This window comes from Arvicanthis niloticus, chromosome 25 (assembly GCF_011762505.2).
Source record: "Arvicanthis niloticus isolate mArvNil1 chromosome 25, mArvNil1.pat.X, whole genome shotgun sequence".
Lineage (NCBI taxonomy): Eukaryota > Metazoa > Chordata > Mammalia > Rodentia > Muridae > Arvicanthis > Arvicanthis niloticus.
In genome coordinates, this window is record NC_133433.1 from 35,962,149 (window position 1) to 36,034,237 (window position 72,089).

The 72,089-nt window shown below is 38.6% G+C and overlaps 5 pseudogenes; 2 read left to right on the forward strand and 3 right to left on the reverse strand.

The window, feature by feature from the left end:
- Positions 1 to 13,703: 13,703 nt before the first annotated feature.
- On the reverse strand, positions 13,704 to 13,802 carry LOC143438676 (U6 spliceosomal RNA; annotated as a pseudogene).
- A 1,262-nt stretch (positions 13,803 to 15,064) lies between these two features.
- Positions 15,065 to 15,471, reverse strand: LOC143438412 (large ribosomal subunit protein eL32 pseudogene; annotated as a pseudogene).
- Positions 15,472 to 37,191: 21,720 nt separating this feature from the next.
- On the reverse strand, positions 37,192 to 38,821 carry LOC143438360 (phosphoglycerate mutase 1-like; annotated as a pseudogene).
- Positions 38,822 to 40,260: 1,439 nt separating this feature from the next.
- LOC143438361 (ADP-ribosylation factor-like protein 4A) lies at positions 40,261 to 40,903 on the forward strand (annotated as a pseudogene).
- Positions 40,904 to 55,869: 14,966 nt separating this feature from the next.
- On the forward strand, positions 55,870 to 55,970 carry LOC143438717 (small nucleolar RNA SNORA17; annotated as a pseudogene).
- Positions 55,971 to 72,089: the final 16,119 nt, after the last annotated feature.

A 72,089-nucleotide genomic window follows, 5' to 3' on the forward strand; every position in this document is an offset into this window, starting at 1 on the left:
AGGTGCATAAAATCAGGCCAAAACAAACTGTTTAACTTCATAGTGACTGGCAGATGATGAGTACTCAGTATTCTATGAGTGAAAAAAATGGGTTGACAAAGTGCAGTGACTCAGTTTCCCTAGAAGAAGAGGAACACCATCACTTGAGAAACAATGGAATTTTGATAAGATAGGAGAAAATAGATGATGTTGTATAATCTGTTGGGCAGTTTGATTTTTGTATGTACATAGCTATTATACAAAATAAAGCATATTATTTAACATGAACTTACTGTTGTTCAGTTTTCTCTTTTCTTAAAACAGAAAGTCATGACAGAGAAACAAATCCTCTGCCCTAAGTAAAGTAATAGATCATAATTAGAGCTATCTTTACTGATTGCCTCTCTATTTTTGCTGCTTGCATTATTTTCAGTAGAATGAAATTTTAGAATCTCCTGAAGCATTAAATTGTAATTTTGAAGGTATATGAAGTTTTCAAACATCTTTCTTGGACACTTTATTTTTGTACAGAGAGCATCTAAGGTAAATTCAGGGACTTTGCATTCTCATTCTCTTCCCCACTGAGGGGAGAGGAGATGGTAGGGTGACTTCTGGGACATCTACCAAAGCATTCTACATTCTCCAAAAGTCTCACAACTGTGTCCAATGTCTCAAGGACAGCACAGGAATTAATGAGAGGCGCTTCCTTTAAGCTTGTTAAAATATCCTAAGTGGATTTAAATGGACTTCTAATAAATTATTGTTATACTCATAAATTAATGATTCTTACAAGTCTTACCAGAAAATTTCTATCTTTAATAGAAGCTGACTACACAAAGACCTACAACTGGCCAAAGTGCGAAGAATAAGAATGCAGAGATGCTCAAAGTTAATGCAACATCTACACCACACCTTCTTCTTCCAAGGCTCAGGGATTGTTGCAGAAGAAGTAGTAGATAAAAAGAAAGTAATGTATTTTGGACACAGTAGTTTAGTTACACATATGAACTCATACCTTTTGTGACAATGTGCATAAAACCTAAACAAATTCATGCCAGACAAAATCTCAGTATGGAGAAGTGAGTTGGGTATGTAATTCCACCAACATAGTAGCCAATTGATAGCCAATTGATAACTACTAGGGGAGGAAGAGTCAGCTTTCTTTGTAAAGTTGTGTGTGTGTGTGTGTGTGTGTGTATGTACCTGTGTGTGTGCATGTGTGCGCATGTGCGTGGTGCTGTGTGCATGTGCTAAGTTTATCATGCTCTAGTAAAAGACTGCATATCTAAGAATAAATATAGAGATAGTACAAATTAAACTTTCTAAGTAAGGAACAAAAAAAGACAAAGTTGGGTAGGCACAGAAGGGACTGACTGTGCATGTATTTGGAAAAAGTATGAGTATGACACTGTGTGAAATTCTAAAAGAACTTATTTTTTTTATTCAATATTTTATTTATTCACATTTCAGATGCCATCACCTTTCCTGTTCCCTTCCACTCATTAATCCCCTATCCCATCCCTCCTCCTCCTTTTTTGCCATTATACTGTTTAAATTACATGCAAGTGTTAAGGTCAGTTCTAGGTTGAGAAACCAGCAATACAATAGATGCAAATAGTCCAGGAACAAGAAGACAATAAACCCAGATAATCAAAGAACATGTACGACAATAAACAGAGTCCCCTGATGACTCCTGTGATCACTATTTCTAAAGGCTTATCAGGATGATCAAAGTATCTGAGCCTACTTCTCTGTTGTAGCCCCAAATCATTTTCATGCCTGAAGCCTATTTCTTTGTTCTAGCTTTAGATTTAGATTTCTGCCTATAATTACTTCTTTGTTTTAGCCTAAGATTTATATTCCTGCCTGAAATTTCTTCTTTGTTCTAGCCTAGGATTTAGATTTCTGCCTGAAATTACTTCTTTGTTCCAGCTCAATGTCAGATTCCTGCCTGCAGCCCATTTCCTTGTCCTTGGTCAATGTCAGATTCCTTCCAGGCAGCCCCAAAAGCTCTTCACATCTCCCCCTTATAATTGCATAAACCAAACTGAGCCTGTCTTAGGTCATTCTGACAAAAAAGCCTTCCTTAGCCATTGTGGAATATGCATTATCATAAGCAATGCATTTCTGTCTTAGGTTGGTAAGGCTCTGTGCAGAATCTTACCTGTCCTTGGCTTGCCAGCCTGTTAAATTAATAACTCTGTCTGGGGGTCCATTATCAGTTTCAAGTCATGTACTTTGACTGCCAGCCTGTTGATGTAGGAAGAGACAAGCTTTAACACGGTGGGCAGGAATAAAAGTATTCCCAGGACAAGAAGGGCTAGCCTGATCAAGCTATATATGCCATTCCTGAGGTTTGACCAAAATAGAAATATTGACCTCAGGCTATGAATAATTTTATCAGCATTATCTGCAGCATCAAAGCTCAACAGAACAACATTCTTTAAGTTTATAATCTCACTATGCAAAGTTAACACACCCAGAGAGGTGTTAGGATTATGCCATTTTCAGTACAGGTGTTTTAAAACTTTTTTCTAATAATAATGACTATCATTGTAAATTTTAGAAGTAACACTACTCCAATGACATTCATCATAACACTTGTGATGGATCCTAACTCTTGAGCCCTGAACCTCCTTCAGATAATTTGACAGGTTATAGAGCATCAATCTGTTGTTCTAGATACCTATATAAATCATTTTGTATACTCAAGACATTAGTAACCTTTTTTTGGGTAGATGATTAAGAAAATAGTTGTCTTAACTCCTTGTGTCAATGTTATTGCAGAAGCAGTGGTGCTAGCAATTAATGAAATTAAAGCTGTTATACCAGAAATATTCAAGCCTGCTACCCTCTTGCTTCTGCTTAAAGCCTAATTCACTTCTTCCAGCACTTTCAAGCTTTTTTAAGGTTTTCTAATACTTAGGGCAGTAAGACAAAAGCTGGTTGATAGACCCCCATAACAGATATGCCAGGTTTCAACACACTAGCACAATTGGAAATTATACAGTCAATACAACTTACAATAAACACTGTAGAAGAGACAAAACCAATTTTAGCTTGATAATTAAAAGAGCTTCAAAACATGCACTAACCCTTGTTTGAAATCCAGATCCTGTCCCAACTTTATCTCTTGCTATCATAACATCATAGAGAACTGCAGCTAACTTCCAAATATGTCTCTGAAAATGTCCAGATCCAGCCTTCTAAGTGTACACTGTTATTTCCAATATTGGGTTGATTTCTAGACCAGCACATGATTGAGTCCTAATATTTAGTCACCTTTAAGAAAAATACAAGAGACATTATAATTCTCTTTTTGATTCTCTATTCCTCAAGGTCTAAAAATTTGAGCCAAAGCAACTTGTCCCATCTGGGATATAGTCAAGCAAAGGTGGGTCGGGAGCATATGTCCAATACAGCTCCCCAGTCACCCTTGTCAGGGCACTCAGGAAGCTCACAGGTCAGCATCATTCTTTGTCTCAGCAACAGTATGTCTCACCATTATTTTTTTTAAAAGCATACATTATAGGAAGTAGGTCCTCACCAAAGCCAATATGGAGAATTGCAGATGAAGCTTCATGGTACAACTGAGTTAAATTTTGGATGAAAAAAACTTTAGGAGACAAAAGCTTTATTTTTATTGACTTCTGTTTAAAAAAACAAATTCAAATTCACTGAATTCTATCCTAGTATAATTTAAAAAATTATGTATATAATTAAAAAAAAAGTATGAGTGCTCTGTCTACATATACACCTGCATGCCAGAAGAGGGCATCAGATTCTTTTATAGATTGTCATGAGCTATCATATGCTTGTTAGGAATTGAACTCAGGACCTTCAGAAGAGCAGGTAGTGCTCTTAACCACGAAGCCATCTCCCCCACCTCCTCCCCCATTTTGATTTTAATAAAAGCAAACATACTCTCTATTTTAAAATAATCTTTAATAGGATACACATTTTAGGAAATTAAATGCAATGGAATTCAGAGTGCAGTAAGGCTAAAACGTTTCTTCTGTTACTACAGGACAAACCATGATATTCATGAGTATGAACAACTGCTTAATGTCAATTCAACTTAGGTTTTAAAAAAATACATTTTTGAGAAAGTATGCTCATGTCTCTATATTGCGAAGACCTACAAATACAGGCCTATTTCTCTATTATTGCAATGCTGCCTTTGTAGAATTTCACAAAATTAAACCGCTTCTTTCCCCTAACATTTTGACTTAATATAAATCACTGCAATAATTATAATTACAGTTACAATTAATTGCTTTGATTGGTGAATAGTTTGTAAACACTGATCTTTGCATGTTTCATATTTAAAGTAAATACATACATTTTGAAACATCCATGTTCATTAGCTCAAAAGAAAAGAAGCTTCTGTGAACATGTATGTGGGTATTTGTATGAATTTGCAATTTGCTTTCAATGTAAATGGGAAGATGTTTACTAGAAAGTATGATAAATATGTTTGATCTGTTATAAAAAAACTCCAAAATTATTTTTCAAAGGTTCCATGATTTTACATGTGAATAAGCAATGTATTTGAAAATTATTTGGTATACATCTTGACTGGCCAGTTTTCTACATTAGCCACTATCCATAAGTAGCATATGGCTATTGAGGCCTCCTTGTGAATTTTATCATAGTTCTCTAGCACCAGATAATATATTAACGTGCTTATAATGACTGTGTATATACATGTCACAAAATATGTTAATCTAGTTTATATTCTTAGGGTTAAATTATATGATATTTTAAATGTGTCTTCTAGAGAACCCTTTAGTAACATTGATTGTTTACAGATGTATTTCTTGATTTGCTTCCTATTTATATTTAATGTAAACTTCAGTACATTTAAAATGTTAATAGTTATTCTATAAAATCTTATTCATCTTTCAGACTTGTCATTTTGTATCATAAAGGGTTTAATGTTAAAAAATAGTTCTGTTTTTGTCCTGAAAGGTTGTAGGTTTAGAGGTAAATCTGAGTTAAAGTATAAAGTTATTGTTATTCTTCAACTTGGAAGAATCTAGAATCATCCGATAGTTATATCTTTGGACATACCTGTGGGAAATTATCTTGATTTGTTTAGTTGAAGTGGAATGATCCGCGAACTGTGGTTGGTGACAATCCACTCTAACGGAAATAAGGAGCTAATAACCATGCACATATTCATTTTTTTTTGTTGACATATAGTATGTGACTAGCTGCTTCAATTCTATGTAGCACTGGTTTTACAGAGACTAAACCCTGAACTGTGAGCTAAGATAAACTTTTCCATCTTTAGTTACTTTTCTTAGATTACTTTATCACAGCTACAAGTGAGGCAACTAAAATAGAGATCTCACTGGAAAGTGGAGTCCCTACTGTACTAAGTGGCCCATGAGGGTCACTGACCATAGGAACTGTTTTGTGGGTGAACTGTAGAAGAGATTATTAGTAGAAGAGCCCCTGAATGGTCGTACTAGAGATTGATGGGACACTCCAAACTTGGAAAACAAGAGTTCTCAGAGAGTATGTGGAAAGTAACAGTAAAGCTAATGAGGTTTCTGAGGTAAGTAAATCTACCAGGAACTGGGATAACTGTGTTTTTGTAGATGCCTGCAGCTATAGGTTACTGGGTTGTCCTGAGAGGAAGCCTTGGAATGAACGGGAATGGAGGGCGAGAGAAATGTGGGGCCAAGACAAAGTATTCTGATCAAGGCCCCAAGTTTAATAATTTACTTTCACATATAAAGGGGAAGCCCCATCCCCAGAGTCTCTTCTCGGTTCAGCCCAGGGGCTGGGCAAGGAGATAGCAGTCTGGAAGGTGTCAAGGCTAGCTCAGCAGGCAGTCCATTCTTCTTAGCAGGCTCCAAGGCACCAAGGTGCCAAGGCACCAAGGTGCCAAGGCACCAAGGCTGGTAATGCAATGTATCTCCTAGGTCCTACTGTTGCTTGGTCTATTGTGGTAAATGACTTTGTAGGCCTGCTCAGGCCTGGGGGAAGGGCACAGTTCCCCCCTTAATTTTTTAAGATGGCAGTGCCAATATATGGACGGGGCACAATGTTTCATCCCGTCTAGGGTCTCGAGTGGCCGGGTGATTGTGCCTGGCTTAGGTTGGCATCTATATTACTCCTATATTACCCGTCATTGAGGAAATCATATATAGCATATTGATGTATGCCTCTGCCTTAGCTTTATAGGAGCTAAAAATTACTCCTATAATTACCCGTCATTGAGGAAAACATACATAGCATAATGATGTATGCCTCTGTCTTAGGTTTATAGGAGCTCAAAACACTCTTACCTGTCACTGACTAACTGGCCATCATTGGCAAACTCTTTAGACCAAGACCACATTCAGACCAAAGGACCTGTGGGCATGCACTAGATGCAGTTCTTCACAGCGATGTGTAACTGCCATGATTAATAGCTGAGCTTGTTGAAAGCGCTCTTGTGTGAGGGCAATCAATCTGCTTAAAATACAAGGTTCAAAGGTTAAAAGCAACATGATTATCCAAGCAATGTAGAAAATAAGATTGGAAGTGGAAGTATTTCAGTATCTAATCCAACTGCTAATTAGCAGGGATCAGACACAAGTGTAGCCACCAGGTATATAGTGGGTGGCTTTAAGTAATGATAAAAAACACTCTCCAGTAAAAGTGGAGATTATTAAATCAGCTGGCTGACTTTGAGCCATCTTCACCATTAGAATCATAATTATTAGGCTTAAGATCTGTGTCCACTTGAGGACCAGTCTTTTAGGCAGCCATCAGGCTCCATTTTCTTTTTCTGAAAAAATGTAGACTGACCAATGACCCCAAATTAAAACAGGATCAGGACCACACCAAGTATTAGTTAAGGGGTCTCTCCACAAGACCCTGGCAAATGAGTTGGAAGTAACTGGATGCCAGTGGCAATCCACTGTAGACTGACCTTTAGCATCAGTTTGCAGAAAATTTAAAACAACACACAAGCAAGGTGTGCTTTTGGTGACCTTGTGGTATAATTCTCCCTTTTTAGTTTAAAAAAGTCAATTTTTTAAAAAGAATTACTTGTAATATCAGGAAAGAAGCCCCATTAGCTGTTTTTCTCATATTTAGAGAGTTATAAAAATATTTTAAGTTTCATAATCTCTCTTTTATAATTTCTTGTCTTTGAGGATAATAAGGAAATATCAGTAATATTAAATTGTCAACCAACATCTCAAATGTTTGACTGTAGCCAAATAACTGTAATAGCCAGTTCCATTATCTATCTTAATCTGATATGGATCACCAAGTACAGGAAAATAATATAGGCAATAACTAATTATATTTTTAGTTGCTTCTCTTGTTAAAGTAGTTGCAACAAAAAGGTCTAAAAGACATCAAGTCACATGTACATATTTTAATTTTTAAATAAAAAATGATTAACATCTATTTGTCAAAATTGATTACATATAAGTCCTCAAGGCTTAACACCATTATGAAAAAATTGAAAATATTGAGAACAAGTTTTTGTAATTTAACTTGCACACTTTTTAGAAATGACAAATTATTTTCTTAAGTTATTACTCTTTCGATGTTGTAAAGCATAAGACTGTATGGCCAATTATTTTTGAAAGGCCTATGCCTAGTATATAAATCTGTTCTGGCACTGTCCTGTGGTTCAGATAATTTAATGAGCTTTTAAATGCCTTATAATGTTAAGAAACAATATTTTTATAAATAAAAATTGAGAATTAGCTATATCTAAGAAAGAAACAATTTTAAACAATTATAAATCATGAGCCATATACTGGCTATGAGTATATAAATTGAAAGCTTGATTTTTTAGCATTTCAAACAGTGGCTACAACACATAATTTGTGTGCTTAATAATGAAGAAAGATAAATCTACCTTAATGGTTTCTTTTGTCAAAGGGCTGCTGTGGGCATATGAGTAGTAATAACACAAACAGCCAACAATTTATTATAGTCTATATAATTTATCTGTTGATAACTAACAGCTTACTCTATTTATAGCAAAGCTATCTCTCCTTTATAGTTAATTGTCAAAGGGAATTAGGACTTGTATCCCTTTGAAAATATCAAACAGAGGTGTAAATCCTCCTATAGTAACCTTAAGATAAGATTTTAGCCAAACAATATCTCTTAACAACTTTTGAAAATTATTAAATGTAAATTAATTCAAAAGCAAATCATTTTCTTTTTGCATGTACACTTACAAGTCAGAAGAGGGCGCTAGATCCCACCACAAATGGTTGTGAGCCACCATGTGGTTGCTGGGAATTCAATTTTTATATTTTTAATTATAAGTCTAGCCTTTAACAGCTGAGCCATCTCTCTAGCCCCAACTATCTTTTTTTTTTATTAGAATTTTCTGTGTCACAATCTGTTTAGGATATAACTGAGGTTTCAAATATTGAAAAGATACTGCCTTTGAATCCTTTTTTGGAGTAACAAGTACTCCAAAATTTTTAAGTTCGTTATATTGGAGCAAAGACTTGCAGAAAAACTTCTTTAGAGAAATTCACCAATAAAGTATCACACAATGAATAATATATACTAAAAGATTTAAACTCAATTTTCTGTATTAAAGCAACAACAATATTATATATAATGTAAAGCAATTAATCATTCTTTGAGGCAAACATTTTTAATGATATCACTTCATGGGCTCTTAAAAATTATGAATAAATATACTGAATGTAAACCTCCCACCTTTATCAGAAATGTAAAGGAATAATATAAAAACATCTTTTATATCTATAATAATTCTATAAGCATTTACTGGAATGGCAGCTGGAGTAGGCAAGTCAGGCTGTAATGCCCCATTAGTTTCATAAATCTTAAGTTTGAACTTTGTTTTGGATTAATTTAATAACTAATCTTTTTAGCTTAGTGAGAATATCAGATAAAGGCCAACCTTATCCTCTAAGAATTGTTACATATATTAGAGGAACCAAAAGCATATTGAACAATATTTTTGTCAGCAGGTACAGTTATAACTCATGGAAGGAAGTAGGCATAATTTTAATGTCTCCAGCAAAATCATAACTCTCGACCCACAGACTGTTGTAAACAGTCTTTAGGTCTTAGAAAAGACAAAGTCCTCACCCATTTCTAGGATCTGCTCTGTGAAGACCCAGGACAAAAGGAACACTTGGCACCTGGGCTGCTGAGCTCAGTCTGCATTGTCTTAATTCAAATGTAAATGTTCTTAATCTCTGGCATGTTCTCTGAGGCCTGGCTAGGTCTGAACTGTGCAAATTTTTTTAAACTATAACTTTAAACTTTAAATTTAAACTGTAAACTTTAAAAGACACGTGTTGTATCTTTTCTCTATAAACATAGGTAAATCAAAAAAACCTCAAACTCTCGATTTAACTGCCAACTGTAGCCAATGAAATATTGGCAGTTTATGTTTTTATGTCTCTTTTACAACATTAGAGTATAACCATAATTTTGAGAAATAAAACCAATTTTTAACGATGTAAGCAATCTATTGTCTCTAAAATCAACACCAAGTAGATTATCTTTATGTTATAAAGTTTTGTTGTCAATTCTTATATATGAATGTATGATAATACAGCTTTTAATATCTCACTAAAGAGACATTGTTCTTAAATCTTATCTTTATACATCTGGTTTCTGAATGACTCTAACCCTGAGTTACCAATCTTAAGCCAACTTTTGTTACCAAGGTTGTAAATTTTTAACCATATCCAATAAGTTAAAGGCCGATAATTTATAACCAAGACATGTAGAACATATTTATACCTTAAAACCAATCAGAAACAAAAATGACATGACAACACATCTTATATATTTAAACCAAACAAATTTTTTCACTTTTTCTAGCTGTAATTTCAAGATAAAAGCACCTTGTCACAGAGATTTTTCTAGGACAAACAACTCTTAACTTCCTTATTGGTTCTAAAAAACTGTTGGTCCCTTAAAAAGCAGCTTATATCAACAACCGTTAGGAAGGCTTTTCCACCTCAGCTCCTTAGCTACAGGTGTTACGGAAACTTATCAGCTGCTGCTCTGCATATTAAAACTGTCTTTGAAAACCAAGTTAAACTAGACCAAGGGTTGAATCAAGCAATTTTAACGATCTTTTGAACATTAAACAGAACACTACAAAACATAGACGACCAATCATTCATACAATGAGACACGTGGACATTGGTGCACCAAGGGACAAACAAAGAAGGCAGAATTATGGATACTACTCAGTGCTCTGCCCTTTTTTGTTTTTCAAATTCTTTTAAACTCAGTTCCTCTTGTCTAAGGCCGCCTCTCTTGGGCTTGCCAAATACTCTCCTTTCCCCAACTCACTGTCACCCCCTAGATGAGTTTAGCATCGGGTCAATGCTCACTCAATTCTAGACCCATATCCACCTTACTCCCACTTCCTGTAAACACAGCCATAACTTAGCTAGCATCAATGGCATTCCTTGTTTACCTAGTGCTCCGGACACTCTACTTTTTCTTCCATTTTCCGTGGAGCTCCACCAAGACAGTGTTTCCTTCTACTGGTCTTCCCTTCTCAGGCCCCACATTGATCACCATTCTGTAGCTGCCTGCAGCTATAGGTTACTGGGTTCTCCTGAGAGGAAGCCTAGGAATGAACGGGAATGGAGGGCGAGAGAAACGTGGGGCCAAGACAAAGTATTCTGATCAAGGCCCCAAGTTTAATAATTTACTTTCACATATAAAGGGGAAGCCCCACCCCCCAGAGTCTCTTCTCGGTTCAGCCCAGGGGATGGGCAAGGAGATAGCAGTCTGGAAGGTGTCAAGGCTAGCTCAGCAGGCAGTCCATTCTTCTTAGCTCAGGTAGCAGGCTCCAAGGTGCCAAGGGGCCAAGGCTGATAATGCAATGCATCTCCTAGGTCCTACTGTTGCTTGGTCTATTGTGGTAAATGACTTTGTAGGCCTGCTCAGGCCTGGGGGAAGGGTACATTTTATTTATTTATTTATTTTTTTTAGAATCTTGCAGGCTGGCTGCCCAGCCTGGAATGGGCTGCAGGGGAACAAAGTTGACAAAGGGCTGAAGACAGATGATCTCTGACCTTTAATCTCTTTAACTGAATGATAAAGCTGAATGATAAAGCTGCTGGCTTCTAAAAAAATATAAAAAATACTGGTCTTGCTTATTCTATGTTTGAAAACTGTTGCCTTGGGTGTTTAACACCTGTTGCTTAACAGTGAGGGGTTAAGTAAAGGATTAAATGGTAGGACTTTATTTTTTTCTCTTGCTCATAAGTCTCAGGTCTCACTTGTCAGGTGGGAGGGACATTTGGAGCAATAGACTTTTATTGACCCAGAAGAGAGTTACGCTTGTAGAAGGAAAAACTTTTACATAAGCAAATATGCATAAACATATCTATTTTCATACACACATTCATACATACACATTCATTATCACATACTTATTTGTTGGACCCATTAATCTGTTTTACATATTTACTCAGATACACCTACACTTACATACATATGTATATGGAGCAAAAGCCCAATCACCAGTGCAGAAAGAACTCACTCATTCTGGATGAAAAATAAGCTTCAAGCTTTATTGCATAGAGAAAGAAAAAGCTTTACCTTTTTATTGCTAAATGAATTAAACCCAAATTTATAAAAAGAAAGCTTTTTTTTCTCCTTAGTAAGACTAAACCTACTTTGCTGTTAAGAAAGAACCTGTTCCATCCCATGGTAAGGAGAAGGCTGCCTGCTCCTGCTGCTCTGTCTGTAGCTCCTCCTTTGTCTCTCTTTCTCTTTGCATTCTGTGTACTATTCTCTTCTTCTTCCTCACAATCCCATTCTCTCCTTCTGCCTGCTAATGTCATCATTTTTATTTTATTTTTTTGTACTTTTTTAGGAGAATAGATCGCATGGTATCTATTTCCAGAGTTTACTGCAAGTTTAAACATAAATTAAAATCATAAATAAAATAACAGGTTTACAACAGAGATGTTTACATGTGTTTTCATTAAGACTTGCTATCTAACTAGATATTTCTGTCACTAAATCCGCAGGTTCATTGAAAGTTAAAACCTATAATTTAAGTCTAAGTTAACAATGAAGTTTTGTATAGATAAAACAGTCAATATTTTATCTTCTGGCATTGTACCTACAATAAATCATTTGTTACCTTTTATGACCTTTGGTTAATTGTTTTACAGTTCTAAGGAATGTATTCTAGGTTGTAAATATGCTCTTTCTATCTCAGAAGCAATTAACTTGTGACATTTGAAGTCTGGCAGAGTCTAATTGGAGTTTTCATATATCAGAGAGAGCTTTAATAGTAGTCCTATGATAAAAGGTCTAATAATTAGTAGTATAATTTTAGAAATTCTTATAGAATCATCATTAGGAATTAAGAAATCATCTTTTTGTCTGTATAGCATTATTACAAGACAGGACATCTTCGCTGGTCTATAGAAAATCTGCCCAATAGTGTGGGCTCAGGGGTTATTATATTAATTTAATAACGATAGGAAAGGCATATTAGTAGCAGGAATCGAATCCTGAAATATCATTTCTTGGGTCTTGACTGCAAGGACTCATTCATTGAAGTTCACAGTCCACAGTGAAACTCAGAAAGAATATCTGCCAGCCTTTAGCCTTTCCTAGATGGCTCCTGACAGAGTCTGACTTTGTTCTGCCTTTGTCCTGAAAGCCTGAATGAAACTGAGTTTAAAAACAGTGGACTAGTTTGTTTCTTAGAGTACACTTGAAGGGGAGAGAACATTTGGGTTGATACTAAAAAAAGTAGTTGTAATTGCTAGAGAGGCTGGCTATTTTGTGTGTTCTTTTTCTTTCTTCTTTTTCACCCCTGACAGTCATGCTGGCTTTATAGGCATGAAAAATCCCAGGTTGGGTGTAGAGGTCATGGGCTTCTCATCATAGTTTAAGAGAAAAGGCAGGTCTAGGCAATGAGTGTTGTGATTTGGAACTTTGAAGGGAGGACTTCAACAGATCCTATATGAGGCTATGAAGAGACTATCTTATAGTAGAGATCCCAGGAAACTGGAGATGCCAGAACCATGGGGCCTGACTTAAAGAGATCTAGAGAGCTGAGAATATGAAGTGGAAGTGGCCCAGGAGAGAATCTATCTGTGTGTTGATTGCAGCAGTGTTGGAGGGGATGGATACACACAAATTCAGAGCCAGTTAATAACATGAGTATCAGATTATGAACATGAAGTTCTAGAATTTTTGAAATTAATTAATTTACCTTATATCACAATTGCAGCTTCCCTCCCCTTGTCTTCTCCCAGTCCCTCTTTTCCTCCCTTCTCCTACCCTTTCTCCTCAGAAAAGGAGAAGCCTCCCATGAATATCAACCCTCTATGGCATATCAAGTTGCAGTAGGACTAGGCACATTTTCTCCTATTGAACCCAGACAAGGAATCCCAGTTAGGGCAAAGTGTTCTAAGGCAGGCAACAGAATCAGAGACAACCCCTGCTCTAGTAATTAGGGCTCCCACAGGAAGACCAAGCTGTACACCTATGACAGCCTACGTCTGTCTCACACATGCTCTTTGGTTGTTGGTTCATACTCTGTGAGCCTCTGTTGGCCAAGGTTAGTTGACTCTGTAGGTTTTCTTATGGTGTCCTTCACCCGTCTGGCTCCATCAATCTCTCCTCCCCACTCTCCCACAAGATTTTTATGAGCTCTGCCTAATGTTTGGCTGTGGGTCTCTGCATCTGTTTCTATCAGCTGCTGGGTAAAGCCTTTCATAGAAAATAAGGAATGTTTCATAAATTTGCATGTCATCCTAGTGCAGGGGCCATGCGAATCTCTGTATCACTCAATTTTAGTATGCGTGCTACAGAAGTGCATACTCTAGAATTTTTTGTTTCTCCAGATGGATTTTGGTTTTGCTTAGGTGTGATTGCTTATTTCTGTGCTCTTGGTTTTTCTACTTACACTAAGAAAATTTACATTGGACATTATATGTTGTAAGAATGTTATTTTATTTTTTATATATATTATAACATGGTCATCAGCCTACAGGGTCAAGAGTTGATCAGTTTGATGTCAAGGTGCCAAGGGCTAGAGTTGTAATGGTAGTAATTGTTAACTTTAAGGGATCCAGAATCATCTGAGAGATGGTGTCTAAGGGTTTTATTGCTGTGAACAGATACCATGACCAAGGCAAGTCTTATAAAAAACAACATTTATTTGGGACTAGCTTACAGGTTTAGAGATTCAGTCTAGTATCATCAAAGCGGGAGCATAACAGTGTCTAGGCAGGCGTGGTACAGGTTGAGATGAGAGTTCTACATCTTAATTGGAAGGCTGCTAGCAGAACACTGACTTCCAGGTAGTTAGGAATTTTAAGCCCATGCCACCCACAATAATACACCTACTCCAACATGGCTACACTTCCTAATAGTGTTACTCCCTGGGCCAAGCATATACAACCCATCACAGATGGTTATCTGCCTATGCCTGTGGGCAATTATCTTGATTTTATTTGAAATTGAATTGAATTTTAATAGATTATCTTGATTTAAATTAAGAATCTTAACATGCCTACTGCAGGTGGTGTCATCTGCTGGCTGAAATCTTGTACTGAATAAGTGGAGAAGGGTATCTTCACAGCACGCACGTGTTCATTGCTTTTGTAACTTTAGACATATGGCCAGTTTCATTTCTGCTGACTTGACTTCTGGATGATGGACTTTAAGTTGAACTTGGAACTAAAATAACTTCTTTTTCCCTTAAGTTTCTTTGATCAGGGCCTTTTATCACATCAACAGAAAGTAGAAATAAGATGTAAGCTATAAGGCTATTTTTATTCTTTCACTATATTTTACCGAAAGAAAATACTATGCAGTTTCTCAGTGGGCTGCCTTTGTATTTTATTAGTCATTCCTACCTATTCTCCCTAGGGCTCTGTTGGGGAAAAGGCAGTCCTGAGTGAAGATCCACTGAGAAATGATAGAACCTTGAAGGAATAGAGACACAGGAAGAAGTTTAGTTATTGGAGGTGTGTCCTTTGCCTGGTTGCAGGCCCCTGGTGTTTCCTTACCTTCCCCCCTCCCCTTTTGGTAGTTTTGTGGTTTTATTTAAACACAAAACATGCACGCAAGCCATCTATTCATTCTCTTCACTGCGTAGCCTGGCGTTGGGATTGGTGACTCTGATGGCCAGCTGTGCTGCTTTTTCTATGATGGCTTTCCGGTTCTTAGAGGACGTGTCCTGAGCAATCTCAGCACAGTAAGACTTGTTGCACATCAGCAGCACTTCTGGCTCCTTGACATTGTGGACCAGAAACTTCCGGAAGCTGCTAGGCAGCATGTGCTTGGTTTTCTTGTTGCTCCCATAACCAATGTTGGGCATCAAGATCTGGCCCTTGAATCTTCTCCGCACCCTGTTGTCAATGCCTCTGGGTTTCCGCCAGTTTCATTTAATTTTTACATATCGGTCTGACTGGTGCCAATGAACTTCTTGGTCCTCTTTTTGACAATCTTGGGCTTCACCAGAGGCTGGAGGGCAGCCATGATGCCGCAAAAGAGATGGCAGCCACTTACCTTCCCTTTCTTGAGCAGATTTTTTTTCCTGGTATGTCCTGTAGGCATTGGGGAAACCCTGACTTGTTTGTGCCAGAAGCAGAGTCAGGCATTCACAGATAAACACCTCTAAAACAGACTTTTCTACAAACATTGAATATTTGGGGTGTTTCTATGCAGCAATGGGCAGGTAATGGCAAGAAACTCTTTGAAACAAGCTGTGGAAAATGCAAGGTATGAGCTTGTAGTGGGAAAGTGTCACAAAATGTGGTGGTTTATGAACCTGTCGCTCACTTTCTGAAAATCATCTACTAAACTTTTCTTGAAATTTTCTCTACCAGTAAATTGAGGGAAATTGATATCTTGAGCGAACATTGCAATTTTAAGATGCCATTTCAGTGTTTTGTAGTTTTCAGTATAAAAATGTTCCTATCTACAGTTGTTTTTGCAAATTTTTATTTTTTTATTATATAATGATAGATTTTTAAATGCCTTTTAAGAGTTTAATGTGAATATATAGTTAATATTTGCATGTTAATCTCTCATTCTATGATAATGCTAGATCTCCTTAGTGTTTTCAAAAATCATATCACTGGGGATTAACTAGAAAGATAACCATAACACCAGAAAAATAAAAACAGTTTTCTTCTTTATTCCTCTTCCATGACTTTTTTTAGTTACTTCAAAATGAGGGCTTATGTTTAGTTTTGAGAATAAGGAAGAAGGATATACGTTTATCACTAGAGACATGGATAGAGAACTAAGTCCATTAAAGCAACAACCTCTGTATGAGTTCCTTTTTGATTGCTGTGATAAAACACCATGACCAGGAAGGGTTTATCTGAGCTTACAGCCCCAGAGGGATAGAGGTCATCACTGTCACAGTGTAGAAGTGTAGAGCAGACAGGCACAGTGTCTGGAGGAACAAGCCGAGAACTCACATCTTGAACTACAAGCAAGAATCCAAGAGGGTCACCTCAAGATGGTAGATGTCTTTTAATTATGTAATCCCAGTGACCTTCTTCCTCCAGCTCAGCCACACCTCCTAAACCTACCCAAACAGTACAACCAACTGAGGACCAAATGTTCAAGTACCTGACACTATGGTAGGCATTTCATTAAAATCATCACGTTCTCTAATTTCCCCATGTATTTTATTTACATTCCCACAATTCTTTCTGTTCCAGTATGTAAGACATGTGGTTCTTCTTTTTCTATGAGAATTCCTTGTCTGTGTAAAAATTTGCATACATTAGGTTTCATATATATCAATTTAATTACCAGGGCTAACCAGATACTGAGGAAGTATTCTAGTCTTTCTGTAAGAATTATAGATTGCTGTGTCTATACTTACAATATTAGGTTGACATTTTGTTTCTGCTTTTATTTTTTCCATTTTCTTTTTTATTGGTTATTTTATTTGTTTACATTTCAAGTGTCATCCCCTTTCCTCCACCCCCCATCCCATCCCCTGCTTCTATGAGGGTGCTCCCCCACTCACCCACTACTGCCTCACTACCCTAGCATTCTCTTACGGTGGGGCATCAAGCCTTCACAGGACCAAGGGCCTCCTCTCCCATTGATGCCTGACAAGGCCATCCTCTGCTACATATGCAGCTGTAGTCATGGGTCCCTCCATGTATACTCTTTGGTTGGTGGTTTAGTCCTTGGTAACTCTGGGGGGGGGGTTCTGGTTGGTTGATAATTGTTGTTCTTCCTATGGGATTGCAAATCCCCTCATCCCTTTCAGTCCTTCCCCTAACTCCTCCATTGGGGTTCCTGTACTCAGTCTGATGGTTGTCTGCTAGCTTTCGAATCTGTGTTGGTCAGGCTCTGGCAGAGCCTCTCAGGAGATATCCATATCAGGCTTCTGTCATCAAGAACTTCTTGGCATCAGCAATATTGCCTGGCTTTGGTGGCTGCATATGGAATGGATCCCCAGGCTCTGGATGGCCTTTCCTTCAGTCTTTGCACCACTCTTTGTCCCTGTATTTCTTTTGACAGGAGCAATTCTGGGTTAAAATTTTGAGAAGGGTCGGTGGCCCCTAACCTCTGGATATGGTTCTCTTTCCCCTTTGTTGGGTATTTCAGTTAATGTCCTCCCTCTTGGGTCCTGGGAGCCTCTTGCTTTCCTGGCATCTGGGACTTTCCATTGGCAACTCCCCAGTTCCCCATCCCCCATTGCCACACACCTCTGTTTAATTTCCTGACTCTCTGTACATCTCACCCATCTCCTCACACACATGATCCTGTCCCCTTTTTTTCTCTTCTCCTCCTGTCTTCCTCCCAAGTTTCTCCAACCTTCTACCTCCCGTGATTATTTTGTTCCCCAAAGCATCCACACTTTGGTCTTCCTTCTTCTTGATCTTCATATGGTCTGTAGTTGAATCATGAATATTCTGAGCTTTTTTCCTAATATCCACTTATCAGTGAGTACATACCATGCGTGTTCTTTTGTGACTGGGTTACCTCACTCAGGATGATATTTTCTATATATATTCATTTGTCTGGGAATTTCATTGAAGTCATTGTTTCTAATAGCTGAGTAGTACTTCATTGTGTAAATGTACCACATTTTCTGTATCCATTCCTCATTGAGAGACATCTGGGTTGTTTCCAGTTTCTGGCTATTATAAATAAGACTGCTATGAACATACTGGACTACGTCTCCTTGTTATATGGTGGAGCATCTCTTGGGTATAGATATCTATATATATCTATATATATCTATATATCCAGGAGTTGTATAGCTATGTCAGACTTTCTGAGGAGCTGCCAGACTGATTTTCAGAGTGGTTGTACCAGCTTACAATCCCACCAGCAATGGAGGAGTGTTCTTCTTTCTCCACATCCTCGACAGCATTTGCTGTCACCTGAGTTTTGACCTTAGCCATTCTGACTGGTGTGAGGTGGAATCTCAGGGTCATTTTGATTTACATTTCCCTGATGACTAAGGACATTGAACATTTCTTTATGTGCTTCTCAGCCATTCAAGATTCTTCAGTTGAGAATTCTTTGTTTACCTCTGTACCCCATTTTTAATAGGGTTATTTGTTTCTCTGAAGTCTAAGTTGTTGAGTTCTTTGTATATATTGGACATTAGTCTTCTATTGGATGTAGGATTGGTAAAGATCTTTTCCCAATGTAAGCTACCATTTTGTCCTAATGACAGTGTCTTTTGCCTTACAGAAACTTTTCAATTTTATGAGATCTCATTTGCTTTTTGTTGATCTTAGAGCCTGGGCCATTGGTGTTCTCTTCAGGAAGTTTTCCCCTGTGCCCATTTGTTTGAGGCTTTTTCCCAGTTTCTCTTCTAATAGATTCAGTGTATCTGGTTTTATGTGGAGGTCTTTGATCCACCTGGACTTGAGCTTTGTACAGGAGATAAGAATGGGTCAATTTGCATTCTTCTACATGCTGACCGAGACTTGAGGCAGCACCACTTGTTGAATATGCTGCTCCCCCCCCCCCCACTGAATGATTTTAGCTTCTTTGTGAAAGATCAAGTGACCATAGGTGTGTGGGCTCATTTCTGGGACTTCAATTCTATTCTATTAATCTACATGCCAGCCTCTGTACCAATATCATGAAGTTTTTATCACTATTGTTCTGTAGTAGAGCTTGAGGTCAGGGATGGTGATTCCCCTAGAATTTCTTTTATCAGTGAGAATAGTTTTACTATCCTGGGTTTTTTGTTGTTCCAAATGAATTTGAGATTGCTTTTTCTATCTTTGTGAAGAATTTAGTTGAAATTTTGATAGGGATTGCACTGAATTTGTAGACTATTTTTAGAATGGTAAGATGGCCATTTTTACTATGTTAATCCTGCTGATCCATGAACATGGGAGATCTTTCCATTTTCTGGGGTCTTCTTCAATTTCTTTCTTCAGAGATTTGAAGTTCTTATACATATCTTTCACTTGCTTGGTTAGAGTCACACTAAGATATATTATTTGTGACTATTGTGAAGGGTAATTTTAAATCAGAAGCTTGCTATTATCCTTAGGTTTGGTCTTCTCATTTTGTCCTGGATTTCCTGGATGTTTGTGTTAGGAGATTTTTGCATTTTGCATTTTCTCTGACTGTTGTGTCAATGTTTTCTATGGTATCTTCTACCCTTGAGATTCTTTCTTCTATCTTTTGTATTCTGTTGGTGATGCTTGCATCTATGACTCTTGATCTCTTTCCTAGGTTTTTTATCTCCAATGTTGTCTCCCTTTGTGATTTCTTTATTGTTTCTTGTTGGGAGCCAACTTTTAGCAGAAAGCGGCTATCAGCTTTGCAGCCATCTTGAGCCATATACCCCGATGTGAGACTTGTTTTTCAACAGCCTACAACAGCTGAAGCACACTCTGATATCCAACATATTTTCTTTTGCTGTTTACTGCCCCCAGCTGCAAGGTGCACGTGGTAGCCACGCCTGCAAGGCATGCAGTTCACGTGCTGTCCACGTGCTATCCATGCCATACATGCCTATAAGGTGCACGTGGTATCCACGCCTGTAAGGCTTACGTCATATCAACACCTGCAAGGCACGTGGTATCCACGCGCCTACAAGGCACATGGCAAAAGCATATAAATACCCCATATTTCCCTTCAATAAACGAGACTTGAGACTTGATCAGAACCTCTGTCTTGTCTCCATTCTTTGCATCTCTTCCCCTTTATTCCCACTCTCTCTCTCGCTAGACCCTGACCTGAAGACCGGAGTGGCAGCTTGGGCAGGGAAACAGTGGCCGCCAAGCGTGGAGTGGAGAGGGCCGCAACAGTTTCTATTTCCATTTTTGGATCTTGGATGGTCTTGTTCAATTCTTTTACTTGTTTGGTTGTGTTTTCCTGTAATTCTTTCTGGGATTTATTTATTTCCTCTTTAAAGGTTTGTACCTGCTTACCTGTGTTCTCCTGTATTTCTTTAAGGGAGTTATTTATGTCCTTCTTAAAGTCCTCAATCATCATCTCGAGATGCAATTTTAAATCAGATTCTTGCTTTTCTGATGTGTTGGGTAGCCAGGGCTTGCTATGGTGGGAGAACTGAGTTCTAATGATGACAAATAGCCTTGGTTTCTGTTGCTCAGGTTCTTGCGCTTGCCGTCTGGTTATCTGTGATGTAAGCTGGTCTTTGTAAGCCTGTGAGTCTGTGATGTTAGGTGTTATGTGTGTCAGCACTCCTGGGAAACCTGCTCTCTCCAGGCGGGATTGGGGTGTGGATAGTTGGGGCACAGGGTCAGCTCCGGGGTGCAGATGGAAACCCTGCTTTTGTTTTTGTAAGATGTGGACATCTGTATATTTCTTTCATATGATTGTCCTTCAAAGAATTTCTCCATTTCATAAATCATCAAACAATACAAAATCATAATCACATTCTTACATGTGTGCAGATCTATAAACATTCTGTGTTTCTTTCCTAATGTAAGTGAATTCATTCTTTTTGAAGTTTTAATTTATTTATCTTTTCAAAAATTTACTTCATTAATTTTTCTGATTGCTAAGAATTTTGGAATTTTCAGTTACACTTGCTTTCATTTTATTAGCAAATTATCTTCTAACTTTGGCTTTTTCTATTCTTATCTAATTGCTTTATTTATTTATTTATTTATTTATTTTTTGTTTTTTGAGACAGGGTTTCTCTGTGTAGCCCTGGCTGTCCTGGAACTCACTCTGTAGACCAGGCTGGCCTTGAACTCAGAAATCCGCCTGCCTCTGCCTCCCAAGTGCTGGGATTAAAGGCATGTGCCACCACCGTCCGGCTCTAATTGCTTTATGATGTATAGTTGTAGATGACATTGACTTTAGACAGTTTCTTTATTACTGTGTTTGAAATTTAAATATTTTTAAATACTTTATTTAGAAGGAATCTTTATTTGCTGGGATTTCTTTTGTGTGTGTATGGGTGTTAATTTTTATTTAACCCACAATATTTTCTGGCTTCTCTGATATTTCTTATGTGACTCATAAAGTATATGTGTATTTTTCATTCGGTAGTATGTTATGTAACTTTCAAAATTTTCAGAAGTTATAGACATTTCTACCATTTACTTATAATTTAACACAGTTTCCAGAAAAATGCAATTTATATAATTATAGTTCTCTTAACTACTTGAACTTATTTTATGTTTTTGTTTTATTTGTTTATTTGGTTTTTTAAAAGGAGTTTAACTGTAGTACTGAGACTACTCTGAATTTCTGGGCTTCCCTTAGTCTCTCTTCTCTCATTTCCTGGTGCTGACATTGCAGATGAGCAAAACCAAGCTAGCTTTAAAACCAAGTATATCATGAGCAGCAAAGAGCTCAGGGTATACTCATCGTTGGCAACTGTTATGGTTTGAGTCTTGAATGTCCCCAACAGGCTTAGATTTTCACTGCTCATTTTCTAGATGATAGCACTGTTGTGAATACTGTAAGTTGTTTAGGATTTGGCATATCTCTGACAGAAGTGGATTAATAGAGCTGTGTTTCTTTTGTTAAGATAGTTTATGTTGTTTTATGTATATGACTGTTTATATTATTTTGTTATGTGTATGATTGTTTATTTATTTTGTGTGTATTATTGGTTTCCTTATGTATCATGTGTGTGCCTAGTGCCATGGAGTTTAGAAGAGGGTGTCAGATCCCCTGGAACTACATTTTTGTCAGCCCCCATGCAGAGAAACAGAATCAAGGTCCTCTGCAAAAGCAACAAGTACTCTTAACCACTGAGGTATCTCTTCAGCCTTGAGGCTGATCTTCTAAGTTATAGCCAAGTGCTAGTTATGGTCTTGCCATCTACTTGGTCTAACAGGACATGGCCTCAGTAGTCTCTGTTCTACATTCCCACAGCCATGACTTCTATAAGCCTTCCTTTACTGACATAGTGAACCAAAGAGCTTTTGACAATGTAAGACAAAATAAACCCTACTTCTCTTCAATTGTTTCTGTCAAATATTTTGGTCAGAATGACAAAAACATAATTCCCCTAATCTCTTTTACCTGAAAAAGAGTTATTAACATGTTTTGAAATTCCAAAGTAAAATATCAGATGTGTTTATTTGCTTTTCAATGTTTTAAGTTTTTGCCTTATGAAGCTTTTCTTTCTTTCCTTCCTTCCTTCCTTCCTTCCTTCCTTCCTTTCTTTCTTTTTAAGATTTATTTATCTATTTTATATGAGTACACTGTAGCTATTTTCAGATACACTGGAAGAGGGCATCAGACCCCATTACAGATGGTTGTGAGCCACCATATGGTTGCTGAGAATTGAACTCAGGACCTCTGGAAGGGTAGTCAGTGCTCTTAACCACTGAGCCATCTTTCCAGCCCACCTTATGAAGTTTCTGTTAATAGGAAAGCTAGAAAGAACCAAATGAATGTCATTGGCATATTAAGGACCAAATGTATATCACTGGCATATTTTCTAAGTTTTCTTTTATCATCATAAAATATTCTTTTATTTTTTGGTAGTTAACATTTTGAAGTTTACTGTTACAAATATTAATTAATCATCACTTGAGCTTTCTTTTTTTGTCCTTTTTAAAAATTTTTATTTTATATTTTATTTACATTTCAGATGCCATCCCCTTTCCCCATTTCCCCTCCCTAGAAAACCCCTGTCCCATGCCCCCCTTTCCTTTTTGCTTTTATATAATTTTTAAAAAATATTAATCAAAGGATTTATAAGTTTGGTAATGCTCAATCAGAAGCGTAACCCAATAACCAACCTAGATATAAAAACTATCTTTGACTGGTGGAGACATGTGAAAATCTGCCTCCATGCCCTCTCTCTCTTTCTCTCTCTCATCACCTAGCTTCTCCTCTCCTTCATCTTCTCTCCTTACTCCATCTCCTCCTCTCAGTACTCCTTCCTACTTAGCTCCTCCTACATATCACTCTTCCTGTTAAAGTAAAACTTTTCTCTCAAAATACAATTAGAGCATACATATTTCTAATTGTACCAGTGAGGTACAAGATAGTTCTAATACCCAGTCCATCATTTTATTGACTAACCAGAACCTCTGTCATCTCTCCTAACTAAAACACTTAGTTCTGAACCTGGCTTTTTTCTTGGCTTTAGAATGAATGTCAGCTGAAAACCATCTGCTCAGATCTTTTCTCTTAAAGTAAATAGCCAGGATTGGCTATGAGACTATAGGTCTTCAACCCCATCAGAAATCCAGAATGACTGAGTTCACTGAAGTTATGGGAAGCACTAAACCTAACTTCTAAAACTTAGCCAATTTATAGAGACCGCTGAACACCTGAAAAGCCCCTATACTACCAAACGTTGGAGCATCAAATCTTCAGCCTTCTGGCCCAGAGTCATCTGACAGACCTTAGTGATGCAGGATCATTAAGGGCTGATTACTCTGTCTAGGCAGATATAATCAGTCGACTATTCTGCAAGTGTGTCCTTTTCTGGTCAGTAATTTGTCTGTAGATGGAAAGAGGCAATTCTTGTCTAGTGGCTGTCACCACACAACTGGAATAACTCCAAGGATGCTCAATTTTTTCTTAGAATCCATGACAGGAAGCTGTCAGGAGCAGACAGGTCTCTAATCAGAATGGGCATTAATATATAAATATTTGTAACGTCAATTCTATGGACTTCTGATGTTTTGAAAACCAACTATCCATGTAAGGTAACCTGGACTGTTGTCTGTTAACTCCTCTCAGTTATTTCTAAATAAAATATGGGAAACCTCCTAACAATAAACTCAAAGCCATGAATTTGCTATAGTCCCTTAACTCATATGTTAACCCTTCCAAATCAGTTAAAAACGTTAAAGAAGGACTGGGTCTAGGCCTTGTATTCCTAAATGTGTTATACAGGCACAATGCCCACAAGAGTATCAATATTCATCTCACTTTTATATTAATAAGAAGCTTGTACCAATGAAAACCTTAAATTTGAAATCAAAGTAAATTTTGTACCATTTAAGAAATTATAACTTCATCTTGATAATAATTATACAGATTTCTACCAATAGGTTATGGCTATGCAATAAGTCCTAGCTAATCCTCCCTGTTCCAACAAAACCACTACTTGTCCCTAGAAAGACAGACCATTATTAACCACATTAGTCTCCAAGTCCAGGGAATAGGGGCGTTGACTCTTCTTTAACTTCTTCAAGCTGATTAAGGGTGTTGAGATATTAGAAAAGGGGTGGGGGGAGAGTAAGTTGATAAGCCTCTGATGCTGTGTCTTCACTGAATCCAGATGGAATTCCAGGACATCAGAGGTTTGGGCAGGTCTGCTCAGTATGCTTGATGAGTAGATACACCAAGGCTGTGTATTCTGCAATATACAATTCTCAGAACAAGTTTTAGTATCAAGAAAAAAAATTTTTTTTTCCTAGGGGGCTGACATTTTCTTTTTAAAGATGTTGTTCTAACAACTTTTCTTTTTTTTTCCTTTTTAAAATTGGTTGTAATATTTACATTTCAGATTTTATCCCCTTACCCCACTTCCTCCCACCAACCAGAAATCTCCTATCCCATCCCCCTCCTCATGCTTCTATGAGGCAGTGACCACACCTCCCCCCCACTATCCCCTCCCCACCCTCACATTCCTCCCCCTCCACTCTGTGTTTATTTTTTTATGGGACCAAGAAATTCCTCTCCCACCTATGCCCGACAAGGCCATCCTCCACTACATAGTCCCTCCCTATGTGTTCCCAGGCTGGTGGTTTAGACCCTGGGGGGCTCTGGTTGTTTGGTATTGTTGCTTTCCTCCTGGGGTCACAAACCCTTTCTGCTCCTTCAGTCCTCTCTCCAATTGGAGAAACCCCTGCTCAGTGGTTAACTGTGAGCATTGTCCTCTGAGTGTGTTAGTCTTTGGCAGACCTGTAAGGAGACAGCTATATCATGTTCCTCACGTTATGCACTTCCGGCCATCCACAACAGTGTTTAGATTAGGTGGCTGTACATGGGGTGAATACCCAGGTGGAATGGTCTCCTGATGGCCCTTCCTTCAGTTTCTGTCCCATGTTTTGTTTCCATATTTGCTCCCTTGAACATTTTTGTTACTTGTTCTAAGTAGAACTCTTGGTCTTCCTTCTTCATGAGCTTCATGTGGTCTGTGGGTTGAGTCTTGGCTATTCCAAGCTTTTGGGCTAACATCCGCTTATCAGTGAGTAAATACCATGTGTGTTCTTTGTGATTGGGTTAACTCACTCAGGATGATAATTTCTAGATCCATCCATTTACCTAAAAATTTCTTGAATTCATTATTTTTAATAGCTGAGTAATACTCCATTGTGTAGATGTACCACATTTTTTGTATCCATTCCTCTGTTGAAGGACATCTGGGTTCTTTCCAGCTTCTGGCTATTATAAATAAGGCTGCTATGAACATAGTGGAGCATATGTCCTTGTTATATGTTGGAGCATTTTCTGGTTATATGCCCAGGAGTGGTATAGCTGGGTCCTCAGGTAATGCTATGTCCAGTTTCCTGAGGAACTGCCAAACTGATTTCCAGAGTGGTTGTACCAGCTTGCAATCCCACCAACAGTGGAGGAATGTTCCTCTTTCTTCACATCCTCGCCAGCATCTACTATCACCTGGGTTTTTGATCTTAGCCATTCTGACTGGTGTGAGGTGGTATCTCAGGGTTGTTTTGATTTGCATTTCCCTGATGACTAAGGATGTGGAGCATTTCTTAAGGTGCTTCTCAGCCATTCGAGTTTCCTCTGTTGAGAATTCTTTGTTTAGCTCTGTACCCCATTTTTAATAGGGTTATATGGTTTTCTGGAGTATAATTTCTTGAGTTCTTTGTATATCTTGGATATTAGCCCTCTATCGGTTGTAGGATTGGTTAGGATCTTTTCCCAATGTGTTGGTTGCCGATTTGTCTTATTGACAATGTCCTTTGCCTTACAGAAGCTTTGCAATTTGATGAGGTCCCATTTGTCAATTCTTGATCTTAGAGCATAAGCCATTGGTGTTCTGTTCAGGAACTTTTCCCCTGTGCCTAGGTATTCGAGGGTCTTTCCCACCTTCTCTTTTATTAGTTTCAGTGTATCTGGTTTTAAGTTAAGGTCTTTTATCCACTTGGATTTGAGATTTGTACAAGGAGGTATGAATGGATTGATTTGCATCCTTCTACATGTTGACCTCCAGTTGAACCAGCACCATTTGCTGAAAATGCTGTCCTTTTTCCACTGGATGGTTTTAGCTCCTTTGTCAAAGATCAAGTGACCATAGGTATGTGGGCTCATTTCTGGATCTTAAATTCTATTCCATTGATCTTCATGCCTGTCTCTGTACCAATACCATGCAGTTTTTATTACTATTGCCCTGTAGTATAAGTTGAGGTCAGGGATGGTGATTCCCCCAGAAGTTCTTTTGTTGTAGAGAATAGTTCTCGCTATCCTGGGTTTTTTGTTGTTCCAAATAAATTTGCAAATTGCTCTTTCTATCTCTATGAAGAATTGATTTGGAATTTTGATGGGGATTGCATTGAATCTATAGATTGCTTTTGGTAAAATGGCCATTTTTACTATATTAATCCTGCCAATCCAGGAGCATGGGAGATCTTTCCATCTTCTGAGATCTTCGATTTCTTTCTTCAGAGACTTGAAGTTCTTGTCATACAGATCTTTCACTTGCTTGGTTAGATTCACTCGAAGATACTTTATATTATTTGTGACTATTGTGAAGGGTGTCATTTCCCTAAATTCTTTTTCAGCCTGTTTATCTTTTGAGTAGAGGAAGGCTACTAATTTGTTTGAGTTGATTTTATATCCAGCCACTTTACTGAAGTTGTTTATCAGGTTTAGGAGTTCTCTGGTGGAAGTTTTAGGGTTACTTAAGTATACTATCATATCATCTGCAACTAGTGAAATTTTGACTTCTTCCTTTCCTATTTGTATCCCTTTGACTTCCTTTTGTTGTCTAATCACTCTAGCTAGGACTTCCAGTACTATATCGAATAGGTAGGGTGAGAGTGGGCAGCCTTGTCTGGTCCCTGATCTTAGTGGGATTGCTTCAAGTTTCTCTCCATTTAGTTTCATGTTGGCTACTGGCTTGCTGTATATTGCTTTTGCTATGTTTAGGTATGGACCTTGAATTCCTAATCTTTCCAAGACTTTTAACATGAAGGGATGTTGAATTTTGTCAAATGCTTTCTCAGCATCTAGTGAGATGATCATGTGGTTTTTTTTTCTTTGAGTTTATTTATGTAGTGGATTACATTGATGGATTTCCGAATATTGAACCATCCCTGCATTCCTGGGATAAAGCCTACTTGATCATGATGGATGATTGCTTTGATGTGTTGTTGGATTCGGTGTGCGAGAATTTTATTGAGTATTTTTGCATTGATATTCATAAGAGAGATTGGTCTGTAGTTCTCCTTCTTTGTTGGGTCTTTGTGAGGCTTAGGTATGAGCGTAATTGTAGCTTCATAGAACAAATTGGGTATTGTTCCTTCTGTTTTTATTCTGTGGAATAGTTTGAAGAGAATTGGTATTAGTTTTTCCTTGAAGGTCCGATAGAATTCTGCACTAAAACCATCTGTCCCCGGACTTTTTTTGGTGGGGAGGTTTTTAATGACTGCTTCTATTTCTTTAGGAGTTATGCGACTGTTTAGATGGTTTATCTGCTCCTCGTTTAACTTTGGTACCTGGTATCTATGTAGAAAATTGTCCATTTCATCCAGATTTTCCAATTTTGTTGAGTATAGGCCTTTGTAGTAGGATCTGACGATTTTTTTTAATTCCCTCAGTTTCTGTTGTTATGTCTCCCTTTTCAGTTCTGATTTTATTAATTTGAGTACTGTCTCTGCGCCCTTTGGTTAGTCTGGCTATGGGTTTGTCTATCTTCTTGATTTTCTCAAAGAACCAGCTCCTGGTTTTGTTGATATTTTGTATAGTTCTTTTTGTTTCAACTTGTTTGATTTTAGCCCTGAGTTTTATTATTTCCTGCCGTCTACTCCTCTTGGGAATATTAGCTTCTTTTTGTTCTAATGCTTTCAGGTGTGCTGTCAATTTATTAATGTACATTCTTTCCATTTTCTTTTTGTGGGCACTTAGAGCTATGATTTTTCCTCTTAGTTCTGCTTTCATGGAGTCCCACAAATTTTGATATGATGTGTCTTCATTTTCATTTAAATCTAAAAAGTCTTTAATTTCTTTCTTTATTTCTTCCTTGACCAAGTTATCATTGAGTAGAGCACTGTTCAGTCTATGACTCCTGATCTTTTTCCTAGGGTTTCTATCTCCAGTGTAGTCTCCCTTTGTGGTTTCTGTATTGTTTCTACCTCAGTTTTTAGATCCTGGACGGTTCTTTGTAATTCCTTCACCTGTTTGGTTGTGTTTTCTTGCATTTCTTTAAGGGCTTCTATCTATTTACCTGCATTCTTCTCAAATTCTTTGAGAGTGTTGTTTATGTCCTTTTTAAAGTCCTCCATCATCATCATGAGAAGTGATTTTAATTTTGAGTCCTGCTTTTCTGGTATGATGTGGTGTTCAGGACTTGTTATGGTGGGGGAACTGGGTTCTGGTGATGCCAAGTAACTTTGGTTTCTGTTGTTTACATTCCTGCGATTGCCTTTTGCCATTTGGTTAGCTGTAGTTCTACTGGCACTCACTGGTTCTGACTGGAGTCTGCCTTTCCAGTTATCTTGGCTGTATCAGAACTCCTCGGGGTACAAATGACTCTATGATCCTGAGCTCCAGCTACTCTGGGTTCAGTGGCTCCTCTAGGATATTTCAGGATATGGAGTCTCCACAGTGGTAGACCAGCTAGGTGTTTGCTGTTCTGAATGTAGTTGCTCCTCTAGGATGCTTCAGGATATGGTGTCCCCCCGCTCTGCAGCTCTGCGGGCTGTGTCCTCTCTAGGATGCCTGCAGCTCTAAGGTCCTTGACCTCTCTTGGGTGCCTCTGCAGCTCTGTGGTTTGTGCTTTCCCTAGGGTGCCTCTGGACTCAGTTTCCAGAGAAGAGCAGCTCAGCTGGGAGACTGCTCAAGCCACCAGTATCCAGGCCAGAGGTGGAAGGGGAGACTTGAGCTTTCTTATTGTGTTTTTCCAATATATCTGTCCTGTATTTCTACTGGTAACCAGCTTGTGATTAAGGTGAAAGAGTATGCCTTTTGGCCAGTTACGTTTAAATCTTTATTTTCCAAAATTAAGCATAACTTTTGCATTTCAGTGGAAATTTTAGATTTTTTATACATTGCAATTATGAATAATGTATTTAAGTTGATTTTTAAAATTTAATCCCTATCATCCTTGTTATGTCTTTGTTTGATTTTTACTACTGTTTTGAATAAATATACTTAGTGTTGCATTTGATCTTTAAATTATTCACTAGGCATTTTGATTTCTTGCTGGTGATTTAGTGTTTACAATATGAGTCTGTAATTTGTAATAATCATCATATCGTTTGATGATAGTTCACATACAAGGATGATCTCACACTTCTCATCCTTTCTTTCTTCCCTTACAGTTGTGGCTTTTCAACCTGTGGGCTGTGACCACTTTGAGGGTCACATATTAGATATCCTACATATCAGATATTATGATTCAAAACAGTATCAAAATTACAGCTCTGAAGTAGCAACAGATTTTATGATTGGGGTCACCACAACATGAGAAACCATGTTAAAGGGCTGCAGCATTAGGAAGGTCGAGGACCACTGCTTTATAGAATTATTTTTGTGTACATTTTCCATCATTATAGTTTATTAATATCATATTACAATTGCTAAATTTTGTTCCAAACATTTATCTTTTATGCTTTAATTTTCTATTTTTAAAATTAGAAATACTATATTTAGTCATATATTTCTACTTCTAACATTGTTGTTTATTTATAAATGAAAGAACTAAAATGATATCACTTCCTTTAATGTAATGAATTTTCCATAAGTTGACTTTATAATTTCATATATTTGTACTGTATTTATATCATTCTACCTTTACCTCATATTCCTCTCCATTTTAACTTTTATCCACTTTTTCTCTAATTTATGGCACCTTTTAATGTGTATGTGTATGTGCACAAGCACCTTTGAGCATGATATATGAATACATCGTGAGTCTGTTTAGTGTTGCATCTATCTATCTATCTATCTATCTATCTATCTATCTATCTATCTATCTATCATCTCTCAATTTATCTATGTTTTGGGTTGACTGACCGTTTTGTATTGGATAATAAATTAGGCTCATCCCTGAACATTTGATTCTCCTTCTCTCAGCAGATATTAATTGCCTGTAACTCTTCATCTAGGGTAGGACCTTGTGAGATTTACCCCATCCACACTGTCGTGCAAACTGGTGTCATTATTGTTCAGGTCTTGCTTAGGCATCCATGTGTTTGAGATTTTATAGTTATACCTTTTATGTCATATGTAGAAGATACTATCTCAGAGTAGATATCCTGGTTTTTGGCTCTTATAATCATTCTCTTCTTGAGAAACATTCCTTTAGTCTTTTTTAGGTGTAGAGTAGATGGGTCAACATGAACTAAACACACCACAGTCAGTTTTCCTCTGCTTGTTGTCTACTTTTATCTTCCAGTATGATCTAATTCTTATGCAAAAAGAGGCTTTATTGATAAGGTATGAGAATTAGAATTATCTGTGGGGATAAGGATAACTACTGAGGAGGCAAAAAGAAATTATACTGGTTTTAGAAAGTAGCCCTGGTAGGTTTTTCACTACGTTCCAGTTTTGAATAGTTGGTTTGATTTACCTTTTGAGACACAAATTTTCTTCTCTTGAGAGAGGCTTAAATCCAATTATACAACTGCTGGTTATATCCAAGATGCATGTGATTCTATTGTACCTCTTTCTAGACTGGTGATTATTGTGGTTTGTAGCTAGGTAGTATTATTGTTGTTGTTTGATTCTTGGCAATTTTCTCAGAGCTATTTAGTGCTATGAAAGCTAATCCTAAGCAGAAGGCTTCCATGTCAGACACAGATCAATTCCTAGCCATGTCTTCATGGTTGTATTTAAATACTAGGAAGCAACCAAGGACAGCAGAATTGCCTATATTGTTTTGGGAGTTGTATGAACTCCCCAAAACAAACACTTGAAAAGTTTCTCATATTTGGTCCTTGAGATTTTATGAGATAGTCTATTACTTTTGTGGGGAATAGCCCTTAACTCTTTGGGGGTTCATTATCAGCCAGGTTTATTCCATGTTTGTTCTTATTTTTCATTGGTCATTCTTTTTTCTTCATTAATTAATTAATTAACTTTACCTCTCGATCATAGGCCCCACTTTCCTCCCAGTTCCCTCCCTCAGAAAGCTTCTCCCCCAAGCCTCCCTACCCTTCTCCAATGAGAAGGCGATGCTCCCACACTGTGTATAAATTCATCCTGGTGCATCTAGTCACTGCAGGACTAGGCAATCCTCTGGACTCAATCATAGACTGGCCTAGAAATCAATCCAATATTGGAAATAACAGTCTTCATTTGGCAGGTTGCATCTGGATATTTTCAGAGACATATTTGGAAGTTAGTTGAAGTTCTTTATGATGTTATGATAGCAAGATATAAAGTTGGGGAAGGATATGGATTTCAAACTGGTATTAGTACATGTGATAAGGCTCTTTTAATTGTCAAGTTAAAATTATTTTTGTTTTTTCTACAGTATTTATTGAAAGTTACATTGACTGTATACTTTCTAATTGTGTTAGTGTGCTTAAACCTGGCATGTCTGTTATGGGGGTCTATCAACCAGCTTTTGTCTTACTGTCCTGAGTATTATAGAACCTTGGTTTTCTGAAAAAAGCTTGTAAGTGCTGGAAGAAGTGAGTTAGGCTTTAAGCAGAAGCAAGAGGGTATTGGGCTTGATTATTGCTGGTATAACAACTTTAATTACATTAATTGCTAGCACCACTGCTTCTGCAATAGCTTTGACACAAGAAGTTTGCTTTGACAAGGGCTAACATGATCAAGCTATATATGCCATTCTTGATGCTTGACCAAAATGGAAATACTGACGTCAAGCCATGGATAATTTTATCAGCATTATCTGCAGCATCAAAGCTCAGGAAAGCAGCATTCTTTACATTCATAATCTCACTATGCAAAGTTAAAACATCCAGAGAATATTAGAATTATGCCAAATACACTGTAAATGTCTTTAAACTTTTTTCTAATTATAATGACTATCATTTTAAGTTTTAGAAGTAACACAAATCCATTGGTATTTGGCATGACACTCGACATGGCTCCTTACTCTTAAAGTCTGAACCAGGTTCTATAATACTCAGGGCAGTAAGACAAAAGCTGGTTGATAGACCCCCTATAACAGACATGCCAGGTTTCAACACACTAACACAATTACTAGGGAATACTTTTATTCCTGCTCATTGTGTTAAGCTTGTCTCTAACAACATCAGCATATTGGTAGCCAAAGTACATGACCTGAAACTGAAAATGAACCCCCAGACAGAGTTATTAATTTAACAGGCTGACAAGCCAAGGACTCTACACAGAGCCTTACCAACCTAAGACAGAAGTGCATTGCTTTTGATGATGCATATTTCACGACAAGTAAGGAAGGCATTCTTGTTAGAATGACCTAAGACAGGCTCAGTCTGGTTTATGCAATAAAAAAGGGGAGATGTGGAGAGATTTTGGAGCTGCCTGGCAGGAATCTGACATTGGCCAAGGACAAGGAAATGGGCTGCTTGGAATGAATCTGACATTAGGATAAAACAAAGAAGTAATTTCAAGCAGGAATCTAAATCTTAAGCTAGAATGAAGAAGTAGGCTTCAGGCATGAAAATGACTTTGGGCTAGGACAGGAAATAGGCTCAGATATTTTGGTCATCCCGATAAGCCCTTAGACATAGTGATCACAGGAGTGATCACGGGAATGTTTACTGCCTTGTTTGTTTTTTGACTATTTGTTTTTATTGTCTTTCTTATTTTTTTGACTATTTGCATCTATTGTATTGCTAGTTCTTTGACCTAGAACTGACCTTAATACTTGCATGTAACTAAAATGGTATAAAAGCAAAAAGGAGGAGGAGGGATGAGATAGGAAGTTTATGAGGTGGGGGGAATGAGGAAAAAAGATAACATCTGAAATGTAAATAAATAAAATATCCAATAAAAATCTGAGCCTCTGTATTCAAATATTTGTAAAAAACAAAACAAAGCAAAAAAAAAAAAAACACAAACAAAAACCCACAAAGGAAGACCAAAACCAATATTGTATACCCACAGGGAATGAGGCATGATATCCTCCCAACTACAGTCACTGGAGGACAAAGGATGAGAAGATGAAATAAGTGTTATAGCTCCATTTTATGCTAGGCATCCATGTTGGTACCTACCAGCCATTGGTCTCTGACTCCAGTCCCTGGAAGATAACTTTCCAGTAACCATGACTCAGTGATTCCCATGCAAAAATGTACAGTAATGTCTATATATTAATCATTATATGACTGCTTTTTTTCTTCTGTAACTTTCTTAAACAGATACCTAAAGATGGTTTAGAGTTGTATTAACCACTTAACTTGGCAGAACACAACAGTTTTTATTTACTTGCCTAGATATTGAAGGCCTTCCCCTTTAAAAATTGTTTCCCATACCCCTGCTACATGGAAATCTCAATTTTGGCTCAGAGATTGTTCATCCTACTAGCAGTTAATCAATAAATATTTCACTTATAACTGGATTGTGTCTACAGTCTTTTCCCAAGGATTTACAAACTTCCTAACGTTTGGAGGCCCTAGCGAGATCCCAAGGAGTCCCCAGACATAGGGCAAGGGGTCTGGAACAGACATGAGAGGGAGCAAGTGCAAAGTGGACTTGATATGCATTGGGTATTCTATACAGCAACCATCCTAAATTTGAAAGTTGAAAGCAAGAATCACTGGCCAATATGCTTCTGAAACTTGGCCCTGTTGGTGAGTTGTTTGTTCTGTTCTGTTTTAGAGTCCAGACATTTGGAGAGATAGAAAGTAAGATCTGACAGAATTGTAGATCCAGTCTCTGGGACAGAGGAGACACCCTACTGTTTTTCTGGTTTTGGTATATGAGTGAAGGGATGTCTGAATTTTCTCTGGTTTTTGTTTTCTCAGATTATGTTGTCATACTGTCTTTTTTCTGTTGTTCTTTGTTGTCTGTTTTATTTGTGTTTTCAAGATTTGTTGCAGAAATGGGAACCAAACTAAGCACAGCCAAACTGCCCCTGAGCTCCATGCAATATTTTCAGGATTACTGTGAAGTAGGCTGCTCCTGGCTACAACAGCTCCCCACTGATGCTTGCTCAATCTATATCCCTCTTATTTGCTCACAGGAGCCTACTGTTTAGGTCCCACAGGCATGTAAGGTGCTTTTCTATGTCCTCTTATTTGAGATCATTTCTCCTCACTCTGCTTATGATAGATGTTTCCTTCCAGGTTGTTCTATCTCCCAGATTCTCCTGTCTATAACCATGGAGTTCTGGCTTCAGCCACTCAGGGATGGATCAATATGGGGACTCTGGGCATTCATACCTCCTGGACAACGTGAGCCCACAATTCTGCTACCTGCTGCTCTCTGTGCTAACACAACTGGTCTGTATCCAGAATTTTTTTTATCTCTACACCTTCTTTGTACTCTGTTCTGGTCTCCCCATATGATCACTGCAGGGATTAAGAGTTTTTTTGGGTATGTTTAATATTAAAATACTGTTTTATGCTGGTCTTCTTTATTTAAAAAGCTGGCTCTGGAGTTGAGGTATGGCATCTGTTTTCCAACCCAAGCATTTTTTTTTTTTTAAAATTTCCTCCAAAATCATTGTCCTGAATCAGAAGATCATCTGATGCTAAGACAAAGAGACAAATAAAACAACCTAAGAAAAGATACTATACTCTTTAAAACAGCAAAAATACAAACTTTCTGAACCTTAAGATTTGTAAGCTTATTGGTTACGGTTAAAAATCTGTAAAAGAAAATCCACAAAGAAAACAAATACAACCAAATGCTAACATTTTTTGAATTTCTGTAGATGTCTGGTTTTTATAGTTTTTTTGTTTAGTGGCCTCTAGGTTACAGATACTCGTAGTATTATACAGCCTAATGACTTTACAAGATAACTTATTAAAGTTATAACAAGATAGATTTTAGGGTTATCTGCCTCTATCTGCTGATACACACAATCTAGTTATCAAGTCAAATCAAATCAAATCTGCAGTCTAAAATGGCCCAATAATAACCCTAGATATGCTAAAATAATCAGAGCTGGGCTTGTTAAAAGTTAATTTATTTTTTTGAAAAAAGAAAGGAGCTAGGCAAGATCATTGGACCTTCACCTGAGAATCCAGTCACTTCCTCCAGCCGGTTGTATGCAGTTAGGCCCTAATTAAGTAAAGTCTTGGAATTTTCTGGAGAAACTTGAGTATACAGGCTAAAAATTAAGAATAAGGATGGGGTCCATCTATGCAACATACATACATACATACATACATACATACATACATACATACGTACATACATACATACACACACAGGGACACACAGAGACACACACACAGACACACACACACAGACACACACACACACACACACACACAGACACACACACACAGACACACACACACACACACACACACACACACACACACACACACACACACTGGGTAAAAGCTCCAGATATTGTCTACCACCCCATAGGGAAAATTTCTTACAACAAATATTAAATTTGTTACTGTTATTACTCATATTTTGTTGCACATTTTTTTTTTATTATATGAGACTTAGTAGTTGTGCCCAAACAAGTTTTGAACCCATACAGGAGGGTCAAGCAGCCACAGCATGATTTAGACTGAGAAAGACAAAAAACAAAACAAAACAAAACAAAACAAAACAAAACAAAAACCCCTGGACATGATTGAGGTACACTTCACCTTTTCAAAACAAGGCAAGAGGTACTCCCGACCCTTGGGGAGAAGCTTATCTCAATTGATATGAGGAATGACTTATTTTCTGGTGACCACATGGGACTATTTCAACAGCCACTAGAAACCTCAAAGGGCCTTTTGTGTGCCAACATATACTGATGTGCGTGCGTGTGTGTGTGTGTGTGTGTGTGTGTGTGTGTGTGTGTGTGTGTGTGTGATAGCTCACTATCTCACATAGAATTGACAGGATTGATCCTTCTGAGGCATGCAGCTCTTTCAGGGTCAGAGAGGATGGATCTTTTAAGTCAGCATGCAAGTTACTTTGACCCTACACTAGAATGACTGGAGCCCCAGTTACCTTACTGTGTCCCAGGGCAAAACTAGGTTGCAGCTTTTCCTCATTGGTCATGCCACACCTTAGTTCCTCCCTGACCTCTTTCTACACATACCCTTTATAAACAAAGAAGTGAGAAAATCTATAATTACTACCTTTAAATTCTCCTGGTAAGAGGAGTCATCCCTGAATGTCAACCAAGAACCTGCACCCTCTCCCCAAAGGTGTTATTTTGACTAGATTCTATGAAGTGAGTGGGTGGAGGAATAAAATGATAAAATGAAAATGGGGGGGGCACATATTCCCATCTGCAGCTACAACTTAAACTTAAGATCCTAAAGATGGTTTGGTCTCCATAGTGAGTTCAAGGCCAGTCTAGGCTGTATAAAATGTCTCACACCAAAATAAAACTAAACAAAACAACCAAAACATAAAACTTAGAAATAAAAACAACTATCCCAAGGGGAAAAAAAATCCTAAAGATGTAGTCGATATGACCGCTGCTGTGGAAGTGTGCAGGAGGCATGAAGAGGCAAGGAGTCTGCCTGCTCTCCTTCACTTATTCACCTTGCCCTGTGCAGTCACAGCTCGTATGGCTTTACATCCTGTCTCTTCATCTCCCAGGAACTTCATGGACCTGATGAGCTTCAAGTTCTTGTCCAATTCATAGACAGTGGAATTGACTAGTGATAGGTTTAGCTCCATGATGGCCTCTTCTGAGAGACCCTCCAGGTATTTGACAATGCCCTGAAGGCTGTTTCCATGGGCAGCAATCAAGACCCTTTTCCTCTCCTTGATCTGGGGGACAATTTCTTCATTCCAGAAGGGCAGTTCTATGGAAATAGTGTCCTTCAGGCTCATACAGGAGGGTAGTTGGACCTCAATAGTCCACATACCTGTGATCCTTACTGATGTTGCTGTGTAAGGGATGATTGGGCTCCATCAGAAGCAGAGGGAATTTGGGTGATCACCTCAGATCTTTATCTGCACCTCACCATTTCTGCTTTATTGAGACCAAACAGTTAAATAGTCCCATCCTCCCCACCACCACCACCACCACCATAGTGTTTGTCATTGAGATGACAGGTCCTGACCACTGGCAGCCACATCTGGTCATTGACATCCAGGACTGTCCCGAGGGTCCAGATTACTCTCTCTTCTGCATGGAGGTGAAGCAGATGTAAAGTTTGTAGCCAGCATCTCACAATGTCTGCCCACCATGCTTTACTTCCCTGAGGTTTGCCTGGCTCAGGAGACTGAGGCTCAATGAGATTCTGCTCTTATCTCACCATGAAAAATTAAAAGTGTTTATATAAAAAGTAGGATGGCTAAATAAATGTAATTAAAGATGTCTAACTCTTTGACTTCTCCTGCCTTTCTCAGTTCTTGTTTATAAAAATTATTTCCTCATTTGAGGTCATGAATATTCAAAACTCTTGCTAAAATGTAAACTTGCTTTCTGTAAGACCATTGTCATCATTATTATCTTTAATCATTTTTACAGTCCAGTCATTATCCCCCTCCTGATCCATCCCCTGACAGTTCCTCATACCATTCCTCCTCTGTTCCCCTCTATTTCCAAGAGGATATCCCCAATCCCTTTCCCCACCATGATAATTTTTTTTTGGTATTCTATTTTTTATTTGATATTTTATTTATTTACATTTCAGATGTTATCTCCTTTCCCAATTCCCCCCTAAATTAACACCCTATCCCATCCCTCCTCCTCCTTTTTTTCTTTTATGCAATATACATTACATGCAAATATTAAGGTCAGTGCTAGGATAAGGAACTAGCAATATAATAGATGAAAATAGTCAAAGAACAAGCAATACATTAAACCCAGATAATCAAAGAACAAGCAGGACAATAAATAGAGTCCCATGATCACTATTTCTAGGGCTTATCAGGATGACCAAAATATCAGAGTCTACTTCTCTGTCCTAGCCTACTCATTTTCATGCCTACTTCTTTGTTCTAGATTAAGATTTAGATTCCTGCCTGAAATTACTTCTTTGTTCTAGACTAATGTTGTATTCCTGCATGCAGTCCATTTCCTTGTCCTTGGCCAATGTCAGATTCCTGCCAGGCAGCCCCCAAAGCTCTTCACAACTCCCTTTTTTATTGTATAAACCAGACTGAGCCTGTCTTAGGTCTCTCTGAAAAGAATGCCCTCCTTACCCATCATGAAATATGCATTATCAAAAACTATGCAGTACTGTCTTAGGTTGGAAAGCACTGTGCAGAATCTTACCTGTCCTTGGCTTGCCAGCCTGTTAAATTAATAACTCTGTCTGGAGGTCCATTTTCAGTTTCGACTCATGTACTTTGGCTGCCAACATATTGATGTTGTTAGAGACAAGCTTTAACAAGATGGGCAGAAATAAAAGTACTCCCAGGACAAAAAGGGCTAGTTTGTTCAAGTTATATATGCCATTCTAGAGGTTTGATCAAAATGAAAATACAGACCTCAAGTGATAGATAATTTTATCAGCATTATCTGCAGCATCAAAGCTCAGCAAAGCAGCATTCTTTACACTCATAATCTCAGTATGCAAAGTTAAAACATCCAGAGAGTGTTAGAATTATGCCAAACATCCTACAAGAATCTTTAAACTTTTTTCTAATTATGATGACTATCATTGTAAATTTTAGAAGCAACACAAATCCATTGGTATTTGGCATGACACTCGAGATAGCTCCTAACTCTTAAACCCTGAACCTCCATCTGATAATTTCAATAGAATATAAAGCATCAATCCATTATTCTGCAAACCTATATAAATCTTCTTGTATACTCAACACATTAGTAACATTTTTTTTTGCTAAACAATTAATAAAAGTATATGTCATAACTTGTGTCAAAGCAATTGCAGAAGCAGTGGTGCTAGCAATTAATGTAATTAAAGCTGTTATACCAGCAATAATCAAGCCTAATACCCTCTTGCTTCTGCTTAAAACCTAACTCACTTCTTCCAGCACTTGCAAGCTTTTTTTCTTATTGCCCTGAGTATTATAAAACCAAGGTTCTATAATACTCAGGGCAATAAGACAAAAGCTGGTTGATAGACCCCCATAACAGACATGCTAGGTTTAAGCACACTAACACAATTAGAAAGTATACAGTCAACGCAACTTACAATAAATACTGTAGAAGAAACAAAAGTAATTTTAACTTGACAATTAAAAGAGCCTTATCACATGTACTAATACCAGTTTGAAATCCATATCCTGCCCCAACTTTATCTCTTGCTATCATAACATCATAGAGAACTGCAGCTAGCTTCCAAATATGTCTCTGAAAATGTCCAGATGCAGCCTTCCAAATGAAGACTGTTATTTCCAATACTGGATTGATTTCTAGACCAGTCCATGATTGAGTCCAAATAACTGGTCACCTTTAAGAAAAATACAAGTCGGAGCACCGTTAACCAGCTGGTGCTGGCATCGGCCCAGCCGCTGTCAAGCCTCGCTGCTGCCCTGGGACAGACTGCCCTGACAGCCGCAGAGGCGGGATGACGGAGGACCGTCAGTCAGCAATCGTGTAGCTTGGTCACCTAGGAAGAGAAATTGTAAGCAGATAAGAAGAACGCGTTCGGTTTGGGACACCATTTGCAGCTGGAAATGGGGAATGGACTGTCAGACCAGACTTTCATCCTGTCCAGCCTGCCGTCCTTTCAGTCCTTTCACATTGTTATTCTGGGTTTGGACTGTGCTGGAAAGACAACAGTTTTATACAGGCTGCAGTTCAACGAATTTGTAAATACCATACCTACCAAAGGATTTAACACTGAGAAAATTAAGGTAACCTTGGGCAATTCCAAAACAGTCACTTTTCACTTCTGGGATGTAGGTGGTCAAGAGAAATTAAGACCACTGTGGAAGTCATATACCCCATGCACAGGTGGCATCGTGTTTGTGGTGGACTCTGTCGATGTTGAGAGAATGGAAGAAGCCAAAACTGGACTTCATAAAATAACTAGGATATCAGAAAATCAGGGAGTCCCTGTGCTTACAGTTGCTAACAAGACCTGAGGAACTCTCTCTCTCAGAGATTGAGAAGTTGTTAGCAATGGGTGAACTGAGCTCATCGACTCCTTGGCATTTGCAGCCCACCTGTGCAATCATAGGAGATGGGCTAAAGGAAGGACTTGAAAAACTACATGATATGATAATTAAAAGGAGAAAAACGTTGCAGCAACAGAAAAAGAAGAGATTAATGGCAGTACCTTTTATATCGGTGTGGAATAGGTTTTCCTTCGTCTAATTTCTGACAAGCTGAAGAGTGTCTACGGCCTGGTTTGCCTGTTTGCCCTCATGGATGCTATTAAAGCTTTGTTTTGTTGCCTTTGGAAGATGAGTAAATGCAATGCTTCTTAAAGTGGTCTCTTCTCCCTGACCCACAAATCTTTTGGTACTACCATTTTGGGAAGCCAAAAAAGGCTAGTAATTGATTAGAAAATAATTTTGTGGAAATTTGACCTGAAGTTAGTGAAATAAAACTTTGAAGAGTGAAAAACAAAACAAAACAAAACAAAACAAAACAAAACAAAACAAAAAACAAAAAACAAACAAACAAAAAAGAAAAATACAAGTCATTATAACTTCTCTTTTTGATTTTCTGTCCTATAAGTTCTAAAAACTTGAGGCAAGGCAGCTTGTCCCATATGGAATATGGGAAAGCAAAGGTGGGTCAGGAACATATGTCCAATACAGCTCCCCAGTCACCCTTGTCAGGGCACTCAGCAAGCTCACAGGTCAGCATCATTTTTTTCTCAGCATCAGCATGTCTCACCAATCACTCTGGCAGCCACCATGCTCCTTCAGCATTCTGCAGAAAAAACACAAACATGCCCTACTCCCCATATTTAGATACCTGATTGGGATCATGCCATATGGCAGTAAGTGGATCCTTCCTTTTCACCTAGGCTATAAGTATGCCTAGTTGTAGGGCGCCATAGACACTCGAGGCTCAGCTTTTAACCTGTTATTTCTAGACAATTGATGTGGGTATGTGCACTGCTCCCCCTCCGTGTATTCATCTCTGTCTGTGTCTGTCTGACTCTCTCTCTCTCATTCACTTTCTTTCTCTGTCTCTGTCTTTCTCTCTCTCTGTGTATGTGTGTGTTTGTGTGTGTATGTATTTGTGTGAAGAGTCAGATTTTCCTCATCACATGGTATCAGTAATGTAATAATGATTCATTGTTAGAAGAGAAGAGTGTAATAGGGATCAGACTTGCTCATAAATGCATTTTTGGATGATAATTATAGCAGAAACAATATAAATTAGAATAAAGACTGTATACAAAATGTGTTTGAATATCTGAGAAGGAACAGTTAATCATAGAAATTGTTGTAAATGTTTGCTTGGCTAAATAGTGTTTAGAAGTTGGTACATTTTTTTCTACATTTTTTTTATCTTTTTTTTTCTTTTTTTTATTAGATATTTTATTTACACTTCAGATGCCATCCCCTTTCCCCATTCCTCCCCCTTATAAAACCCCTATCCCATGCCCCCTTTTCCTTTTTGCATTTATACATTTTTTTAAAATAATGTTAATCATAAGCGTTATAAGTTTGGAATTGTTCAATGAGAGGTGTAACCCACTGACCAACCTAGATATAACAACTATCTTTGACTGGTGGAGATACATGAATATCTGCCTCCCTGTCTCCCCCCTCTTTCTCTCTTTCATCACCTAGCTTCTCCTATCCTTCTTCTCCTCCTCTTCTTACTCCTTTTCTTCCTCTCAGTACTCCTCCTACCTTAGCTCCTCCTACACATCACCCTTCCTGTTAAAATAAAACTTTTCTCTCAAAATACAATTAGAGCATAATTATGCCAATTTGTACCAGTGAGGTACAAGATAGTCTTAATACCCAGTCCATCGTTTTGTTGACTAACCAGCACCTCTGTCATCTATCCTAACTAAAACATTTAGTTCTGAACCTGGCTTTAGGATGAATGTCAGCTGCCGACCATCCACTCAAATCTTTTCTCTTACGGTAAATAGCTATAAGTTTTCAACCCCGTCAGAAATCCAGAATGACTGAGTTAACTATAATTGTGGGAAGCACAAATCATAGCTTCTAAAACTTAGCCAATTTATAGAGACCTCTGAACACCTGAAAAGCCCCTATACTACCGAACGTTGGAGCATCAAATCTTCAGCCTTCTGGCCCAGAATCATCTGACAGACCTTGGTGATGCAGGATTATTAAGGACTGATTACTCTGTCTAGGCAGATATAATCAGTCGACTATTCTGCATGTGTGTCCTTTTCTGGACAGTAATTTGTCTGTAGATGGAGAGAGGCAATTCTTGCCTCGTGGCTGTTACCACACAACTGGAGTAACTCCAAGGATGCTCAATTTCTTCTTAGAATCCACGACAGGAAGCTGTCAGGAGCAGACAGGTCTCTAATCAATATGAACATTAATATATAAATATTTGTAGCATCAGTTCTATGGACTTCTGATGTTTTGAAAACCAACTATCCATGTAAGGTAACCTGGACTGTTTTCTGTTAACTCCTCTCAGCTATTTCTAAGTAAAATATGGAAAGCACCCTAACAATAAACTCAAAAATATGAATTTGCTATAGTCCCTTAACTCATAGGTTAACCATCCCAAATAAGTTAAAAAAGTTAAAAAAGGCTGGGTCTAGGCCCTGTATTCCTAAAGGTGTTATACAGGCACAATGCCCATGAGCGTATCAATATTCATCTCACTTTTATATTAATAAGGAGCTCGTACCAATGAAAACCTTAAATTTGAGATCAAAGTAAATTTTGTACCATTTAAGAATTTATAACTTCATCTTGATAATAATTATACAGATTTCTACCAGTAGGTTATGGCTATGCAGTAAGTCCTAGCTAATCCTCCCTGTTCCAACAAAACCACTACTTGTCCCTAGAAAGACAGACCATTATTAACCACATTAGTCCCCAAGCTCAGGGAATAGGGGCGCTGACTCTTCTTTAACTTCTTCAAGCTGATTAAGGGCGTTGAGATATTAGAAGAGGGGTGGGGGGGAGAGTAAGTTGATAAGCCTCTGATGCTGTGTCTTCACTGAATCCAGATGGAATTCCAGGAAATCAGAGATTTGGGCAGGTCTGCTCAGTATGCTTGATGAGTAGATACACCAAGGCTGTGTATTCTGCAATATACAATTCTCAGAACAAGTTTTAGTATCAAGAAAAAAAAATTTCCCACCCCCAGGGGCCTGACATTTTTTTTTAAAGATGTTGGTTCTGAAGACTTTTTTTTCCCGCTTCTTAAAATTGGTTGTAGTATTTACATTTCAGATTTTATCCCCTTAGCCTACTTCCTCCCACCACCCAGAAACCTATCCCATCCCCCTCCTCATGCTTCTATGAGGCAGTGACCACACCTACCCCCTCACTATACCCTCCCCGCCCTCACATTCCCCCCCCACTGTGTTTTCATTCATTCATTCATTCATTCATTTTTCATTCATTTTTTTATGGGACCAAGAAACTCCTCTCCCACCTATGTCCGACAAGGCCATCGTCCCCTACATATACCTCTGGAGTCTTGGGTCCCTCCCTATGTGTTCCCAGGCTGGTGGTTTAGACCCTGGGGGGGCTCTGGTTGTTTGGTATTGTTGCTTTCCACCTGGGGTCAATAACCCTTTCTGCTCCTTCAGTCCTCTCACTAAGTTCTCCATTGGGAAACCCCTGATCATATCAGTGGTTTATTGTGAACATTGTCCTCTGAGTGTTTTAGTCTTTGGCTGACCTCTAAGGAGACAGCTATATCATGTTCCTCACGTTATGCACTTCCAGCCATCCACAACAGTGTTTAGATTAGGTGGCTGTACATGGGGTGAATACCCAGGTGGAAAGGTCTCCTGATGGCCCCTCTTTTAGTTTCTGTTCCATGTTTTGTTTCCCTATTTGCTCCCTTGAGCATTTTTATTTCTCATTCTAAGTAGAACTGAGACATCCCCTCTTGGTTGTCCTTCTTCATGAGCTTCAGGTGGTCTATGGGTTGAGTCTTCGCTAATCCAAGCTTTTGGACTAACATCCGAGGAGATATGTTTGTGTAACTATCTTCTTTTGGGGTTTTTGGAAGATTACTTTCTTGCTTTTTCTAGGTTGTAGTTTCCCTCCTTGTGTTGGAGTTTTCCACCAATTATTCTTTGAACTGCTGGATTTGTGTTGAGATACTGTGTAAATTTGGATTTGTCATGGAATATTTTGGTTTCTCCATCAATAATGATTGACAGTTTTGCTGGGTATAGTAGTCTGGGCTGGCATTTGTGTTCTCTTAGGGTCTGTATGATATCGGTCCAGGATCTTCTGGCTTTTATGGTCTCTGGTGAGAAGTCTGGTGTAATTCTTATAGGTCTGCCTTTATATGTTACTTTGCCTTTTTCCCTTACTGCTTTTAGTATTTTTTCTTTGTTTTGTACATTTGATGTTTTGACTATTATATGGCGGGAAGTATTTCTTTTCTGGTCTAAACTATTTGGAGTTCTGTAAGCTTCTTGTATATTTATGGACATCTCTTTCTTTAGGTTAGGGAAGTTTTCCTCTATAATTTTGTTGAGGATATTTACTGGTCCTTTTAGTTGGGAGTCTTCCCCCTCATCTATACCTATTATCCTTAGGTTTGGCCTTCTCATTGTGTCTTGGATTTCTTGTATATTTTGGGTTAGTAGCTTTTTGTATTTTGCATTTTCTTTGACAGTTGTGTCGATGTTTTCCATGGTATCTTCTGCACATGAGATTCTCTCTTCCATCTCTTGTATTCTGTTGGTGATACTTGTGTCTATGACTCCTGATCTTTTTTTTTAGGTTTTCTATCTCCAGGGTATTGTCCCTTTGTGATTTCTTTATTGTTTCTACTTCCATTTTTAGATCCTGCATGGTTCTGTTTAATTCCTTTTCCCGTTTGGTTGCATTTTCTTGCAATTCCTTAAGGGATTTTTGTGTTTCCTCTTTAAGGGTTTCTATCTGTCTACCAGTGCTCTCCTTAAGTTCTTTGAGAGTGTTATTTATGTCTTTCTTAAAGCCCTCTATCATCATCATGAGAAGTGATTTTAATTCTGATTCCTGCTTTTCTAGTGTGATGGGGTGTTCAGGGCTTGCTCTGATGGGGCAGCTGGGTTCTGATGATGCCATGTAACTTTGGTTTCTGTTGCTTACATTCTTGCTCTTGCCTTTTGCCATCTGGTTAACTCTAGTGCTGCCTGTACTTGCTGTCTCTGACTGAAGCCTGTCTTTCTTGTTATCTAGCTTGTGTCTGATCTCCTAGGGGTCCAGATGTCTCTGTGATCTTTTCCAGCTGCACTGATTACAGTGGTACCTCTAGGATGCCTCAGGATATGGTGCCTCCAAGGTAGTAGTCCAGCTAGGTGTCTGCTGTTCTGGGTGCAGTGTCTCCTCTAGAATATCTCAGGATATGTTGTCTGAAGCTCTGAGTTCATTTGTTCCTCTGTGGATCTGGATTGAGTGGACCTTCCAGTATGTCTCAGGTGGAATCCGGGGTCCACACAACAGCAGACCTGGCAGAGGTCTGATCTAGGCCTCAGATCTTCTCAGATCTAAGTTCTCAGTTTCTAAGACACTGTCCAAGTTAGAGCGCCTGGGATCCCTGCTTCCTCTGGGTTCTTGGAGGTTGGGGACAGAGCTGCCACACAAGATCTGCTTAGTGCTTTGGCCCAGATCGGAAGGAACCAGTGTTCCTGGCCAGGAGTAACTTCCTGGGTCCTATTGGTTCCCAGTTACTCCCTGTTTAGGGTGGGTCCTGCTGTCTGCTTACCTAGGACACTGCCTGAGTTCAAGTGCCTGGGATCCCTGCTTCCTCTGGGTTCTTGGATGTTGGGGGCAGAGCTGCCACCCAAGATCTGCTCAGTGCTCTGGCCCAGACAGGAAGGAACCAGTGTTCCTGGCCGGGAGTGACTTCCTGGGTCCTTTTGGTTCCCAGTCACTCTCTGTTTATGGCGGGCCCTGCTGTCTGCTTACCTAAGATACTGCCTGAGTTCCAGCACCTGGGATCCCTGCTTCCTCTGGGTTCTTGGATGTTGGGGGCAGAGCTGCCATCCAAGGTCTGCTCAGTGCTCTGGCCCAGACCGGAAGGAACCAGTGTTCCTTTTTTCTACATTTATTTATTGCTGTGACCTGTACTGATTTTAGAGTGATCTTACACAGTTGACAAGAATGAAGAAACAACAGTGCACACACATAAAAGCTGGGATTGGGTGTGTCATGCACTCTGTGGGAAAAACCACCAGCCACCTACTACAGCCAGCACAACTGCGAGCATCACTGGGGCCTGGAAAAGAGAGTCACTGTAGACAGATATACAAGACTCCAAGTTTACTTCAGACATAAACACTTTTTTATTTTTTCCACTGCTGTTTATATATTGTTCTGGCTGCTGTTAGAGATAGCATTACCAGCTAAGTTAGATTAAACAGTATCTTTGATCCATTGTCTGAGATTTTCTTTAACATTTCCCTGTCACTGTGACCTTTTGCCATAGAGGACATTTTGTGTTGCTTTAGTCTGTAGTTTTTTTTGCAGTTATGAAGCTACACACGAGTCAGAGTTTGTGTGTTATGGAACTAAGGGCCCCCTGGACTGTAGAAACTCAGTACGATCATTGTATAGCATGAATGAGGAGGTGGGTTAGCTAATCTGGGAGGAAGAACACATTGTCAACATCTTTATTCTAACTAGGCAAAAGCTTTGGCATTCTTCTGAATCTGTTTCAGGGAAAGCTTTGCCATTCCCATGGATCTGAGGCAGTGAAGGCCTTAACATGACTGTGTTCATATCAATAATATACATTCATCAAGGATTTCATCTGCTCTCACAATATTTTCTACAATATCAAAACTCTTCACTGATTTCCCAGTAGTCTAGTCATTTCAGTTTCAAAAGCTAATGGTTTTTTTGTTTTGCATAAATTCTGGATGAAGTAGCCTTATGAGCTCATCCAGATAACTTTTGCTACAAATTCAATGTCAGTTTTCCACGAGTACATTGCTGTTGTTAGACCCAAAGTATTTCTACTGGAAGGGGAATGTAGCTATAAACAATAATTAAGATCGTCCTTGAAGTTCTTGCCCTGTGGAGTTTCTAGGCATACTGCCTCCCTTTTGTGTGTCTTTTATATGTAAATTATGTTGAATGTCACTTGTGGCTTGTCACTAGCATGTCATTTGTGAATCATCACTAGCACATCTTCCCCTCATCAGAAGCCTCTCTTTTTAGTAAAGAGAAGCTGGTCAAATTCTGAGTCTCATATTACCTTCATATCTGGCTTTGATTGCTTCAGATGTCTATATTTTTACTTTGCATGTTGGTTTATTTGACACAATTGTACATATTTATGGATGCATAGTGATCCTCACATATATGTCCACAAATTAGATATTTAGTGTGCTCATCTCCTTGGATCCGTATAATTTTTTTTGTTATGAGAAAATTCAAAATTCTGTTTCCACTTATTTCGAAGTATACAATCTAATGATATTAACCACTGTGTACACAATACCAAAATTTATTGTTTTAACCTAATTGTGATATTTCACTTGCTAACAGATCTTCACATTCTGGTTTCATGTTTGGAATGGATATGTGTTTTTATCTTTTATCAAACAAATTTCATTGCTTCTGTTCTCATCTTCAAATCTACTGGGAAAAACCAAAGACTTAATCCAAATTTACACTAAAATTAAATGAATATATATATATTTTTTTACTAAGAGCTTCTCAGGATGATTTCAGGTTTCTTTTTCCAAGTTTGGGTCTAGCCCTTCCCTTATAACAATACTATTTTGGGGCTGGCTTTGTTGCTTAACAGTAACCTGACTCTGGAGCTTCTATGTAGCACTCCCTAAATCTTGCACAGTGTCCCAAGTGCTTCTGTACCCTTATTTGCAATGTTTTCCGGTTCTCCATAGTTCTGGGCAATACTATCACCCATGTGACTAGGATATCATTGTATTATGTTTTTCTCCCAATTGAAAGATTTTTCAAGAAAGAAAGTATAGGCTCCTGAACTTCAGGAGGTATATAAAGGGTCACAATCCAGCTGAACAGAAACTTGTCAGACTGTTGAGGACTGCTACCAGAATAAATGAAGTAAAGGGTCGGTGAAGATTCTGATCAGCCAAATTGCAGAAAGTGATATTCATATCCTGAGTGTCCTGCTGCCTGCAAGCTGTGCAGAGAGCTCCTGGTTTGCACTTTACCAGAATCACCTGTGTTAGGGTGGGATTTATAGTGATGCAGCTGCATTTGAGTTATTCTTGTTTTTAAAAAATTATTTTGTTTATTTACATTCCAAATGTTGCCCCCGTTCCTGGTCCCCCATCCAAGAGTTCTGCAGCCCATCCCCCTTCCTTTTCCTCTGAGATGGTATTACCCTCTCCTCCTCTATTCCCACTTCACCTCCTCTACATCCCCCTCTTCTGGGGCATCAAGTCTCTACAGGATTAGGTGCACCCCCTCCCACTAAGCCCAGACAAGGCAGTCCTCTGCTGTAGTCGACACTGTTGGTCTTTCTATGGGTTTGCCATCCCCTTCAGCTCCTTCAACCCTTCCCCTACTCTTCTATAGTGGTCCCTAACAGTACAATGGCTGGCTGTAAGTATCTGCATCTGTCTTAGTCAGCATCTGGTAGAGCCTCTCAGAAGACAGCCATGCTAGGCTTCTGTCTGCAAACACAACATAGCATCAGTAATAAATAGTGTTAGGGTTTCTTGTCCACACATGGGATAGATCCCAAGTTGGACTGGTCACTGAATGGCCTTTCCTTCAATCTTTGCTCTATCTTTGTTCCTGCAATTCTTTTAGACAGGAACAATTCTTTTGAAGATAGGTTGGTGACGCCATTCCTCCACTGGGGGCCCTGTCTACCTTGGAGATGGTCACTTTAGTTTCTATCTCCCCACTATTGGGCATTTTGGCTAAGGCCAACACGTTTGAATCCTGGGAGCCTCTCACACTTCAGGTGTCTGGGACTTTCCCGAGGTTTCCCTACTCTGCATCCACCTCCCACAGCTGCATATTTCCATTCATTCTCTTGATCCTCTGAGCTTCTCTCCTCTCTCCCCCATACCTGAACCTGCCCCCTTTTCCTCTACTCCTCTTCTCTTCCACTCAGATCCCTCACTCTTTCTGCTTCCTGTTATTATTTTGTTCACCCTTCTAAGTGAGATTGAAGCATCTTTACTTGGGCCTTTCTTCTTGGTAAACTTTTTATTATCTGTGGGTTGTATCATGGATATTCTGTACTTTTGGGCTAATGTCCTCTTATCAGTGAGTAGATACCATGCACGTCCATTTCATTCTGGGTTACCTCACTCAGGGTGATATTACTAGTTCCATCCATTTGCCTGCAAAAGTTGTGATGTCCTCATTTTAAATAGCTGCATAGTATTCCATTGTGTAAGTAAACCACATTTTCTGTATACATTCTTCCATTGAGGGACATTCCAGCTTCTGGCTATCACTGACAAGACTGCTGTGAACATAGCAGAGCACGTGTCCCTGTGGTACGGTGGGACATTCTCAAATAGTGATATCTTGACTTCTTCCTTTCCAATTTGTATCCCCTTGATCTCCTTTTTGTTGTCTAATTGCTCTGCCTAAAACTTCAAGTACTATATTGAATAGCTAAGGAGAGAGTGGGCAGTCTTGTCTTGTCCCTGATTTTAGTAGGATTGCTTCAAGTTTCTCTCCACTTAATTTATATTAGCCATTGTTCTGCTGTATGTTGTTTTTACTATGTTTAGGTATGTGCCATGAATTCCTGATCTCTCCAAGACTATTAACATGAAGGGGTGTTGGAATTTGTCAAAGGCTTTTCCAGCATCTAAATGATGATCATGTGATTTTTCTTTGTGTTTGTTTATATAGTGGATTACATTAATGGATTTTCTTTTTTTTAAATGGATTTTCATATATTGAATCATCTCTGGATCACTGGGATGAAGTTTACTTAATTGTAGTGAATGATGGTTTTGATGTTCTCTTGGGTTTGATTTGTGAATATTTTATTGAATATTTTTGTATCTATATTCACAAGTGAAATTGATCTGAAGTTCTCTTTCTTTGTTGGGACTTTGTATGGTTTAGGTATCAGAGTAACTGTAGCTTCATAGAAAGAATTCCCACTTTTCTATTTAGTTTGAGGAGTATTGGTATTAACTCTTGTTTTAAGGTCTAGAAGAATTCTGCACAAAAAACATCTGACCCTGGGATTTTTTTTTGGTTGGGAGTTAATGACACATTCTATTTTCTAAATAGTTATGAGAATGTTTGGATAGTTTACTTGATCTTGATTTAACTTTGGTAAATGGCATTTATCTCCTTTAAATAGATTCTCCTTCATACTCTGCTATTAACCACAATAAAAACCTCATTGTTTCATCAAATTAAACATTTGTGTAGTCATTACTTTGGTCTGCAATGGGCTTTCTTTCTGGGGTAAGTTGTGTGTTTCAGGAAATGTCTGCCATTAAGCAGACACTTTGATAATTGTAGCTGGGATTATGCACTGTCCACTACCAGCCTCAAAGAGGCACCATGGAAGGCTGTCATGTTGTGTCTTACAAAGCATAAACTGGCATTTGATTTTTCACCTGCAAAATTGACTCAGTATTTCTATTCATTCACACGCATTTAAAGAAGTTCTTTCTGAACTTAAAGTTTCCTGCAGGTTTGGGTTATAGTTGAATATATATATATATATATATATATATATATATATATATATATATATTTGAGTATACTTGCATAGTATGCAGAAGGCCCTGGGGGCTTCATCCACTTACCAAAAGAAGAAAAATCTTACTTCCCTGGGTCAGTGGCATGTCTTACCGAACCTCTTTGCTCATATATTTCCAGTTTCATGTGATTTTTTTTCCTAAGATTATTTCAGGAACTTTTCCTTTCCAGCCAGACACTATATTTCTTTCACTTTGTTTGCATTTACAGGCCTGTCTTAGGTTCTTTGATTTTTTTTTCCTGAGTTGAACATAGGTTCTCATTGGTCATTTTTTTCTGTTAGGGTTCTGAGAAATTTGGACTCCTACCCTAACCCCATTCCCCATTGTCATGAGCAATGCTCCCGTCTAGCTGTTATCTTTCTTCAGGAATTTAAATTCTGAGAAAATTGGTACAATTAAATTATCTTCATTAATTTCTTAGAATCTTTCCAATCCTCCATATCCTGTTTAAAATACACACTAAATTCTTAATTTTTGTAAATAAAAATCTATATCTACCATAGCATTTGTGTCACATTAAGTATAGTTTAGAGATAAATTCTTTGGTGGATATAATTGTTTCCATTAACCTAATAATGCAAGCAATATCTAGAAAGTGAATATTTTTTCCAATTAACTGATATAACAATTCCTTGTTCTATTAGGCACACTTATATATCTCTCAAAAGAGTTATAAAGAATTTAAGAATATTCGTAGGTTAGAATTATGTCATAAATACAGTTTAAAATGTTCATACAGGCTGCTTGCAAAGAACAAATGAAGTCCTAGGCCATAATCCATGATAAAGGGTGGGGTTAACAAAGGGTGCAGAAGCCAGGCACAGCTGTGAGATTTGGGAGCTTTACATTTGGGTAAGGCACAGAAGGTTTCCACCCAGGTGACTCTAAAATCTCTACCACAGTCTGTGCCCGTACATGTTAAAGAGTAAACAAAAGTTAAAAATTTATGTTCTCAGAAGGCATAAAGTTGTTGACAATCCCATTGCTTTGGCTTTTTAGGATCACCTACATGAGTGTTGTTGGCCAAGGAGGTCCTCAACTCCCACCCTCACTGCAAATAAAGGCTATTACCATCTGCGGTGGATTGAATATGTTTGGCCCAGAGAGTGGCCCTATTAGGAGGTGTGGCCTTATTGAAGTAGGTATGGTCTTGTTGGAGGAAGTGTGTCACTGTGGTAGTGCACTTTGACACCCTCCTCCTAGCTGCCTGAAAACAGTCTGCTCCTGGCCTCCTTCAATGAAGATGTAGAACTCTTGACTCCTCCAGCACCATGCCTGCCTGGACACTGTCATGCTCCTATCTTGATAATTATGGACTAGACTTCTGTACCTGTAAGCCAGCTCAAATTAAATGTTGTTCTTTATAAGAGTTGCCTTAGTCATGGCATCTCTTCACAGCAACAAAATCCTAACTAAGACAGAAGTTGGTACCAGTATTTGGTATTGGCGTGATAGACCTGACTTATGCTTTTGTTTGGAGGAATGTGGATTTTGGGTTTGGGGAAGCAGTGGGATGGTTTAATGGGCTATCCTAGTATAAATATGGAAGACTTTGTTGCTGAGGATGATTTGAACTGTGGCACCAGGGAGTTCAATGGAGCTGAATCCTATGTTATAGGAGATAAACAGATAAAGGGAGTAATGACCTCTAAGGAAGTTCAGGCATGGTGGTACACACTTTTAATTCCAGGAGACAGAGGCAAGCAGATATCTGAGTTCAAGGCCAGTCCCGTATAGAGCAAGTTCCAAATAGAAGCTTAGGTCCAGGTGTGGTTGAACACACCTTTAATACCAGCATTCAGGAGACAGAGCCATGGAGGTCTCTGAGTTCAAAGCATAGGCAGTGAAGGAGTTGGAAACAGAAACCTGGTGATAATGTAATAGAATAAGGAGGCCATGTTTCAGCTCTAGTAAGCAGCAGAACTTGACAGCTTTGGCCATATGGCTCTGGGTTTAGAATCAAGAGTAGAAGAAAACTACTGGACCAATTGATGCTGGTTAAGTGGAAGTGAGAAATAGGTGGTGACAGAAGAGATCAGCATCACTGAGGTGAAATCTCTTGGGAAGTGTTTTCTGAGAGCACAAAGAAGTTGTGTTCCAGAGATAGCCAAGGTTGTGCCCCATGCTTCAGTTCAGAGAACACCTAAATTCACAGAGACCAAAGAATTCCAAAGAGAAATGAATATTCAGCTTGTACTGAACAGAATCTAAAGATTCCCTGAGTGTGACTGCTTCCTTTAGAACATTGCTTCACAGTGTTCCTAATAACTCAGCAGGAAGGAACATGCTTCAGAGTCCAGAACTGTCAGGAGAAGATGATAGCTGTATAGTAAACTTCACTGACCCACGGGCACTCACCAGTACAGGTCACATCAGCACACTTCTACTTTTCCACTTTTCAAGCCTATCTGACGCAAGAATATGACTCAGTCAACAAAACTTGGTAAAGACAAAAGTATATTTACATCTCCTATTTTTGTATCTTTGTGTGTATGTGTGTTTGAGCATGTGTGTGTTCAAAATTGCTAAAACCTGGGTCATTGTTGAAGAGATAGGTTTGTTGTCAATCCTAGATAGATCTCCAACCCAAATAGGACTTTTTAAAGAAAACAGCTCAATAATTATGAATATAAGCTGCACACCTAGATTGGGCAGATTCACCACTACACTACTCTATTCCCCAGCTATGAGACCCTTATAACTTGTGGGTTTTCCAAGTCACGCACTTGACCTTCCACCTCCTGCTCCTCCATTGTCCTCTCTCCCTCTCTCTCTCCCACCAACCTTTATTTCTCCACCTCCCCTTCTCTGCCCAGTCACTGGCTCTAGCCTTTGTTTTACAAATTAAGGTGGACAGGAGGTTCACAAGAAGTCACCTGTGTACTGATTCACTCCTTCTCTGCAGCCTCTCCCAGGAAAGTGGAATTAGCATCAAAATATTTATTTATATTAAGGAATATCTTTGCCATCAAATTAAAAGAAACATATCTTTGCTGGAACTAAGGTGGGCATCATTATTACCAGAAAGAAGAGAGTTTGACTCTGCTGAGATGTGCATAAAATAGGAATGGTCTAAAGATAGAATCCTTTACTCAAGCCAAGGAAACATGTAGTCTAACTGTGGATGTTCTCATCTTCCTCATCTCCTCTAAATACAGTGCCCTAGTCTCACTCCCAACTTTGTAGCCGACTATGTGTTGTAGCCTGCCCTCCCCTCTGCCCATCTCTAGTGGATTGCATAGATCTTTTCCACAGCATTCCTTCTCACACATTCTGTTACCTCAACCCTGGAATCCATCAGGTATTACCTGAAAACCCAACATCAACCCTGCCAGAGAAGCAAGTAGGTCAGCAAAGCAGGATGTTGGGCTTCAGATCTTCATACTCCCTTATTTTCGCCATATCCAATTACCCAGTCTCATCCTCAGCTTTGTAGCAGACTACTTGCTGTAGACTCTCCCTCGTTGACCCCATTTGTAGGGGGTTAAGCATATCCTGGTGGAACACTCTGTTTTATGTCCACTGTATAACTGCTTAGTATCCCTCTCCTAGCATATCCCCATTTTAAAGTGAAATACATTTTACCAGGAAGCCTCAGTGGCAACAACTAGAAGTATTCCTTACCGGGCACATACAGCCACCATAACCTCCTAAAAAACAGAGAGGAAACAGAAACCAAGGGAAAAAACCCCACACATCCAACAAAGGCAAGACCAGATATCAGTACCTAGATTTACAATCTTCCCAATCCTAGATGCCTAGACTTATTGGCAGACTATTGAAATAACACCTGAATTATCAGTGGAGACTCTAAAAGTTAGAACGACCTGGACAAATATTCTACAGACTTTAAGAGATCACAGATGCCAGTCTGGCTTACTATTTCCAGAAAAACTTCCAATCATAATCAGTGAAGAATATAAGACATTACACAGTAAAATCAAATTTATACAATAGCTAGTAATCTACAGAAAGTGCTAAAAGAAAAACTCCAACAAAAGAGGTTAACTACATCCAAGAAAACACAGGATATAAATGGTTCCAGACCAGAAAATCAAATGAGGAGAAACAGACATACACATCACAACCATCAACTCAACAACCACCAACAACAAAATGACCACTACTAAAACAACAATAATCAGAATCAAAACCACCATACATTGGTATCTCTCAACATCAATAGTTTTAATTTCCCAATAAAAATGGACAGACTGACTAGATATAAAAATAAGATCCATCCTTTTGCTGCATCTAAGATAAGTACTGAACATCAAGGATAAACATCAACGCAGGGTAAAAGGATGGAAAAAAGACAGTACAAGAAAACAGACCTAAGAAACAAAATAGAGAAACCATTTTTAATGTCTGACAAAATAGACTTCACCCCAAAACTAATCAGAAAAGATAGGGATACATACTACATACTCATCAAAGGAAAAATCCACCGACAGGACTCATTGTGATTTTTAACATCTTTCACGTGTATGTTAATAGGTGGCAAAGAAGAGAGGGGTACACTCAGTGCTCTGCCCTATGAACATCAGAATGATTCCCAGAAAAAAACGAGATGACCGACAGCCTGGCCCTATGCAGGCCTGGGCGAGCTCCTTAGACTGGAGAAAGCTGGGGACTAGAAGAACTAAAAAACCACAAAACCTTTGATCTACTATGCTGGTCTGCTCGAAAGATATGCGTATGCAATGGTGGTACAAAGGTTTTGAGAGTAACCAACCAATATCTGATTTGTTTGAAGACCCACTCCACAAGATGGAACCCAAATCTGATATTTCTTGGGTGTCCAAGAATTTGAGAATAGATAGCCTGGGACCCTAGCATAAAACCAAATACTATTGTTCTAAACTAACCAAGCAAACAAAAAGCAGCAGTAAAATGATTCCCACTGACATTCTATTGTACTCATATATCCTTGCTTAGCCATCATCACAGAAGCTTTCATCTCAGAGACCCATAGCCAGACACTATGCAGAGAATGAGAGACCTTGGAATACCCACCACTAAACAGGATATCTCTATTAAATCCCTCCCTTCAGGGCTCAGGGAACCCTGAGGATGAGGAGGTGGAAAGAGTGTAAGAGCCAGATGGGATTGAGGACATCAATAAAATAAGGTCCTCTTAGTCAACATGATTGAAGTACATGTGAATTTGAGAAGACCGAGGCAGCATGCATGGGGCCTGCATGGGTCTGTACCAGATGGAATCCTAGAGCTGCAAGTTGAAATGGACACATGTTCCCAGTCCTAAGCTAACTCTACTTGATAACCATCTGCAAATGAAAACTTTGTTTTATCCAGAGGAGTCTCACTGGGAAAAATAGTTTTTTTTCCCTTCTTTTTCACCCTACAGGTCCTTTGTGCATACATTATGGCTTGTAAGTGCCAGTGCCAAGCCAGGGTTACCTGATTATGGTCAGAGAGAAATGAAAACCAGGCCAGAATGGAGGGATCTTAGCAAAACTGAGGTCGAGACAAGCTTATTGCAAACAATCAGACTTTTTATACCTTCATCAGAAACAAAATATAATTGTGGTTACCAGGATCAAAACAATTGTAGTTTCTAGTATACAATGACATTTGCAAACTATACAGAGTACGTAAGATTAATGTCTGAGGCCAACTGTCCTGTCAAGCCCCTGTATGCTTCACTGACTTTTAGGGAACACAGATACAGAAGCAATCTGAATGCTTCACTGCCTGGAAGAGGGCCCTGATTTCGTAGGAACTGAAAGACACACAGTGCCCCAGGAGCCACAGGCTCTAGCCTGAAAAACTCATGATGCATACCTCTCAAGGCAACTAGACCAGGTTAACTCTCTAATTCCCAGCAATGGTTTCAGGTTTAGTGTTTTTATAAGATTAATGAGTGTGGAAATAAGTGGGTCTCTGTATTTATATCTGTTTCTGTGCCTTTTCTGGGGCTCTTGTTTTCTTCTGTTTGTTTTGTCCTATTCCAAACTAATAGTTTTTGTTTTATCTTACATTTTATTTTGTTCTTATGCCTTAGAAACGTGCTTGTTTCCTAATGGGAGACAGGAAGTGGATTTGGATGAAAGAGGGGGGTAGTGTCAAACTAAGAGAAGTAGAGGAAGGGGAAACCATAATCACAATATATTATGTGAGAAGTAATTCTTAAAGGGGAAAAAAAGATGGAGTCTTTAACTAAGGAAAGTCCCTCCTCCCCTTCTTCCTCCCTCTCCTCCTTCCCCTTTGCCTCTCCCTTCTACTTCTCATCCCCCTCTTCCTCCTCCTGCTCCTTCTCATCCCCCCTCCTCTTTCTCCTCCTTCTCTTCCTTTTCTTCTCATTCTTCCTCTTTTTTTTACTCCTCCAACCATACCTCCTCTTTTTTTTTTTTTTTTTTTTTTTTTTTTTTTTTTTTTTTTTCGAGACAGTGTTTCTCTGTATAGCCTTGGCTGTCCTGGAACTCACTCTGTAGACCAGGCTGGCCTCGAACTCAGAAATCCGCCTGCCTCTGCCTCCCAAGTGCTGGGATTAAAGGCGTGCGTCACCACCGCTGGGCTCATACCTCCCTTTTGTTCTGTTCTTCCCTTCCTTCTTCTCTCCACTTTCTCCTCCTGTCTCTTTCTTCTTTCTTTACCTTCCTGTTTCCCTGTTGTCCAACTTCCTCCTCCTCTTCTCTTCTCCCCTTCTGAGGTAACCTTTTGTTTTAATTACAAAAGGATGTTGTAATTAACATTCACTAAACCACCCTATTAAATGGGGGACAGTTTGAATTTTAATGAGGAATAAATGGTTCCACTTGCAGTAATTTCTTATAAAATTTATTACTTTTTTACACAAGTTAATATAAGAATACATTGCTGCTTTTGCTATAACAATAAAACCCATAGAGATTTTAATATTATATTTATGCACAAGAAAAGACATTTCAAAATATCATCTCACTCCTTACCACAGTGATGACATTTATCAATTGAAGTATGTTTTATTAAATTGTGTTCTTTATTAATCCACTGTTAGATCTTGTTTAATGTAGTTAAGAAATACAATTCAAATTAATTTCAGTATACTCTGTATATTTCAGAAGGGGAAGCACACCATGAGAAAAGGGCTTGAAGAATTGGCATTTGTTTTGAGACATGAATATTAAGAAGATTCTCTCTCTTTTTATTCCCTTTCCCTTCTCCCTCTTACTCTGGCCCCACTTGCTTTGGGTCCTGCTTGCTCCGGCACTCGCTTTTTATTTATTATATGTAAATACACTGTAGCTGTCTTCAGACTCCCATATGAAGGCATCAGATCTAATTACATATGGTTGTGAGCTACCATGTGGTTGCTGGATCTGAACTCAAGACCTCAGAAAGAGCAGACAGTGCTCTTAATCATTGAGCCATCTCTCCAGCCTGAATATTAAGAAGATTCTAATTACAATAATCACATTGATAGGAAAGACTCCAGAATGCAGACACTCCTGGGAATTACCTAACTCTCGAGAGACAGGAAGAAGTACGTTTCTGAATTTATTGGATGGATATGCAGAAAGTAAGTAGAGGTGGAGCCACAGCAAGGAGGCCATGGCACCTTCAATTTTTTTTTTTTTATTCTTTGACAATATCACACATGCATATAACAAAGTTGAGTCATTTTCACCCTGTCTTAATTTTCGTGTCTGGTAAGTGCCAATGGAATGTTCAAGAGGAAAGTAAATTCCATCTGTTAAAAGAGGATGCTACAGGTTGGATGCTGAGTTAACACAGGTCTAGAATCAAGAACAGGCTTGAGTCATATTATTAACAAATGGAATAGCACTGAGATGCTCTTTTAGGCCACTCAGGGCTTGCTAAGGAAAAGATTTTAGGAAAGATGAGGATATGTATATAATTTACTCTCCAAACTGTGACACTTTAAACTAAAATGAGGTAATTATTATTAAGCCAGGATGAATGGTATAAATCAGGGCTCTCTTTGTCCCAGATTTAAGGACAAAGAATTACATGTGTGGCCTTTATTAAATATGTGGGAGAAGAGGTGTTTATTAAGGACACAGTAAACTTGTGGCTTAATAAAACTTGGAGGAGAAACTGAACATTCCTTTCTGGAAATCCTGCTGGAGAGGCAGACATATGTGTATTCTCTGTCAATGTCCCAATTATAGGATTGGGTTTAGAGGTTTAAAATACACTGCTGACAGTGTGCATTCCTGATCTACTTGGGGTTTTCTTCTAACTTGCTAAAACAGCTGAGCCACACTTTACAGCTTTATATTCTGAATTTAATGAACAAGAGTGAGTAGCAATGTTACTTCCTGAGGAATGATAAAAAAGAAATTATGATTAAATATATAAAAATATATTGCTTTTTCATGGTTTTTCCTTTGTAATCTTGTTTGTATATGTCTGGCTTGTCAATTTAAAACTGGAATTATATATATATATATATATATATATATATATATATATATATATGTATATATATACACATATATATATATATAATGTTTGAGTTTTTCTTTTTTCTAAGGAACTCTAGTGATACTTGGAAACTCTGTCAAAATGAGCATTACAATTTAGAATTTCATGAATATGCACTATTTTAAGACATAAATACATAGTTGAAAAATGTGTGTTCAAAGAAAACCAGTTCTGAATCCTTACACTTCGCTATAAGCTGAGGACACAAATTTAAGGTGAATGACAGGTATTGTCTAGTAGTGATGGTTTCTTAGCATTTCTTAAGAAGTAATATTGCTGATGATTCTTTTCTGTTAAATTTGGAATATAAAATTTAGGTGCTCAGGTGTTCTAGGGCTACCACTGAGGTGTAGTCCCAGTCTGTAGAGATAAGAATCTTAACTCCTGTATTTAAAAGTATCCCAGTGTAAGCGTGACCTTCCATGATGTCTTTGAACATCAAATTGCCATGTACACATATTTAAATAGTACATTGTAACCATTGCACTAACATACAGCAATGTGTGCACATTGGAAAAGTAAGTAATTAGACCATGTCTTAGTGAGGGTTTTACTGCTATGAATAGACACCATGACCAAGGCAACTCTTATAAGAATGACATTTAATTGGGGCTGGCTTACAGGTTCAGAGGTTCAGTCCATTATCATCAAGGCAAGAGTATGGCAGCATCCAAGTAGATGGGATGGAGGAGCTGAGAGATCCTAGCAGCTAGCAGAAGACTGGCTTCTAGGCAGCTAGAAGGAGGGTCTTAAAACTCATGCCCAAAGTGACATGCCTATTCCAACAAGGCCGTACTTACTCCAATAAGTCTACACCTCCCAATAGTGCCACTTCCTTGGCCAAACATATTCAAACCACCACAGACCACAATGTGGGAAACTACTTTATTTTTCAATATCTATGAAAGATTGTAGCAGAAATACATTTGACTAATTTGTCAAAAAGTTTACTTTCACAAAGAAAATAATAGCATGATAGTATCAAAACTAATGTATTGAGTAGGTTATTAAAGCATTAAAATCATAAATTTTAATGACCAAATAATAATGTATTATCAAAATGTGTTTGCAAGGCTTAGTTGCAACAACATTTACATAATATAATTTATGTAATCATAATGAAGTACACACTTTATGGCATTATTATAAAATTAAGGAGGCAATCACTCCATTTTATGAAAAATAGATGAACTCTTTTTAGACGAACTTCAATTCTTATTTTAAATGCCATAATTTGTCCTATAACTCTTTTCAAGTTACTTTCCTATCTCTGTGTTTTTGTTGTGATATCAGCTTCTTGTCTCTAGTAGATTTGTAAAAATGCGTTTCATCACCAAAGATGATCATTTAAAAAGAACTCTAAGGATCACTTTGTACTGAATGATCTCCTTGATATTTATTATGTAATACTTGTTTCATATACTTAAAATTTCATAAAAATGAATGTTTATCTATAGCATTTGCAAGCAGCAGAAAAACTTGTAGAATGTTTTCAGTCACTCAGTGCTTTGGAACTCAACCTGGCTCTCACCACCACCATCGTCACCATCACCGTCATCAATTATAATCTACTGAATAGATACCATGCTTGCTTTCTGTTTGTGATCTTTATGTCTTCATTCACTGGTGAATATACTCTGTTACCTAAAATCGTTGGTAACATGGTTATCTAGAGCAGAAGGGATTTATTTATCTTTTCTTTTTAAAAATTGGATATTATATTTACATTTCAGATTTTATCCCCTAACCCCCTTTCCCCACCACCCAGGAACCTCCTATCCCATCCGTCCTCCTCATGCTTCTATGAGGATGTGCCCCCACCTCTGCCCCCAGTCCCACCTCCCCACCCTTGAATCCCCCCCCACACTCGGTGTTCATCCTTTATGGGACCAAGTATCTCCTCTCCCACCTATCCTATGGACAAGGCCATCCTCCTCTTCATGTACAGATGGAGTCATGGGTCTCTCCCTATGTGCTCCCAGGCTGGTGGTTTAGACTCTGGGGAGCTCTGGTTGGTTGTTATTGTTTCTCTCCTCATGGGGCCACAAACCCTTTCTGCTCCTTCAGTCTTCTCTCTTGAGAAACCCTTGATCAGATCAGTGGTTAGCTGTGAGCATCGGCCTCTGAATGTGTCAGCCTTTGGCAGACCTCTAAGGAGACAGCTATATCAGGCTCTTGTCAGCATGTACTTCCTGCCATCCACATCAGTGTCTACCTTTGGTGACTGTACCTGGGATGGAGACCCAGGTGGAATCGTCTCCAGATGGATCCTCCTTCAGTTTCTGTCCCACACTTTGTTTCCATATTTGCTCCCTTGAGTATTTTTGTTACTCCTTCTATGTAGGACTGAGGCATCCACACTTGGTCTTTCTCCTTCATGAGCTTCATGTGGTCTGTGTGTTGAGTCTTGGCTATTCCAAGCTTTTGGGCTAACATCCGCTTATCAGTTAGTAAATACCATGTGTGTTCTTTTGTGAGCAGAAGGGACTTATTTCTGCAACATTAGAAAAGAGGTGAAATACATTGTTATAAGGATATGACTGGAGAAAATTAGTACCTGACTTCTTATAATGTTATTATAAGAAGTAATCTTGAGCCGGGTGGTGGTGGCTCACACCTTTAATCCCAGCACTTGGGAGGCAGAGACAGGCTGATCTTTCTGAGTTCGAGGCCAGGCTGATCTACAGAGTGAGTGAGTTCCAGTACAGCCAGGACTACACAGAGAAACCCTGTCTCAAAAAAAAAAAAAAAAAAAAAAAAAAAAAAAAAAAAAAACCAAAAAAAAAAAAAAAAAAAAAAAAGAAGAAGAAAAGAAGAAGAAGTAATCTTGAGACATTTTAAAAAAATATTTCTTTTTTATTAATGATTTTATTCATTTACGTTTCAAATGATATCCCCCTTCCTGGTTACTCCTCCCCAACCCCTCCCCCAGTCCCTGTTCCATCCCCCTTCCTCCTTTTGCCTCTATGAAGGTGCTCTTCCACTCACTCTTGCCTCATGGCTCTAGCATTCCCCTTCCTGGGGCATCAAGATTCCATAAGACCAAGGGCATCCTCTTCCATTGATGTCAGATAAGGTCACCCTCTGCTACATATGTATCTGGAGCCATAAATCCCTCCATGTATACTCTTTGGTTCGTGGTTTAGTCTCTGGGAACTTTGGGTGGTCTGGTTAGTTGATATTGTTCTTCTATGGGGTTGCAATTCCCTTCAGCTCCTTCAATCCTTCCCCTAGCTTTTCCACTGGGGTCCCTGGGCTCAGCTAGATGGTTGGGTGTGAGTACCTGCATCTGTATTGGTAAGGTGCTGGTAAAACCTCTCAGGAAACAGCCATATCAGGCTTCTTGGCATCAGCAATAGCATCAGCGTTTGGTGTCTGCAGATGGGATGAGTCCCTAGGTGGGGTGGTCTCTGGATGGTTTTCCTTCAGTCTCTGTTCCATTTTTTGTTCCTGTCTTTCCTTTAGACAGGAACATTTCTGGGTTAACAATTTTGAGATGGATGGATGGCCCCATCCCTCAACTGGGGGGCTATGCCTATCTACTGGAGGTGGACTCTACAAGTTCTTTCTCCCCTTTATGGTGTGTTTTGGCTAAAGTCATCCCTGTCGAGTCCTGGGAGCCTCTCATTTCCCTGGCGTCTGGAAGTTTCTAGTGGCTACCCCTAGGTCCTCATCTCTTACTGCTACATATTTCTATTCAATTTCCTGACTCTCTGTACTTCTTTCCTGTCCCCTCCAATACCTAATCCTGTCCTTTTTCCCCTCCCCATCTTCTCTCCCTCTCATGTCCCTCCCTTCCTCTACCTCCTGTGTTTCCCCTTCTATGTTGGACTGAAGCATCCATACTTTGCTCTTCCTTCTTCTTAAGCTCCACATGGTCTGTGGGTTGTATTGTGAATATTCTGAGGTTTTGGGCTAATATCTACTTATTAGTGGGTACATATCATGTGTGTTCTTTTGTGTTTGGGTTACCTCACTAAGGCTGATATTTTCTAGTTTCAACCATTTGCCTGTGAATTTTATGTTTTTGATAGCAGATAATTTCCATGTTGTGATCAAAATTATATACAAGGTACACTAAGAAAGTAACAAGCACAGGTACAGGTACATAAGCATTTTAACTTCTGTTAACTTGTTGCTCATAACCATGCATAAGCCATGAGCAACTGACAGGCAGTTAATCAAAGGGTCCACTATAACCATTCAATACCTTCCATAATGATGTGATTTTGGGAGTGGATGGAAGACCAAAGTAACTAGGTATATCTTTGGGTTTTTAGAAAATATTTCTCATTCTTTGTTAAGTGCTTGCTGTCCAGTGAAGCTAACTATACAACTTCATGATTGTTTCTTCATAGTAGACATCCTCAGTTTGTACACAGTTGCCTAAAGCTCTGAACGATTGCTACTCTGGTCCTATTTATACTACAAATCCAACTATCATGGTAGATCAGGAGCAGTACTATTGTAGTTTGGACCTAAAATGTCCCCAAGGGCAATATTGGGGGCTTGGTCCCCAAATGAGAGGAAACTTTATAAGACCTTGAAGAGATGGAGCCAACAGGAAAGGTCTCTAGCAGATGTGTCCTTCGAGGTGATATGAGGGCCTGGACTGAGTCTGTTCCTTTACTTCTTTTTGCACCTTGGCTACCAGGAAGTGGACAATGTTCACTTTATGATCCCATTTTATTCTGCCTCATAACAAACTCAGAGCTCAATCATTGACATTGGACTGAAACTGTGAGCCAAAATCCCCCTTTCCCTTTAAGTTGATTTTGTCTTGATATTTTTCTAACATAGATATGCAACAATTTTCCATTTTAATTTCATGTGCTAAGAAGAGTAGTCATGTGGTGTTAACATGTGAGGAAGCAGTTGTGTGCACTGCAACCAGTATCTGCTAAAGCCTTCCTGTAGGAACAGAAGAGGAATATGGCAAGTACAAGACATTCCAGAGGGGCACTGTTGCCTTCCTCCAAGTGTAAAGGGGTGACTTTATGTGAAATGGCATCAATATCACACAATGACTTGAGTTTCCCGAAGCTGGTGAGATGTTTGTAGTATTAATAATCTTCGTAGAAACAAAGATTGGTGGACTCTGCTTAAGAATGTTGCTTATTACCTGAACATTCCTGATTAGCATCCTTATGTGTTCTGTTGTTTATGTATAGAAAGTTAGGGGTATGTTTATTCTCAGGCACTCAGGCAGTATAGTCCAGGCTAAGGGATAAGGTTTACTTTTTTTTTTTTTTTTTTTTTTTATCACTCATAGTTGCTGTATTCAGAATTTGATTTGCAAGAACAGATTTAAATAGAAAACATTATTGATCAACCTTTGGCTGATCAAGATAAGGAGAAATACATAGAATCTTATCTGTAGACTGAGAATGCAAACACTAATAGAATTAGCAAATGCTTTTTTAGATCTTACATTGTGTTACCACTATTCATATCTGTGTTATTTGCAACAGATTCTTTACTGTTCCCATTAATCCAAATCCTGCAATGAGGGTTTTGTTGTTGCTGTAGCAAAAATATTTCAGAAAACTATTTAAGCAAAGGGTGACTTATTTTGACATGATGAGTATTTTTGCACCATATTCCTCTTGTCCCCCTTTATTCCATCCTTATCTCTAACATATTGCACATATGTTACACATTCAGGTAATTTACACATTCAGGGGCTATCTACCTTAATCCTCTCTAGAAATGTCTACGAGTATACCTAAGAGAAACTGCTTAAATTAGTGCATCAAGTTGACAATCAAGATTAACAATCACAATACTTACCCCATCACCATTTGTGAAAAGAAATGGGACCCCAGATAACAAGGAAACCAATAATAGTATTACACCAGCATTCTGTTAGAGGGTCTATTTCTTTATGTTTGTATTGTTATTATTTATTTGTTTTTTTTAGACTGAATTTGCATATACAGTTTCAGTTGGTCTTGAACTCATGGTTCTCTTCTTTTTGGCTCCTAAGTTACTTACAAGGATATGCCATCATACCGGACCAATGGAGCTAGAATTCTGCTTTAGGCTAACCTATAGAAAAACATGGTATCTGGTCTATCAGAGTACTATGAATTATACCATTTTTTCATATTACTAAACAAGAAATAAGTTTTTGCCAATTAGATACTAAGTTTTGTCATTAGATATTATATTATATATTAATCAACCTTGAAAAATTCATTAAAGAATTTCTTAGGTTCCAGACTATTTGAAGAGGGTGTATTAAAAACTGTATAATTTGAAATACACATGATTTCTAAAAATGCTTAGGTTTTAGTCCCTCATAATCACAAATATTCCAGTATATGCATATATACATGCATGTTTTAATATAGTATTTCCATATTGAAATATTAGTTCCCTCTTTTATCACAGTAATGTTTTTAGACCTTTATATGATAAATAGGAATATAGACTACCAGGAAGGCCAGGAGTTCTCCATAAACAGAAGGCCTTGACCTTCTCTCCAGCATTATAATGTATAGAACTTTCTACACTGGGAGTGTTCATTTGGTTTCTAAGTATTTTGTTGAGTGTATTGTAGCTATGTTTATAAGGAAAATCAGTCTGTAGTTCTCTCTTTTTCTAGAATCTTTGTGTGGTGTGGGTATCTGGGTGTCTATGACCTCATAAATGAATATGGCAATATTCCTTCTGTTTCTGTTTTGTGGAGTAATGAGTAGCTCTTCTTTGAAAGTCTTGTAGAATTCTGTTTCTGGTTTGTTTTTGTTTTTATTTTTTTGTTTGGGAGACTTATTCTATCTCTTTAGGGGCTATAGGTCTATTTAAATTGTTATTATCAAATTGTGCAATCTTGATTTAACTATAGTAAGTAGTATCTATTGAAAAAAATTATCCATTTCTTTTAGACTTTTCAATTTTTAGGACTATAATTTTTTAAATGATATCCTTTGATTCTTTGAATTTCCTCAGTGTTTGTTGTTATGTTTCCATTTTGTTGATTATTTTAAAATTTCTATATTCTCTGTCTTTTAGTTAGTTTTGATAAGGGTTTATCCATCTTGATTTTCTCAAAGAACTAACTTGGTTTCATTGATTCTTTGTATTGTTCTCTTTGTTTTCTATTTTATTGATTTCAACCCTCAGTTTGATTACTTCCTGCCATCTGCCTCTTGGGTGTGCTTACTTCTTTTTGCACTAGAGCTTTCAAGTGTGCTGTTAAGTTTCTAGTATGAGATCTCACCGTTGTTTTTTACATGTAGGCACTTAGTGCTAAGAACTTCCCTCTTAGCGCCACCTTCATTGTGTCCCATAAGTTTGGGTATGTTGTGTATTTATTTTCATTAAATTCTAGAAAGTCTTTTATTTTTTTCATGACCCAGATTTCATTCAGTAGAGAGTTGTTTAGTTTCCATGAATTCTTAGGCTTTCTGTTCAGATAGTTGTGGGATCGTGAAAGGATGGCTTGGTTTTTGGTAGACCACTGGCTAGAGATAGCTGGAGACCCAATAGGTGTTCATGCTTTTGAGGGATGGCATATATCTCACCACACTCCCAGACCCCAGGTTCCTGACTCAGTCAAAGACCTTCATTGATCCTCGCCTTTCAGCCCCTACCAGCCCCTCCACTGGTAGAAGGCATGACTACAGGCCTCAGCCTCAAGAGTTTTCCATATTAATGAGATACCTGAAGGCCAGAAGGCATAGCCAATTAACTATTCCTTCCCTAATTCTCATCCCTCCCTATTTAAGTCAGGCCCGCCCTGACAAATGGGGGAGGGGGGGGTGCAGCCAGATTCATCTACTTTCTGCTATGACAATAAATCTTGTAAAACCATGGACTTCCTCCTGTCTTTGGGGCCTGCAGTGGAGAACCGTCTGAGTATCCCGCCACCACCTAATTTCCCATGGAGGGCTTCTCTTCGTTCCAGCTGTGGAGGCCCACCAACTCAACCATGCTAGCTGACCCAGACAAATGAGTACAGTAACCGAGAGTCTCTGACCCCTGGGGTGCTGTCGGGGCTTTCTCTGGGAGCCCCAGGACTGAGACCAGGATCCCTCCCCCCCAGCGAACTTCAGGCTAAGATTGCTCCATGCCCCAGCGGATCCCCTAGCGGCTTCTCACAGCCCAGCTTCTGCCTGGCGCTGCGTGGAGGGAACTCGGCCAAATTTCCCTGTTTCTGCTTCCCGGAGCCCTGTCCAGCGGCCTGGGGTGGCAGACACGGGGAATCACAACTTTGCCCAACAGGACCCACGCCTGCACCCACATGAGAGCTAACTGCCCCACAAGCTTTAATCCATGGTGGTCTGATGGGATGTAGGGAGTAATTACAATTTTCTTGTATCTACTGAGACTTGATTAGTGACCAAGTCAATTTTAGAGAATATTCCATGATTTGGCTGAAATGTTGTATAGATATTTGTTAAGTTCATTTGATTCATAATGTCTGTTAGGTCCAGTAATTCTCTGTTTAATTTTTGGCTGGATAATCTGTCCATTGGTGAGAGTGTGGGGTATTGAAATCACCCACTAACAATGTGTGATGGTTAACCTGTGATTTAAGCTTTAATAATGTTTCTCTTATAAACAGTATCTTCTCTTATAAAAAGTATCCTTCCCCATTTCTGTTGTTTAATGTTGGCTTGGTCTATTTTGTTATATTCTAAAGTGGCTACATAGGCTTGTTTCCAAGGTCCATTTGCTTGGAAAATCTTTTTATAACCCTTTACTCTGAGGTAATGTCTGTCCTTGATGTTGATGTGTGCTTTGTATGTAGCAGAAGGATGGATCCTATTTTTGCATCCATTCTGTTAGTGTGGTTTTTTGTTGGGAAATTGAGACCATTGATATTGAGAGATATTAATAACCAGTGATTGTTAATTCCTGTGGGTTTTGTTGCTGTTGCTTTTGGGGTATGTTTGTGTGTTTGTGTGTGTGTGTTTGAGCATGTGCTTCCCTTCTTTTGTTTTAGCTGATGTTAGATTATTATTTCCTGTATTTTTATTGGTCTAGTTATCCTTGGGTTGGAGTTCTTTTTTTAGTACCTTCAGTAGAGCTGGATTTGTCAATAAATGTTGTTCAAATTTGAATACATCATGGAATATCTTGTTTTCTCCATCTATGATGATTAAAACTTTTGCTGGGTGCAGTAGTCTGGGATGTGTTCTCTTAGAGTCTGCAGGACATCTTTCCAGGTCTTCTGGCTTCTAGAGTCTCCATTGAGAAGTTCCCTGTAATTCTAATAAGTTTTTCTTTTTATGTTACTTGACTTTTTTCCCCCTCGCAGCATTTAATATTCTTTCTTTGTTCTGTATGTTTAGTATTTTGTTTATTGTATGGCAAGGGGACTTTCTTTTCTGGTCCAATCTTTGGTGTTCTGTAAGCCTCTTGTACCTCTATAGGCATCTCCTTCTGTGGGTTAGGAAACTTTTCTTCTATATTTTGTTGAAAACATTTTCTGGGTTTTCAGCTGGGGCTTTTCTTCTTCTAGTCCTGTGATTCTTAGGTTTGGTCTTTTCATAGTGTCTCCGATTTACTGAATATTTTGGGGTGGGTCAGGAACTTTTTAAATTTAACAGTTTCTTTGATGGATGATTCTATTTCTTCTACTATGTCTTTAACACCTGAGATTCTCTCTTTCATCTCTTGTGATGAGGTGAAATTGGTGAGGCTTGCCTTTTACATTCCTGTTCACTTACCTAGAATTTTCATTTCTAGAATTTTCTCAGTTTGTGCTTTCTTTATTGCTTCTATTTCCATTTTTAGGTCTTGAAAAGTTTCTTTTGTTTCCTTCAACTGTTTGGCTTTTTCTTGGTTTTCTTTTAGGGATTTATTTATTTCCTCTCTTCTTTAAGAGCTTCCATCACCTTCATAAAGTTGGTTTTAAGATTGTTTTCTTGTGCTTCAGTTATGTTGGAATATTCATTACTTGCTCTGGTGGTAATGCATTACTTTGGCTGTTTTTTTTTTTTGTTTGTTTGTTTTTTTTTTTTTTTTTTTTTTCTGTGCTCTTAAGCTGGCATCTAGGCGTCTGGTGACTATAGGCCTAGGTGTCAATTTCTGAGTTTGATTTGTTGAATGTGTGTTTTGTTCCCAAGTCTCTGTTTTCTATCTGGTCTTCTAGCTGGTGTGGTCTGTGGTTGAGCAGGGTTCTCCACCCAAGCTGGGGACTAGACTGCTGGTGGCCTTGGTGGCCTCTGGTTGAGCAAGTTGTCTTTGCCTGAGTTGAGGGTTAGGACAAGGTGGCATCAGGAGGGGCTGTGGGATTAGAGATTGGGGCTAGGAGGGAACTTAGAAAGTGAGTTGGCCTATTTGGACTTTAGGCAGCATGTGATCGAGCAGGGTGTCTCCACTGGAGTCAGGAACAAGGACACAGTGAGAAGGAGGGGAACAGCAATTGGGGTTAGGGTAGGTGGGCACTAAGAGACAGGGTGTGATCCACAAGCAGGCAGCCTATCTGGAGTTCTGGAAGCTGGCATGGCCTCTGTTTGAGTTGGTATTTGGGTTTATGTTAATTTTTGGCTCTTGGGGGCATTATTACTCTAAGTGGCAGGACTTAATTTTAATTAGATGTGGATACACTTATATTTATAGTGTTATATATATATTTTTTCAGTAAATATAAAATATTTTTATAGCATTTTCAATCATCCTTGATATTTTTTATCTCTTCTAATTTGGTCGTCCTCAATGTTTCCCTCCCTTTATCCTTCCCAGATAAAGTTGAAGGTTTTCAACCCAAATACTATAAAGTCGTATAGAGAGGAAACTCTGAGGTTATGAGGAGAAGCTAATTTGAAGTGTTGAATGACAAGTGTTGAGGAAGCTGAAAGCTGTGGTTCAGCGATGGCTGTGGTAGTGAGGATATTCCTGAAAGGAAAAGGTACTAGGCACAAAAATGCAGGTAACACCTTCATTGTAGAGCCAACATGGGCAGAGATCTAAATCTGGTCATCTGAGAGCACAGCTGCTGAGTGAGAACACGTTGCTGTGGTTTGGGAAGGTCATGCTCGCCTTGTCTGTGTGAGGAGGGGGGTTGTACCAGTGAGTGAATTACTTCTTGCCTGTAGCTGGAAATAAGACTGAAATCCTTAAAAGGGTAGCTGGGAAGTAGGCCAGGCCAGCATAGTTGGGTTAGAATAGCTCAGTATCTGCCTCGCTATAGCACGAGGAGCTTATTAATGAACAAATAGATGTCGGTGTCAAGCTTTGGGAACAAGGGCACATATTGAGAAGCCTGTACCTTTACAGTCAGGCCAAGGTCCCTGATAGGGCTACAAGGAACTAAATCAGGTCAGTAGGAGGGGCCGTAACACAATTGAGGCTGTGCCAATTTTGTTGCAATCAATCAGACCTTTTATACTTTTATCAGAAATAGAATATAATAACACTTGCCAGGATTAATACAGATGTAGTTGCCAAGATGCAGTGACCTTTGCAAGCTATAAAGGGTACACAAGATTAATGTCTAAGACCAATTGCTCTGTCAAGCTTCCATGTTTTCTTGACTTCCAAGGGAACATACAGAGAGACACAAAATGGTCTGAATGCTTCGTTGCCTGAGTGAGGGCATCAGTTCCTCAGGAATTGGAAGGCACATTATGCCCCAGAAGCCATGGACTTTAACCTGAAAAACCTATGATGCAGGACTTTCAAGGCAGCTAAGTCAGGCCAACTCCCGGGTTCCTTGCAATACTTTTCTCGTTTGCTCTGATTTTGCTCTTGGTATTTGGCTCTCCTTGGCAGGTATCCCGTGGGTCTGGAACATCTAACTTTCTGGGGTTTGTTAACTGGAGTTAAGAGCAGCCCAAATGAAACAGGCTTCACTTTCAAAATTTCATACACAGGCTCTCAGAACCTCCATATAGAAAATCTCCTGCGAAGTGCCTGGACTCAGTAGCTCCCTTTAACCATGAAAGAAGATTTCACAGTGCCGTACTCCTGTATCCTTCATGACTCTAAAACCAGAACAACATGAACAACGCTGTCATGTTTGACTGCCATCTTGGAGTGTAGCAGAAGCCCTGCATTTGCTGCATCTTTCCTTTATTTGTGCCTTTTAGCAGCAGCAAATTCCTCAGGCCTTTCTCTTGCACAAGTTAGAAGCTTAGCTGGGTGAGCTGTTGTCCTGAGAACCCCTTCCCCTTTCTTCATTACATTTCATAGTAAACCTCTCTTTATCTCTTTTAGCTCAAGCCTTGTCTCCAACATTAAATTTATGGTTCTTATTTTCACTTCAAACTACATTTT